The 70,532-nt window shown below is 45.0% G+C and overlaps 3 protein-coding genes and 1 long non-coding RNA gene across 7 annotated transcripts; 2 read left to right on the forward strand and 2 right to left on the reverse strand.

Annotated features, from left to right (window-relative positions):
* The first annotated feature begins 1,311 nt into the window (after positions 1-1,311).
* LOC135320090 (uncharacterized) lies at positions 1,312-8,736 on the forward strand. The gene is made up of 3 exons (XR_010379266.1): positions 1,312-1,332; positions 2,689-2,775; positions 7,425-8,736. It is a non-coding gene; the product is annotated as an uncharacterized LOC135320090 (long non-coding RNA).
* A 1,115-nt stretch (positions 8,737-9,851) lies between these two features.
* On the reverse strand, positions 9,852-22,121 carry MORF4L2 (mortality factor 4 like 2). Of its 4 annotated transcripts, none has more exons than XM_010996817.3 (4): positions 22,019-22,121; positions 19,193-19,282; positions 12,778-12,882; positions 9,852-11,400 (listed from the first exon to the last, which is right to left on the reverse strand). In XM_010996817.3, the coding sequence occupies exon 4, from the start codon at positions 11,374-11,376 to the stop codon at positions 10,510-10,512; it is 867 nt and encodes a 288-aa protein (XP_010995119.1). In that variant the 5' UTR covers positions 11,377-11,400; positions 12,778-12,882; positions 19,193-19,282; positions 22,019-22,121; the 3' UTR covers positions 9,852-10,509. The 4 variants fall into 4 exon arrangements, with proteins under 4 accessions (XP_010995119.1, XP_010995121.1, XP_031301296.1 ...); XM_010996819.3 differs by lacking the exon at positions 22,019-22,121 and adding an exon at positions 20,682-20,809; XM_031445436.2 differs by lacking the exon at positions 22,019-22,121 and adding an exon at positions 20,682-20,809 and having other exon boundaries at positions 12,778-12,921.
* Positions 21,042-44,965, forward strand: TMEM31 (transmembrane protein 31). The gene is made up of 5 exons (XM_064482835.1): positions 21,042-21,314; positions 40,203-40,333; positions 42,465-42,519; positions 43,840-43,964; positions 44,538-44,965. Exons 2-5 carry the CDS (start codon positions 40,244-40,246, stop codon positions 44,946-44,948), a joined length of 681 nt encoding a protein of 226 aa, XP_064338905.1. The 5' UTR covers positions 21,042-21,314; positions 40,203-40,243; the 3' UTR covers positions 44,949-44,965.
* Positions 44,966-48,449: 3,484 nt separating this feature from the next.
* GLRA4 (glycine receptor subunit alpha-4) lies at positions 48,450-59,722 on the reverse strand. The gene is made up of 7 exons (XM_031445437.2): positions 59,296-59,722; positions 55,537-55,667; positions 55,177-55,244; positions 54,324-54,547; positions 54,103-54,185; positions 52,446-52,586; positions 48,450-49,453 (listed from the first exon to the last, which is right to left on the reverse strand). The coding sequence occupies exons 1-7, from the start codon at positions 59,364-59,366 to the stop codon at positions 49,146-49,148; spliced, it is 1,026 nt and encodes a 341-aa protein (XP_031301297.1). The 5' UTR covers positions 59,367-59,722; the 3' UTR covers positions 48,450-49,145.
* Between the last annotated feature and the right edge of the window lie 10,810 nt (positions 59,723-70,532).

The raw sequence follows: 70,532 nt of genomic DNA on the forward strand, positions 1-70,532 counted from the left end.
AGTAGTACAAAATTTGTTTGCAATTGGAAAGGGTTAATAGGGATGTGGATGTGGTAGAAAACTGGGAAACAGCAATTGTGGAGGTTGAATCAATAATCTTGAAGACCAGAACATGTGACCGTCAGCTTTTAAAATCTGAAATTCCAAGATGTTCTGGTATTTTGAGATTATGTGACCTCAGAGGATGACTTCATAGACCACCCCCAACACACACAGATGGGCCGCTCCAGCTGCTCTGTACATTTCAAACTTCCAAAAACGTGGCTGCCTGAAAGATCTATTTTTGTATTATCACTGCTCAAGGAAAACAGGTGGCTGGGTTGTTTGCTTATTCCCCCCTCCCCCACACACGTGAATCTATCTCCTGCTTCCCAAATGACAATAGATAGCTCTTTTTTATTTTCTAATGGCAAACAGGAAGTAAGCTGACAGTAATAACAGGAATGATAGTAACAATAATATCCATAAGGAACAGAACTGACATATATTAAAAAGGAGACATAGTTGCACTAAGGGGCTGATCTCTGATAATCTGAGAAAGACACATTAAAAACGCCAAGGAGATGATACACTTTTCATGTTTCTGGCATGTTTTTTTAAAGACTGAGTGTCAAGTTGGGGCGAGAAGGAGGGACAACCCGGCTTCTGCTGCAGTGCTGTTGCGAGGGTTAATTGGGGACCTGAACTCACTGTTAAAGCGGCCTCGCTGGACAAAGCGCTGACGTGAACTTTAGTCACTGTGTGGTCTGAGTCCTCTTTCGCACCTGAGCACCATCTCCCTCTTACTTTGGAAGCAGGCGGGGGCGCTTCTGGACACTAGACCAGAGGAGGAGAATACCACCTGCCAGGGATCTGAGCAGGTCTGAAAGAGCAGAGGATATCCGAAGGCGAGGGCGAACACCAATGCGGGATCTTTCCTGACCCGGCTCTGGTCCACTTTGGGGCAAAAAAAATGGTGGGCTTGGGGGAGGGGTCTGGGGAGGGGGCAGCGGTCGAGTTTGGGTGCGAGCTTCCCACTGCATTGAAATCAGGCTGGCTTCCGGCCCGGGAAAAGAGGAGGAGGAGGAGGAAAACGCCCGGGTCCCCTGCGAGGGGGTATGCAGGTGGGAGCCACCTGCAACCCACTGCAGAGGAAAAGGGGTGAGGGAAAGCGGACCCCTGAGCAAGCCCCGTAGTGCAGTTTTCACCCTACAGCCACGCCTTCTATCCATTTTGATTCAGAAAATGGTGGGCGAGGGGGAATGCTGGGGAGGTGGGCGGGACCCGTGCGCGGGTGCCAGCTTCCCATTGCGGAGGATGAGGGCGTGTCTAGGGAAAGATGGAGAAAGACAGGTAAGCACCCCGGATCCCTGCAGATGGGTGCGAGAGTGGCTGGTGCCAGCAGCCCCCAGGGTGGGGGCGGGCAGACATGGACGCGAATCCAGGACTGGATTCCCACTCTGGCCATCCTGTGTGTGTGTGTGTATGTGTGTGCGTCTTGTGTGTGTCTGTCTGTCTTGTGTGTGTGTGTCTTTGTTTAGGGGAGTTGACGGAGCTCTCCGAAAGAAGTACTATGGATTCTTTTTTGTCTTTTTTCAGAAGAAAATTCCTGTGTGGCAGAGTTCTGGATTTTAAATTTTTCCTTTTTGTTTGTATCCTCTGTTTTTCCAAGTAGACTATCACCTGGGTAACAAATACTATTAATCAGACTAAAAACATTAAAAAGTATAAAATTCAAAAGGATTTGTTAAATCAGCTGAGGAGAAAATTGAGTAGTTCTCTCCTATCATCACTAATCCATAAGTCTGTTCCCCAGTATATTTTTGTCACACAATATGTATTTTAACATTTCACGGGTGACTCTTGCATGCTAGACTTTGAGAGTCATCACTGTGTTTGTCAGGTTAGGCTAAGCTTATCCTGAGGTAGCAACCCCCAAACTTCAGTGGCTTAACATAATAAAGATCTATCATACAATAAATGCCCAACATGTGTTGGTGAAGATCCGATAGTCTGTCCGGGACCCCCCTGACAGAGGCGCCACAACCTGGTACATGGCTGGTCACTCTGGCAAGGGGAGAGTGTTGTGGAGCTCTCTCACACTCACTCTTCTAAAGTAATTAGTCAAGAAGTAACATAAGTCACGGCTGTGCACAGCTGGTTGGCCAAAACTAGTCACCTAGTAGCCTAGTTACACTAGTTGCACTAGTAGCCTCACCTAATGGCCAGGGGCTGAGGGTGCTGTGAGACTGGATGGTATAGTTTTCTGTGTGCCCAGAGGCAGTACAAAGTATAAAGTGAGAAAAACTAAAAGAAAATATTCACAAGAATTCAAGGGGAGTGCCTTTCTAAAGCACTATAACGAAAAATTAAAAATTGTGAAGAAAAAGTGACAAGTATAAGATAATTAAATTTTTATGGAGCAAAGGAAGAATGAATGTGCCCTTGACTTTTTGTTTTCTCTGTGGTGTTATTTTGGGGGACTCTCCAGACCATTCTTGAAGGTTATGGCAGCCTGATGGATGCTGGTAAGGCTGGATTCTGGCTGGAGTGAGATGAAGGTCCAGGTTCTCCCTGTGCCAGTTTTATGGGACAGGATGCATCCAGCCACCTGGCGCTCTGAGGGGTGGCGCTGGGGCAGGACACGGAAGGGCTCCTCCCAGCCACACCTCTCTCCAGGGTGGTCTGACTTTGGTTTCTCTGCTCCAGCCTGCAGCAGACACCAGACTCTTCTCGGCTGATGGCCGGGCTGTCCTGGACATACATACCTGGAGGGCGACGACTGTCCTATTGCAGGTCAGAGCACTCTGCCTCTCTTTCCTTTTCCCTTTCTCTTTTGGACAACCTTTTGTAGGGGAGGAGATAAGGCCCCAAGGATTCCCAACTGGAAACACTGGTTGGGACAGTCTTTGAGCCAGATGTCTGACCTGGGCCTGACCAGGGAACTTGGGGCTGAAGCAGAAGGGGCTGGCCTTCTGTCAGAGTCCAGAGAAGGAGCCCCCCACCAAATTGGGGTTAGACCTCAGACAAGCCCTCATCCATCCCTCTCCCACTCACCTTGCTCAGATTCCCAGAAGGGCCTCGGACATGTCCCGGCCTGTTTGGATGGTTCTGTGGTGACTTGATCTCTGTGTGTGCCTGGGGCAGCACTTGTAATGTCTGCGTCAGCCCAGGCCCAGGGGCACAGGGGACCTCGAGTAAAGGGAGCTTCAAAGGCACATGGTCTTACAGCTCGGGAGAAAAGGGGTGTCACCTCCTGTGTGAACACCCCATGCACTGCAGGCCTAGCCCACGACTTGCGGGTCAGGGCCTTCAGGCTGTGGGTTGGTGTGAAGATGCTTTTGGAGGCATTGATGGTGGGGGGTCACCAGCAACCAGAACCTAGGTCTCTTGGCCCCTCACCGCTTCCTTGCCACACAGAAGGCTGGTATCCCCGTTACGTGTCTAAGAAGCTATTTGCCTGGTCAACTCCAGAGCAGAAAGCACTGAGGGTCTAGGACCCTGGCGAGAGCCGTGTGCTAAGCAGGATGCACAGGCTCTTAGGAGACAGTGCATGGGAGTGGGAGCCCCCCCTGGTGAGGGAGTGCGTAGAGGGATCAGGTTCAGGGTTCTTGCAAAACACTCAGGCCCCAGTCAGTAGAAGGTATGTGGATGACTGCCAGGAAAAAGTCACCAGGTCTGTGGTGGCCATGGAGTCACATAGCCGAGATATTTCCTCAAAAGAATCTTTGGATCTCTCCTGTTATTTATGCTAAAGCCACACTTTCCCCAGACTGCTCCCACACCCTAACTAAGCACAGTTGGGGAGCCAGAGCCAGGCCATTTCTGCTCGTTGGAGGACTCCCTTAATCTTTGCTCGCACTCCTCCCTGGCCTGGTGCAGACTTTATTATCGCACTCCCGTCTGAGGCTCTTCGTGCCTAATCCGCCTTCCTTTTCTCTCTTCGGTTCACAGGTGTGAGATGTGCATCACAGTCTGAAGGCTCTCCCTGTGTCTTCCTGCTCCTTTTATCTTCATAGGTGTTTCCCTAATCTCTAATCTTGTCTAATCCTATTTTGGCATTTGCTTCTAGGAGGGCCTGAACTGATACACAGGGTCAGGATTCTTTCACAGATGAGAGCTCAAGTTTCACATTTCTCAATAGCTGTACTGTTTTTCAGAGAGGCAGGATAATATAATAGTTAAGAGCTTGGCTATCTGGGTTCAAGTCCCAGGTCTATCACTTTTAGCTGTGTGTCCTTGGCCTCTGTACCCCTTTTCTAAAATGAGGATAATTAGGGGGAAGGTATAGTTCAGTGGCAGAGCACATGCTTAGCATGCGTGAGGTCCTGGATTCAATCCCCATTATCTCCACTTAAAAATATATATAAATAAATAATCCGAATTACCTCCCCACCAAAAAAAAAAAACCCACAAAAAACCAAACCAAACAAACAAAAACAAAAAAATAGGGGATAATCACATTACTTCCTCTTAAGGTTTTGTGAGGTTTATATGAATGATTTTTATACAGACCACTTAAGTGTCTCACGTATTAAATAATATCAGCTGTTTTACCATCTTTGGTAGATGGAAGGGTCTCACCAGATCCTGTAGCTGTTGATGAGTTTGGCTCTGGAAATTTCAATATTAACTTCTAGAGTTCTAAGTACATATGCTTTATTGATTTTTAAACTAGAAGCTAAAATTAAGGTTCAGGAAAACATATGAACCAGTTAAATAGAATGATGATTGTGTCCCCCACTTTCAAGTCCATTGGGTGGGCAACTCCCAAAATGAGAATGGTATGATCATACTGTCCCTTTTCCTATATTGTATCCATTAGACAACTTATTCTGCAATACAGAAATGGCCCTGAGGACCATACTGCAATTCTCCTTCTTGTTACATTTACCATGCTCTTTGTGGTAGAGTGTCTCAAAGGCATGTTTTTCAAAGAAGGGAAGAGGCAGGGAGGGAAGGGAACAAACATTTTCATGAGTGCCCACTAAGGACCAGATGCAGTGTTTGGTGTTTTGGGTTAATTCTCTCTTTAATCCCCTTAACAATCCTGTGAGGTAGGTAGCAGTATTTCCCTTACATGAAGAAGAAACAACTCGGAGAGGTTAAGTGTATTTTCCAAAGCCCTTAATCTAGTAAATTACAGAGTTTATATTTCTAACCTAGGTTTGTCATACTCCAAAGCCCATAATCTACCTTTTAAATTTTGGTGACCTTCCAGGACTAGGGGATTGGTTGGTTTAAATTTGCATGACAGGATGTTAAATTGGAGTTTTCTCTTAAGCACCAAGATATAATAGATATGAACTTCTGAAGACAAGTTTTCAAAGGAAATAGCCAAACAGCTGTAAAGCCTCAAAGGATTTAAAGGGTCCAGAGAGAAGAGATATGAAGAAATTTTTGTGAGGATTTCTTTGGAGTCGGCTTCCGAGGGGGGAGAGTTCCTGTGCTTTGCTCTTCACACCAAGACTTTCACTGGACCCTTTGAATCTTGATACGTAGCTCCTGGAGTTTGTAGGCATAGCGAAATGGGATCTGACTCCAGCATGAGAAATGTTAAATGCTGGAGAATAGGAAGTATAAGGAAAGAGGAGAAACCCAGTACATCCCTTTCCCCCGAAGTGGGAGGTCCACCTGAAGTCGGTGCTAGCTGAGGGAGGAGAGATTTAACTTTAAATCAAGTTCAGAAGGTCCTTTATTATTTGGGACTAGGGGTTCTAATCACTGAAAGGAGGCTCAATTTGCGATTTAAAGTGACTGTAGGGCTCTTTGGAGTGAGTAGCAAAGCCATGGCTCCTGGGAAAAACTTAATTTTAAAGGTATTGTATTAGACAAAAGTAAAGTTGCATTTTGATTATATCTTACCAGTAGTTCTTGTCCAGTTTAGTGACTGTATCTGTGTGGTATGATGTTGGTGATGGGCCACGCTCCTATGGGGGAGTACTACTAATATTTTTGCCTTAATTTTGCTACATCGGCTTTCTTTTGACTAGTATTTGCCTGGTATATATTTTTCCATCCTTTTATTTTGAATTTTTGTGGATAATTTTAAGAGTACCTCTGAGAAAAGTATGAAACCAGATTCTGTGCCTTGAAAAAAATCCAATCTGAGGTTTTATTCCTGTTGAGTTTAATCCATGTACATTTATTATAATTATTGGCATATGTAGATATATTTCTACCTTCCTATTTTGTGTTTTCTATTATGTTTTTTCTTTGCATCCTTCCTCTTCTCTCCTTTCCTGCCTTCTGTTGGACCAATGGAGTTTTCTTTGGAATTCTGGAATTTACACATTCTATTTTTAATCCTTTAGTGCTTATCCTAAGAGTTTTCTAAATTGATTATCTAACTTTGTGTTTTTAAACAAAATCTAAAGTATCTCTAACTTCTATCCTCTTTATTATAAGACTTTGACATTTTGAAATGCTTTTAAAAATATATATATATACACAACTTCTGATAATTGGCATTTCTTTAAGCAAGCAAACTATTAACCATTCTTGTTAGTATAGTTCACAGTTTATGATGTATTTTTTAATGTATTATCTCATCTGATTCTAGATAAAGCTCAGATAAGTGTTACTTCATAATGACTTAGTGAATTAGGGGGCAAAATAAGAAGAGGACAGACCAGAAGAGAACAGAACAGAAAAGAGTTCTTCAATTCTTAATGGTACCTTCAAAAACCCTTAAGAGTCTGGGGACCTCAGGTTGAGAACTACAGATCTTAGAAATATATCCTTCACCTTTTTCTTTTGAGAAGGGAAAGAGGAAAGAGAATGACCATTTTTGAACATTTATTCTGTACCAGAAACTTTTCTTAGGCAAGACAAGCCTTATATTTAATGGCGACCTTCTTTACTTTCTAGATGTTCAAGGATGTTATGAGCGTTATTTCACAACATGCTTCCTTACCAATCCACGTACATTCTCCTGAATGGAAAATGAACTTACTTTTGTTGTTGTTAATGATATTGATGAAAATAATAACTAACAATTATAATAGTATTTCTTACAGAAACCACCATGTTAACTAGGTGCTGAATCTGATGGGGTAAATATATTCTCAAAACCACCATTCAGTTTTAGAAGGGAAGCCACTTAGTCATCTAGATGACTAGATAAAACTACATCCTGTGTAGTTTAAGAGTAGAGAAACTTGCTAAGTCAACAAAGATTTGGATAATAATTTGGTTATACTTATTATAACTGCCTTTTTTTTTTTTAACCAATAGGATGGCCCGGTTTAGATCCTAATAAAGTACTTTAGGCCTCTCCTGAGTATTCCTAAGGTTTTTTTTTTTTCAAATGAAACAAGAAGAAATCAGCTAAAATGAAAAGAAACCACCTATGATTTTAACTGGAGAATACTGAATTATTAGTCATTGGGATATTAACCTGTGTATTGTGTTCTGTTATTTTTCTTTCCTCCCATTTCCTGCAGGGAACCGGGAGAGAGAGGTTTGTGGTGGAGCTGGAAGTAGAAGCTGCTTAAAGCCAGTGACTTTTACATTTTGAAAAGGATTATGTCCCTTGATGAAATCAAGCCAAATGTCCCTCAGATGGGAATGGAGGGCATTTGAAGGCAGCAAGAGAAGTCAGGGTTTGTGGGTCCTTCCCGTAGCAGATACATGAGTTTCTCCATTATCAGAACCCAAGGAAGATTCTGTGGTGGGCTCAGGGAAGTTGGGCACCTAGTCTTACCAAAGATCTCCCTACCCAGAGGGTGGATGGAAGCAGTGGGGACAAGGGATATGAAGATACCATGCCAATTCAGTAAAGGAGAACCTCATCCCTAACCAGGGTAGACAGACATATGTCAGTGGGGCTCTCCTCAGGCTTTGGTGCCAGATAAGACCATAGGATGTTCGTTCAACTAGCAGAAATGGGGAATCACCGATAATAACTGAAGAGAAGATCCCAACAACATGTTACAGTCAGGATATCAGATTCCTATTTATGTTCATTTAGAGGCAATGTGGTATTTTAAAATGTGTTTTAAATAAATGTGACATTTCTAACATGTTTAAGCCAAGATCCATTTGTTTACTAGGCCTTGTATTCAATGGATAAGTCCTTGTTAAGAACTCCTCTAGGGCTCACACAGGCACCTTTCATCTGTGGGGCCCGCTGTTGTCTATGGCAGCGTACCCCTAATAAACTCCCTTTTATTCCCACTAAAAGAAAAAAAAGTCCTTTAGTTGGCGAAGGCCCTAGGTCCCAAAGAGGACATGACAATTCTAAGAATATATGGCAAAGTATGAACGATGGTTATTTCAGGTATGTGTATGCTAGTAATCTCATTTGCCCCTCCCCCTATCCATTTCCCCCCTCTGCTGTGTCCCCCAAGGTTACCAGTATTGCTGTATCAAAGGCCTTCTTTGCCCTTTGGCTTCTAGTATGGCCAAAGGGAAATACCCAACAGGAGACAAAAAGGAGGGACGAGTGAGGTCAGGTATTCCACCCCTAGCCTGCTTCCTGGAGTCTGTCTTCTTTGAGGTTTCTGTGAGCTGACTGCATTCTCAAGATTCCAGCTGCCGTCAGGTGGCCCTTTCCACACAGCTGTCTACCATTCCAGTAACTCCCCACTCCCACTTTCTCCCCTCACCCCATTCCTTCCTCTCACCACCCCCACTCGTCCCCAGCTCCTACTCCACTGTCCCCCACACTCCCTCCTCCAGCTCCCTTCCCCACCCCATCCTCTCCTTCTCTACTCTTGTCTATAGGCAGTCACACCATGTCACACGCTGAACTGTCACCTCCAAATTCATGTCAAAGTCCTAACCCCCACCCAACTACCTCCGAATGTGACTGTATTTGGAGATAGTTTTTATAGATGTAAGTTAAAATGAGGTCATTGTGGTGGGCCCTAATCCAGTATGACTGGCTTCCTTCTAAGAAGAGATTAGGAGGACATAGGCAGGTACTGAGGAAAAGACCACGTGAAATCACAGGGAGAAAGCAGCCATCTACAAGTTGAGGAGACAGGCCTCAGAAGAAACCAGCCCTGCGAACACCTTGATCTTAAGACCTCTGGCCTCCAGAACTATGATAAAATAAATTTCTGTTGTTGAAGTCAGTCTGTGGGTGACTCCTCTGCTGACAACTTGGGAAAAAATTCTCTATTAAACTCAAATCATCCATTTTGAGTCCCTTTTATTTCCTGCTGGGACCCTGACTGATCAGTGGTAGGATTATATATGATTCTTACTCTCATTCATTCTTAATGTATTTTCCAAAATTCCTGAAACCATGGAATTTTTTTTTTCAATGAAGACGTAAAAAACACTGTCATGAAGCAAAACTTGGCTTGACTAGGAAATTTTTATATAAAATGGATTTATAATCACAGGCATCCAACACCACTCCACTTCTCCAGAAACCCCCTGCTCTAGGATCCCCAATGCTTTGTCCAGGGGATTATAAAAACAGAGGGTACATGGCATCAATGCTGGAGCTGGGAAAGTTGCCATCGTTGGCCCCAAATCTGCAAATATTTCTGATAGAATACTGAAGGTGGCTGCCCAGGCTGCCTCTGGAGGGAAAGAGCACAGGTCTGTCCGAGTGTAAGGGACTGTTAGAGTACCCACTACATACCCTATTTTACCAGCCCAACTCATGGAGGCGAGGAGCATCAGGAACAGAAATGGCTCTCAGAAGCAGCATTAGAAAGCAACCCCACCCTGAGAGGCCACACACAAGGGAGAGGAGGGGAACTGGCCTGACAGGGCATACTTCTGGCTGCCACACCCAATGATAAAAGGAATTCCTTCACTAGGAGTCAAAACTCTCTCCTTTAATACCGCCTAGATCTTTCCTGAGCCTGCTGACTTCTCAGCCTCAGTAACATTAAAGGCACACTGCAAATTACTTGCTTTGAAATTTAGAAACAAATTTTATTTAAGATCTGAAATACAATTCCTAAAATATCGACTTCTCCAGAAAACCGTGGCTACACAATAATGCATTGCCTCTATCATGTTAGAACGTGCATTAGACTCAAATACAAAAACCATGAAACAAACCACCATCCTTCAACAATTTGAGCAAAGATAGAATGCCTAAGGAACAACATAGATGGACTTGCAGAGGATGGGCTGTTTTACTTCAAGCACCATAAAAAAAAAGAGCACAAATGCATGGGTTTTCAGGTATATACATGAAGTTGAACCTTTGGCACTAGGAATCAGGGCATTTTCACATAGCATTAACACATATTAGAAAATTGTGTAGTGTCAAAGGGATAGAACCACCAGCATTCAAGCAATGTTGTCAACTAGGCAATAAAATGTTCTACTGAATGTTTCTTCTTTGTCTAATTACTGCATACACTGGTAGCAACTTTGAAATGAGAAAAAGGAGCTTGTACTCCTTTTATTTTCTGTTTAGAACAAAACAGAAAACAAACTGAAACATAAGCCCTGTTATACATTAACAATTTTAAAGAACATCAATTATACAAGAAAAAGACTAAGAACAAAAAGAGTGTTTACAGATACCAGACAGAACAGTGAGTGGTCAGTAGACCCTCACAGGGCTTTGCGGTGGTACTCAGCAGAAGCCACTTTATAATCACTGGCAGTAAACAGAGACGCAGCATTCTTTGCCAGGTATTTTAGGAAATCATGCAAATAGCCCAACAATAATGCAAGGCTCTTCTCATCAAGGGGCGTATACGCCAACATTGCTCCGATTCTCACAAATAATCTCAGTAGGTGTGGTGCCCCATAAACCTGGGACATTGGCGCATCAGGGTGAGCCAAGAGGATTTCGGCATACTGGGGCCTCTCAAATTTGTAGAGCAGCTGAGTGCCCAACATCACATTGAAATACTCTTTTATTCCTGCCACAACTTCATTAACTGCATACTCCTTATTATCAACATTTCCCTGCGATTTCTTGCAATTTGCATATTCTTCCAGGATAGCATCTACATTTTTCTTAGCAGGGAGCTGAAACAGCTGCTTCTGCCTGGTAACTAAGTCCCAGTCCTCAACAAGCCATGGTTTTAATTCTTCAGGAATCTTCACTTTAACTTCCATCCTATTCTTAAATGCCTCCTCACTCTCAACAGTGGGGTCTGCCCGGGCCCTTTTCTTCCGAGGTGGCTGAGGTGCTTCGCTGGTACTGCCACCATCTCCATTTCCAGGGGTCTTCTGTTTATTCTTTCTTGTCTTCCTCACAGATCCCGAAGGGGGGTTCTCTGCAGAGCGACCCCCCCATCTGCCTGGGAGTGCTGCTTCCAGATTCTTCTGCTGTGGACCAGCTGCCTTCTTTCCCGAGGAGGCCCCTCTCATCTTACTTCTCTGCATATTGCTTCTAGTTGGTTTTTTGAAGTTGTCTTCTTCTGCAGATTGTTGTCCACGAGTTTGAGAACCCTGCTTTCTGGAACTCATTCAACCCTGTTTTTATTCCAACCACTGTAATATACAAAGTATTTCACTTGGTTGTTTTCTATGGCGACCTTTAACAGAATGTGCTTCGTAAAGGCCCATCAAAGCACAGCACACGCTACTCTCTTGGAATTTGGATTTGGATTTCAAATAAATCCTATTTCAGGACCAATTAATTTTGACTTACTAACTCCTCCCTCTCTCTTTGATCCTTGCTACCACCCACCCACTGTTCTCAGCCCACCCAATCACTCATCAGACCTGCCCATAAACTAGCTTTTTGATGCCACTCAAAAGACAGGAAGATAATCTTAGAGAAAGAATGAATTAAATGGAAAAGAAACTACAAAAGGCAGTGGAGTTGAAACTCAAGACTTCTGAACAGGAAAAATGACAAGATGAAAGAAAGAAAGATTAATTTAGGTGGCTGGAGGCAAAATAAATAATAGCAAAGATTTTGGTCTAAGTCCAGGTAGGCCTGAACTAGGCTGATGACAGACTCAAGAGAAACTGAATGCAGAACTTGGTAAATGAAGAAGAGGGAGGAGTCAAAGGTGACTCTGCAATTTTAAGCCTGGGTAATTAATGAATTACTAAAAGCACTAATTTTTAATGGTTAGTTTGGAATTGGTAATAAAATAATAAGTAACAGGTAATTTATCCATTCAGTTAGTCATCATACATTACTGCTTATCTGCTTCGGGACAAGTACTAGGCACTAGGGATTCAAATATCTGAAGTGACGATTATAAAACAACAAGGTTAGTACAGTGATAGTTACAGGCACAGAATATTTTGGGAGCAAACATATCACCACTTTTAGCAATAGCTTGTTGGAGGAGGTGATAAACTACTGAGGGATAAAGTCAGTGATGACTGCCAGGGTTTTGAGAATGGGTGATTTGGTTACATTGCTATCACCAAATGAGACTGCTTCTAGAGGAGGAGGAAAGGGATTAGAAAGAAGTTCAGAACTAGATCTAGTAAGTGTGAGTACGCAGTTAAACGTATGGCTTTTAACTTTAGGTGAGAGGTCAGAACCAGAAATGGAGATCTGAGAGCAATCATCATATAACTGGTAGCAGAAACTATAAGAGCCAATGAAATCTTTCATGGAGAATAGAGGAAGAAAAACTGGACCAAGGATAGCATTCTGGAAACAACCTAAGAAAGAATGATATTTATGGGGTGAGTAGAGAGAGGCCACAAATAAAACAAAAATGGTCAGAGCAGCCAGAATAGGAGAATGTTACACTGGAAGCCAAGAAGTTGAAAGTTTCAAGAGGGAAAAGGGATGATCTACACTTTAAAAAGCAGCAGAGAGGGCTAGTAAGAGAAAAGATGAAAAAAATAGTGTTCTGTGATTCTTATGGTGTGACAGATTAAACAATTCCTTTGACTTACATAATCCTCTTCCTTCCTTCCCTTCCAAGAACTCCTAGTGTTTTCCCAGATGGAATCCTATAGATCTTCTGGGATGGTCTGGAAAGATGAGGTGGGAGACACAATCTACAAAGGAAAGCAGGCATTGGCAATGAAGATAAACTTCTGTGAAATACAGGAAAAAGAAAAGATAATCTAATTTAAAAACATGTGGTTTACAATTGTGATATCAGAGAAAATACATGAGCTCTGCTGTTAGACATACTTCAATTTGGCTCTGGCATTTATGGATTATGAGGATTTGGGCAAGATATGTAAGCTCTCTTAGCCTTTTATCTTTATCAATGGAATGTGGCAAATTACCCCTAGCCTTCACAGGTTCTTATTAAGAATTTCATAAATACAATGTGGCTGAACAGCTAGCACTGTACCTTGCAGGAATACCTGCACATGTGAACACAGATACAAAGATGTTCACTGTAGTGGTGTTTGTAATACTGAAAAACTGGAAATACCTAAATTATTCTTCAATAGCAAAATGGTAATGTAAATTGTTATCTATGCAGACTATGAAAGAACATTCAAATGAATTAAGCAGAGATCCATGTACTGATGTGAAAAGAGGTTCAATTATATACTATTAGGTAAACAGGCAAGTTGCATGGTAATGCGTACAACAGGATCCCAGAGAGAGCACAGGTGGAGGGACAAGCATTAGTCTTAGACAGTTCTTACGAAGTGAGATATGATTTCTGTTTTAAACTGATGTGTTTAAAAATACATAGGATAAACACCAGACCGTTAAAATCAGGGTAACCTCTGAGATATGACGGTGGACCAGCATTAAACCAGGTTTCTCTGGTAAACTACAACTTTAACTCACAGAAAAAGCCCTTTCACCAATCGCTAGCCCTTAAGATCACGTGAGCAGGTGTCACGGAATCCCTGAAGGGGAAATAAGAGGTAAGAAATGTTAGAACACTAGCGCCCTGAATCAGGGAAGCCAGTTGTTGGGAAGAGAGGCCTGGGTGCTTCCCTTAAGCAAATGCTATCTAACTGACAGAACGCAAAGCTTTCATCAGAAATCAGAGCAAAGGTGCTGCCCGGAGAGCATCAAAATCTGTGAATACACACACTGACCCTGTGGGAATCAGAAACCTTCTGGCTGAGATTGCTGTATAGACACATCCTGTGAAGGATCAGAGTGGCCAGTGTCATGGCACTATAAGCTATCAGGCTTACAAAATAATTTCTAAAAAAAATTGTTTCTGGGACAGAGTGGGCACGGTATCTGAGACTATAGTTAAACAATATAGGTGAAATCCAGAAAACCCACCTCGGGGCTAATAATGGGCAGAGCTTCCACAAAACAAGGGGACAGTTAAAATATCAACCAAAAAAAGCAAGTCGACCCAGTGCCAAGCAGACTGTAAAACACGCAGAAGTAGAGCCAGGCGGCATAGGAAGTATTCTGGAAGTTGCACTGGTCATCAGCAATTCCTCAGTGAGGAATCTGAGAATGATAGCTGAACCTATTGTATACCCTTGGCATCGACTACATATATTTATGCATAAGAAAACTACAAAAAGAAATTCTAATTGGTTCTCATTAAGTGGGTTTCATTATTCTCTACAAATTCTATTATTCATATAAAGTTCCAAGTTAAATGAAACATCTGACACTGTACCTAAAAATACCTGCACTATGAGTAAGATCTGTGCCCAGACTAAAGCCAGGGAAGCAGCCTTTCTGTCTCAGTACCTTAATTTTCATCTGAGTTCCTTACCAATACAGCAACTATTACTGCCTGGAGTCAGAAGCCAGACATCAAAAGGAGGGGAAGACCCATCCTTTTGATGTCTGGCTCCTACTTGTAATATGAATTTATGGGTAGCTTTACTAGGGTCACGGGACTTTGTACCTCCCTTCCTGGCTCCATGGCTCCGTGACAGATGTGCTGTGCACATTCATTTGAAACGTTAGCACTATATATTGCTTCCAGCGGTTTTAAACTTCGAATCTGCCAGTTTCTGACTTTATTAACATCGTTTACTGGCTTGGTATACCTACTCTACTCTAGCACACTTCCTCCCTTTGTCTCCCTCATCTAAATACCACGTCCCACTTCCTCTTCAAATTTCCTAACTACTCTAGCCTGTTTCTTTCCCATCTCCAATACCACATGAAGCCGACCTTAGTACTCTAGGGCTTAGTATTTATTATTTAAATGTTTCATGTGTTACTTTCGCTTATGGAACTACATTAATCTCCACTTGCCATAGGTCTTGTGTAATATACCTCTTGCACTTTCTGCAACAGCACTTTGGTCCTGGTGGGTATACACTAGTGGATCAGTGAGGTGATTTTAACACATGGGAAAATGGAGAAACAAATTAGGGACAAACGTCATCAAATATTTCCCACTTGTTCCCTACAGGTCAGCTCTAGGGTAGGCCATATACTGAGAAAACACATTTATATATTAACCTTAATTTTCTATCTTCAATGTCTGTGTAAATATTCAATTCAAAGAGGTAACTTCATCCTGGTAGCAAATCTTAGATCCTCACTTAAAAAAAAAGTTGCTGTTCTCATTTCCTCATGTTAGTGAAGTTATAACATGCACGTATCTTGAGAGCTGTAGGATATTCCACCAAATGGGCATACTTTAACCACCCTCTCTGGACAGTGACCGCCCCCGTTCAATTTATCCTGTAATATTAAAATATTTGTAGCCTTCATTTCATATTATCCCTTTGAGTCCCAGACACAGATTTAGTAGGCTAAGAGGCAATTTTACATTGCCAAGTTACTTCCCCTAAAGTTGCACAACCTCACAGCTCTGGTCAGAACTGGCTATTAAGAAAATTTGTAAATTTGCTAAGGAAAATTGGTTTATCTATTCAGCTTGTACTTTTTATTAGTGGTTCTGACATTTTAAGAGTGTTTACTGGTCAGTTATAGTTTACCTCTTGTCCTTTGCGCTTTAATTTGAAGTTGGTTCTTAATGAATTTTTTATGAGTTGTTTATCAGTTGTCATACCTGAGTAAATATATTCCCTAGTTTGTTTATAGTGGCTTGTAAGACTTTAAGTTTTACATGATAAAACATGTAGTTTTTCCTTCCACTAAGCTTAAAAAAAATTAAGATGACATTTAAATGGATTTGCTTATATTTTAATTCCAATTCACCCAGAAATTATTTAAGTCATGAACTAAAAATCTATTATTTCCCCAAGTAATTAATTTTGTGGTATCATTAATACTCCCTTTACATACTTATAAATACCAAGTTCTCCCCTCCCCACCTCAACCCAAGTGTATATGCTTTCAAATCTTTTCATGTACACATTCACACAAAAACCCACCTTTAAAACTAAACGTGTATATTATATACATATGTGAATATGTATCATTTATTTACATGTCTTGACAAAGGTGAGATACGTATTGCTCCCCTTTTCTCACTTTAACAGTGGGCATCTATGTCCACACATACCTAGCTCATTCCTATTAATACCCACATCATTCTATAATCTGCATGTAACATAATTTAACCAGTCTCATATTAATGAACATTTAGGTTCATTATTACAGAAATGCTGTAACAGACATCAGTGTGCAAATATATTAGCACATTAGGTAAGTATCTCAGGACATATTCTCAGCAGTGGAACTGCTCAGAGGATTTGCTTATTTACAGCTTTGATGACACAGAGGCAAATTTAATTTTTAAAAATGTAAACGTTCATTCACCCACACCTTCAGTAACACTGGATAAACATCTTTTTGAAAAAAAAAAACTGGGGGAGGGGATCTAAAATGTAGCAAGTTATTTTTATTTGAATTTGTGTGATACTGAGCATATTTTCAGACATCTGTATGTATCTTTTTCTTATGTAAATACCTTTGTTCCCATGTCTACTAGGGTGATTTGCTTCTTTTAGACTTCTAATAATTAAATAGTAAGTTTTTTCCCTTTGTTAGAAATATTTTTCCTAAATGGTCATTTTTCTAATTGGGCCTGTGTGTGTGCATAAAAACCACAAATGTGTCAACCTTTTCCTCCGTGAACTTTGACATGTCATGCCTAGAGAAATGCTCTCAATTCAATATTCTAAAAATTTCCTGTATTATTTCTCGGTATTTTTTTAGTTTCTTTCAAATATATAACTATTTTTTCCAAATAATTAGTCCCTTTCCCCACTGATTTGAATTGCTATTTTATAACATTCTAAATTCCTAGGTATATAAGTTTTTTAAGATACTCTTTTCCCCATGATTTTTGATTATTCAATTTTTAAAGATATCACTGATTCTAAGTCACCTGTTCTGTCACAGCAAGGTCTGTTCTCACACCAGTATCACACTGGTTTAATTATCATAGTTTAAATAAAATATTGCCCTGGAATAACACTTGTAAATGGGTTCCAAGGATGTTTGATACAGTATTATTTGAAACAGTAAAACACTGGAGTTAATGTAGAGGACTACCAATAGTGATTTGGCAAAAATAAAACATGGTTTATCCATTATGTGGAATATGCCAGTTAAAGGAATGCCACTGGGAATGGAATCAAATAGAACTCTATGAATGGACATGAAGACATCCAAGACAATTTGTTGAATAAAAACAGCAAGCTGCAAAACAATACCTATAGTGTGACACCACATTTATGTGAAAGAAAACACAAAACAGTATTTTATATACATATCCATATACATTTTTTGAACAGGTACATCATTTAGAGATTTAGAAGGAAATAGAACTAATAGTGGTTAACTCTGGGGAGAGTAAGAGAATTGGGGGTGGTGAAAAAAGGTAATTCAAGCCTAATCCGTATTATTTTAGCTTTTCACATTACAAGGAGACTGTATTCACATATCATTATAACTAAATACTTATATTAAAATACACGTATTTAAAATTCATGATTTTCAAATCTATTCTTATCCATGGTTCTCACACACAGCTGGACTTTTCAGTTAATTTTCACTGTGTAACATATACTTTGTAGGCATTAACATGTGAACTGGTTTCTTTCCCCACTTCTAGGTTCTGCCCACTTCAGAGGCCCAGGTCAAGGTCCTTTCCCTCCTTGAGGCTTTTTCCATTTCAGGCTACTTTGGCCTTTGCCTTCTCTGAGCTCCTATTGGCCTAACAGTCCACCTCCCCCACCTTTTGCCTTTAATCATTCTCCAAATGGCCTCCCGTAAAGGAGTTCTATGCCTAACCATTTACTGCATCTTTTCCACCAGGGCAGTAGTACCCTCCTCTGCAATCTAGCTTTCAGAAGGAAAAAAAAAAAGGAAAATATAGTGACTCCATGGGAAAATAAAGCTGCCAAGAGACTGGAAAACCTTCCTTCATCTCCTCATGCAACTGATGGGTCATTCAGGAATGCAGACTCCAAATGCTACCATTTTTGTGTATGGGTCTATCACAAATGAGTGGGAACATCTCCTACAGTTTGCTGGAATAACCTTTAAATGCATATACATCATGTCAGTTACATTTATACCAATTCTGGATCTTGGAACACTTCCTTTATGTTTAACAGGTATTTTATGAGTCTGAGACAAAGGAGGAATGATATAAAAACTGTTAGCAGACTGAATATGGTTATGATTTGCTAGTTAAAATTGTAGTTCCTGGAAATTCCCTTTTAAATAAATATGATCAACATACTCAATATCTTCCTAGATTGTTAGGATAAGCCAGAAGTTATAATCTCAGAATTCAGTTCTAGTGGTAACTGCTGCTTCTGGAAAATCAGGAGAGAAACCAACAGTATTAATATTATTATTATTAATAACTCCAAAAAGAGGTATCCTGCTTTTATTAGTGTAAGAGTGTGCATGTGCACACATGTGTGTGTGTGTGTAACACAAGATGTACCAGAAGGACTAATAGAGCCATAATAATTATTAAAGCAAACACTTATACGTGCCAAGCAATGTCTTGGTACTTTACATGTGATCCTGTCAATGATCCTACAAAATAGGAACTATTATTATCTTTATTTTACAGATGAGGAAATTTAGAGACAAAGTGAGTAAGTACCTTGGCCAGGATCACACAGTAAGTGGCAGAGCCAGGATTTAAGTTCAGGATGTCAGTATTTGCTCTTAACCACTAAATTATGCTGCATACGGGATGCCACAAAGAAAACAAAATAGGGATGTATGGAGCTAACTATAGGGAGTCAATTATAGTATCTTTTATCAAGGAATGTAAGATGACATAGCCCTCTTGTTTAGGCACTTTTTATACTGGAAGCACAAATGGACTTAGCTCCATCTTTCCTTTCTTAGACTGTAGAGTGCTTTCCTAGATAGGTGCTTATTAATCCTCAAAATATTCCTGGACAGTTAGGACAGTTATGTGGAATTATCTTGTCTGAGAACGGAGGCCAGGAGAAGGGAGGCACTTACCCAAGATTCCGTAATCAGGGATGGTTCTGCAATCAGGACCAGACCTTCTGATCCTTACTACACAGCTAACTCAGCTTTTCTGATGGTAGCCTAGAAGGTCAAACAAGGGGACAGAAAAGGACATAAAATAAAAAGATATAAGATAACGGTTTTCTTCTCCATCAATGTATTTTATCACCCACAAAGGACACCAAAGCTGATAAATAATGTACAAGTGTTTTTTTTTTCTTTCTTGTGGTTATACTTTCTAATTTACCTTGTTGTATATTCACCCTGATTTTTGATAAGGTAATGTTTTCTTGACTTTTTATTAACGATAATTTCAAATGGATAAAAATGTGGAGGGAATAATATAAACCTGTGCGAATCTATCACCCAGCTTTAACAATTACCAACTGAAGGCCATCTTGTTTTATCTGTAACCCCACCCACTGCTCCCCCCACCTCCGTTTTTTTTAAGCTCATTTTCTGTATTTTATTACGGAAAACTTCAAACATATACCAAGGAAGGCAGAATAATAGAAAGGAATCCCCTATGCCCATCACTCAGCTAAAACGATTAACTTAGGGCCAATTTTGTTTCATCTATACCCCTCCCCACTTCCCCCTACCGCTGAGATTATTTTGAAGCAAATTTTAGACATCAACGTATTTGGAAGCCAATCTCAGAAATCTTATTATTTAATCTGTAAGTGTTTTCGTATATATCTCTACAAGCTAAAGACAATTTGAAAACATAACCACAATACCACTATAACGTCTAAAAAAATCGACATCAATTCCTGAAAAACAACAAAAATCGAATCCGTCTTCAAAATTTCCCGATGCATTTTAAACAGCTTTTAAAATAGTTGATGTATCCGAATCAGGACCCAAACAAGGCCTACTCATCGCATGTGGTTCATCTCCAGCTCGCTCATTCTCCATCTCTCCCCACCCCCCACCGCTTTTTTTTTTTAACTTTTCAATATGGAAAATTCCAATCTCCGCTATTTTGAGCTAATTCCCAAATAAATTATTTCATCGGTAAAGACTGATACGTCTCTCTTATATCTCGAATTCCTTCTAGGGAAGGAGGTGATGGATAGGAAAAGCACTGTAACGAACGACTTTACATAATTTGTTTCTTCTCATTCTATTACGCGGGTTTTTCTCTCCACAATAATGGCTAATATCATCCGGAGCCAGGCTTCATATTAAGTTATTATACGTATTACATTATATTACTTCGCATTAGTACATTATACGCATTAATTTACAGCACACGCCTCTGAGGCACACGTCTCTGAGGTAGATACTATTATTATCACCATTTTACAAACATGGAAACCGAGACACAGAAAGAACAGGAGCCAGCCCAAGCTGGGCGTTGGCGACTAGGAATTTGAATCTAGCTCTGCCCGATTGTGAAGCCACTAGTTAATCTTGTCTACATACGCGACGATAAGAGGAAATCGTCAACCCTTTCTCCCCACCCCCACCCCGAAACCTGAAACGAGAATCCAGTTCTTTCCAGCAGCCGACGTGTGATCACTGCCGACCCTCCAACCGCCATAGTAAAGACAGGTTTCTCTGGCAACTGATATCCATAGGCAGACACGTCACCCTGGAGGCGGGCTTATGCCCTTCAGCCAATCACAATCGTCTTCTCCAAGTTTTAGAATGTTCCATAACCAAATGATTGGACGAAGCGCACCACGTCAGCAATGACACTCCGCCGCAGTAAAGGCGGGTGCTAGCAACCTGCTTCTTCACCGTTAAGGCTTGAAGCAAACCAATCACCTTCCTCCTTTAGTGCGGGCTCTGGCCAATGAAGTTCGCCCTCTTAGGTTCTTAGCCCGCCCTAAAAAAGCGCGACAGCCGTTGGGTCATAAGTCTATAGGGCAGGGTGTTCACGTGGCCAACTTTCACGACCCAGAGTTCCCCTGACCAGAGGTTTTTTTTTTTCCTTTTTTTTTCCTGCAGGGAGGCATTATGGGTTTTTTTTTTCCACTGGGAAAGGAAGTGTCTACGTGGCCTGCGGAAACAGGATGGGCGGAAATGAGCTAAGGTTCCCGCGAGTGGGGAAGCGCGAGGTCAAATCTGGGGCCACGCCCCCAAGCCTCTTGCGCAACTATCGGAGGTAAAAAAAAAAAAAAAAGGCAGAACAAGGGGTTTTGATGTGTGTGCTAGCGGGGGTGGGCGGGAGTACTGCGGGCGCGCTGTGTCAGGGCGAGTGCGTCTGTGCGCAGGCGAGCCCGCGAGGCCTTGGCGTTGGCGTGTGCGCGAACGCCAGGCATCGTGGCGCTGGAGGTGGCGGGTGTTCGCAGGCGTGCGCCCCTAGCGTTGGGGCCGGTGTGTGTCCCGGAGCGGGTGCGTGCGCGAGTGCGCGCGCACGCTCTATACCGATCGTTTTCTACTTTTGTATATGTTTGAAAATTGTTGAAATGAAAAGGAAAATAATTAAATAAGTAAGGCAAGGCGACCATAACTGAGATTAAGAGTCTTTGCGAGAAATATTTCGGTCTCCTTTATCGATTTAATTTTAGACCCGAAAAATACACTTTGTCTTCCCACGTTTTTCTCAGTGACGAAATCCTGTTCTAAACCCTGGCCCTCCGGTAATTAAGAGTCAAAACCCTTCCATTCCCGTATTAGCAATTCCAAGAAACAGCTTCTTTCCTGTTCCCTATTAGCCTTTCCCCCTTCCTCGCTCCCTCCCCCTACCCCAAGTTGCTTTCAGTTCCCCTGGCACAAGCAGAATGTTCTGCTGAGAATATCTATATAACCACAGACTTCCCCTTAACTAAGGACTCCAAATTTCTTTGGGGGCTTAGGCTCTCTTACCTTTTGGTCCAGATCTCCAGCAGAATGCTCTTCAGGCAAGTACGCACTCAGTTAATTTTCCAGAAAGTTCGCTGGGTGAGGTTTATACCTTTTGAGACTGCCACTAGATGCCGCCAAATTCCAGCAAAGGATTGGCTGTTTGGTCCCTGGAATTATGGGATTCACCCCCCCACCCCCTTTTCCTGATTTGCTGAACTGTCCAATTTATAGAGATCATATATATCTTTCATTGCTGGGGGATAATCAAATTAACTTCTGTTCATAGCCCTACCAAGCAGGGGACTGTGTCCCTAGATTCAAATGTTTTGCCATGTTTCTTTCCTTCTTAAAAAAAAAAATCTCCCCTCCCCATCCCTCTCTTCTTTCTTCCTTGCCTTTTGAGGGTGGGGGTCAGAATTGCTGAATGACCCCAAGCACTGATCTTGATGAAGATCCTAACCCTTTCTGTGGGATCTTCTCTTCAAATGCTTCCACTCCCCCTCCTCACCCCCCAAAGGGAAAATAGAGGTGGGTCTATAGTCAGTAAAGACATTTGTCTTTACTGGACTTGGACCCTGGTATTAAAAACTGATCTTCCTTTCCTCTTGAAATTATGATTAGATATGGGTGTTTCCACCATGTTTTCTGTGCTAGTACTATTAAGCTTTATTATGTTTTTCTAGTCAGAGGCCTAACTTTAAACCCCATTCCATCACTTGCTAGTTCTGAGACCTTGGGATTTATGTTCTGTGATCCTCAGTTTTTGTGCATGCTTGCTATATTTTAGATGCTGTGTCATATCCTTCACATGGATGTTCTTTTATTCTTCACAAAATCTATATTAGGTGGATACTGATAAATAAGTATCAAACAACAAAAGTTATCTCTCTTTCAGTTATCGATCTTATACATGTGTGCATGCAGGCACCTGTGTGCTCAGGAAACACACACACACACACACACACACAGTAGGGCGGGATTTAGAGCAGTGGTTCTCAAAGTATGTTTCCCAGGCACACCAATAGCATCATTATCACTTTTTGGGAAGTTGTCAGAAATTTAGATTCTCAGGCCTTACCTCCAAGCTAATTAATCAGAAAGTCTAGGAGTAGGGTTTGGCTATCTGTGTTATAACAAACTGTTCTGGTAATTTTAATGTACACTGAAGTTAAAAGCACTGCTTTGGAAGGCAGAAATACAATGCTTATTTTTGCACCCTCCACTAGAGGGTGCTACAGAATGTAAAGCAAAATAAAAGGTTTTGTTGTGACACCCTGCTTGATATCAGTACCTTTTCAGAGGTTAAAAACTGTTGTGTGGAGGTGTCAATTATTGTCTCAGTGCATATAAAAGTACGAGAACCGGAACTGAGCTTTACCTGTCCCTCGAACCCAAGCCCTTGACAGTACTCTGTTGTTCAGCTGCAGTAGCTTGTATTTCTGGGCCTCAAAATACATTACAGATACTTTGTTCCTTGCCTTGGCTAATGTTGACTAGAGCATTAAGAAGAAGACAGGGAAGCAAAGCAAATAAATGGAAATATTTTGATGACTTCATACCTTCCTTCATCTCCATTCTATAATAAGATATCACATAAAAGCCCATAAGTGTTTCCTTTTCTGCTTTTATATTTCCCAGATGCCTCCTCTATCCTGCAGTTATCTTTTTAAGTTTATGTCTAAACCTCTTCTATGTTTGGGGAAGAAAAAGGGGGGTGAGGAAGCACAGTTGTCAAAAGCCACACTCTCTGTATAGCTCTAATCCATTAATCCCAACAATAAGCCGATAAATTAGGTGATAATATCCTCATTTTATAGGTGAGAAAAAAAGTGAGTTTTAGAGACTGTAATTATTTCTCTTAGTTATATAATTTGTAAGAAGTGGAGCCCAGGTAATTCCTGGTGTATCTGACAGCATATCCCTGCTAAACTTTCTACAGCTTGGTTTTGACTCTGGTCTAGTTATTTACTATTTATGTGACTTTCAGCAAGTTCTTTAATTTTTCTGAGCCTCAGTTTCACCATATATTAAATGAGAACAAATATTCCTGCTTCATAATCTTAGAGCTGCAGTATCCAATACAGTAGCCACTAGATATGTGGGTATTTAAATTTGAATTAGTTAAATATAAGTAAAATTAAGAATTTAGTTTTTCAGTCAAACTAATCACATTTCAAGGGCTCAGTAGCTACTCATGGCTAGTGTTAGTACCAAATTAGATAACAACAGATACAGAACATTTCCATCACCATAGAGCGTTCTACGGGGCAGTGCTAATTTAGCATAGGTAGGGGATGTAGAAGGGCCTAGTATGGTAGGTATTTCATGGCAGGTGCCCAGAAGTGATTTCCTCTGCTCTTTCAGCATCAGAGCTTGTCATGTTCTGTTTATTGATGGGGTCTGGAGAGAGGAGTCACTTACCCAGTGTACTATGTAACAGGGGATGTGTCTGGCATTGGGCCCCACATCTCCTGACCCTTGCTCCAATATTCTGTCTGCTAGACCCGTCCTTATGCTCTGCTGAGTGAGGTCCTAAGGCCAAGGGTGTGAATAATGTGACTTAACTTTGGAGTCAGGGTAGTAGCAGAAAAAACCTTAGGAGTTGAATGCCTGCTATGTGCCAGGCAGCCGTGTGCTCAGCTTTTTACTGTGATTATCTTAGTGACTCCTCACTGAAGCCCAGAGAAGTTAAATATTAACTCTGGGTTGCCAACTAGTAAAGAGCAAAGATTCAGACTTCTTTCTGACTCCAAAGCACATGTTTTTTCCCATTCTACCATGGTACCCTCTCAAATATGAGTAATTGTCTCCTTCCACGTATTAGTGGGATAAAGCTTGAGCAGATTCCTGACTCTTACTGGGCCCTCAGAAAATGTTAGTTACTCTCTTCCTGTTGATTTTACAGCAGAATCACTGTCTTTACCGTCTGCGACAACTGGAAGGGAAAGATCGCTTTGGTCAATGTTTGGCTTCAAGGCCCAAGGCCAGACAGAGACTATTTATGATCCCAGCCTTCAGGGAACAAAGAATGGCTCTGAGAACTCTGTGTTAATTTTTAAGGCTACCATTTGCTATTTATATGATGCCTTTGTGCTCACTAGAAACATGTGCCACCTGGGGGCAGACAAATTGCAGAGAAGTGTCCACTCTAGTGGACCCATGAGAAAAATTTTTTTCTTTCTCATGGATGTTGGAGTTCCACCAGGGCCATTGAGGAATGAATTTCAGCCTCCAATTGTTCCCTCTCAGTGGGGCACCCTTGTGCAGGGTGCAACCTGTCCTGTCCAACAGTATCTGCTGGCCTTGCTTGTCTCACTTCATGGCTAAGATAGCCTCCTTAGGTCTGGAAGGTAGTGGTCAGTCTGTTCTTGAGGTTGGAGAGGGACACTGGTGTCTTCCCCCAGTGTCTGGATAGTAGGTGAAATTGCTTCATTCTAAGGTTAATTTGATATTTTTATTTGGTTCTGACTAGCTTATTAGATGACTTTTAAAAGAGTGCTTGGTTAATTTAAAAGTTTAAAAAAAACCCTAGTATTTCAAGGCTAAGTAAAATGGTATTTCTTTAATAGCAATGTTTTTTTCTGTCTGTGTATTTATACCTGCCTCATTCCAGTCTGGAGCAGTCAAGTTTGCTACGACAGACAGAGCCAATAATGGAAATAATCATGGGAAAATTTTATCCTTTTAGGGGTATCTGTTCTATTCTGGCTTCTCTCCTTTCCTGTCATCAGCCCCCGCCCCTGCTCCAACTGACCCATCCATATGGCAGAAAGAGGTTACTTCAAATGACTGAGAACCAGAATTTAATCAGTGTAGTCCTTGAGTGACCTTGGGATGCTGGACTTGCACATAATCCCTTGGTTTCCCCTTCCTGAATCACTAGCTTAGTGTGCGATTCACCGAAATGTGTGGTTTTGTGAACCACAGACTTTACTTGGAATGATCATGTCAAGTCATCTGTGGTACATATCACCCAACAGAGATGAGGACTGATTCCCACTAGTGTACACTGACTCCTACCATCCGAGCAGTGCCTCGAGAGGATGCCTTGAGCCCATTTTCAGAGGTAACTATGTTCATGCTTATAACGTGCACCCACAGCCCCCATTTGACTGGAAATGATAAAGGGTGTGTCCTTTTTTTTTAATTGAAGTATAATTGATTTACAACATTGTGTTAGTTTCTGGTGTAAAGCCACATCTTTTGAAAATTTCAGCTGCTATATTAAAGAGGACAAACCCATAGCACTTAAAGTGCTGTATCTTTAAATTGTTGAAGCTTAATGATGGGCACATGGGGGTTCATTATACTATGCTTCCTACTCTTGTGTGTTTTTTTGAAGGTTTCTCTAATAAAACAGTGTAAAAAGACCAAAAAATAAAAATAAAAAGTGCTTCATCAGTCCTGAGAAGGGGAGCAGACATGGGTTTCTCTTCAGAAGAATACTTATTAACCAAGGGGTTGGGTGGTAACTTTTAGTAGGGAGGTACCATGTAAAAATCTGGGGAGGGGGTATTTTAGATTGAAAAAGCCGCTGTGCTGGCAATTCTGAGAAGGTCTCCTAGAAGGGGAGTCTCCTGGCCTGCCATCCCTCTCCACCAGACCCCTGAAGAAGCACTGGTAAGCGAATCATCTCCCTCAGGTGTTTGGGAGTGGGGAGAGGTTGGAAATCAGGAAACGGGTCTCAGCTGATTGCTGAAAACTGTTAGTCAGAAGGCAGAGAAACACAGGCAAAGAGAAACTGGGGCAAGAGACAGGACTTCATTCTCACCCCAGTTGAGTGCTGGAGCGGGCAATCTGCTAAGGAAAGAGGAGAGCAGGGAACAGAATATGTGGCAAAGAGGCCCTCACTTGGATCTCAAAGGATATTCTTTGAAGGTTCCTGGCCCCGTCTGATTTGCAGGTTTTAAAACAAGCGGAAAAGCCATCTGAAGGCCAAGATCACACAAGCACGCCCGCGAGCATCCTTGGTCGTTTGGAAAGGCAACCTCCATAAAGTATGCGTTGAAAACTGGGCGGTTGGGTTCTTCCTTGGTGTTTTCACTTCGACCCAGCAAACAACGGTGCTGGTACACTGCTGGGAGTAAGAAGATACGATTGGAGAGGGGGGGCATTGTTGGGAGTGTGGGGACCCCGGAGGACATGTTCTTTCAAGGCCCTGAGTTGAGGTGACATATTAGAGACCAGGGCCAGAAAAGAGACCAAGGGCAGTACCTAAAAGGTACAAAGCCGAGATTCACCCAGCTGCTCCCAGGCCAGAGTTGTGGGTGGGATGTCAGTGAGACCCAGGCGGGTGTGGCCAGTTTTCAATAGAGCTGGTCTGTGAAACTTGGCTGAGAGCACAGAGGAAGATTGATGTTTGCTCCAGAGTGGGGCTGTCAGCTGTGCTCACCGCCTCACCATGGTCCCAGCTGTAAACAAAAGTCCTGGCCCTTCATGGCACTGCAGAGCAGTCCAGGCTGGCGTAAGTCTCCGAGGACAGCTAGACCATTTTCTCATCCTGGCTGACAACCAGAAGACAGAAGAAACAATAGAAGGTGGTGGTGGTGGTGGTGGGAGAGGGGACAGGATTGGAAGGGGGTGAGAAGCCGTGACTAGTGGGAAGGAGCTGTCCATTTCAAATCTTAGGTCTTTGGATGTAGGTAGCAGAAATCTTGTAGGGAAAGCAGACCTTTTCCTCGTCAGCTTCACAGATAATAGTGAATCACTAAAGGAGTCCTGCAAGGATTCTAGTGCCTCATTCATTCATTCATTCATTCAGTGAGCACATTCATCACTGTGCTAGGTACCCTGGGTGTGGCGAAGTTGTGGAAGGCAGTTCATAAGTTTAAGCACCTTACAAGGAGTTTTGTGTGTAAAGTTAAGTAACAGTACTAGTGTATCTTTAAATGCCACGTGACAAACATGGAATAGGAGTTTAGAAGCAAGAGAAGCCATATCTGGGTGTGATCGGAGAAGGTGGGATTTGAGAGGGCCTTAGAAAGATAGACACGGTTTGATTAGAAGGAAAAGGCACCCGGCATTCCAGGTTGAGCCGCAAGTGTTAGTGAGAACAAGGACTGCTTTGGCTAAAGCAGCAGGTTACTGTGCCGGAGACTTGTCAAATCCTCACCCCCTCCAGCTCCTGACCACAGCCAACCCCGTCTTCAAGTCTCACTTGAAATGTCCCTTCCTCAGGGAGGGCTTCCTTGACCTCCAGGACCAGGGTAAGCACTCTTACTTTGTGTTCCCCTGGCACCCACTGCTTTCCCCTTTTTAAGATGCCGCCATCTTCACCTGACATCCTACTCTTGTCTCCCTACCATCTGTTCCCCACACTGGGACTCAGAACGTTCTTTGCCAGATGCAAATCTGTTACACTGCTTCCCTTTTTAAAACTCCCTTTGTTCTCTTGTGCCTCCCTTTTTGTCCTTTCTGCTTGCCTCCCTCTGACTTTTCCTCATATCTTGAACAGCTCTGTCTCTGGGAAGCCTTCCATGATGTCCCTTCCTCCAACTTCTACCATAACCCAGTCAAGTCCTCTTCTTACATATTGCCATAATACTTCTACATTTTCTCCATTTCACTCTTCTCCAATAACTTAGTCCAAGTTTGTCTCCCTCATCAGAATATGAGCTTTCCGAGGGCAGGGGCTGTGTTTCTTCTTCGCTGTGTTGCCTTTGTATTTATTACAGTGCCTGGCATATTGTGGTAGGTGCTCCACAAAAATTTATGAATGAATCCAAGGGGGATGAGGCAATATTAGTAGCTGAAAGCCAGCTGAAGAGATTGTTCTCACATCTGTAGGCAAATGGAAACCTTTAAAGGTTTTAATTATAGGATAAAGAAATCACTGGACAGCACAGACCTTTTTAGGGGAGGAGGTAATTAGGTTTATTTGTTTGTTTTTATTTAGTGGAGGTATAGGGAATCAAACCCATGACCTCATGCATGCTAAGCACGCACTCTACCACTGAGCTAGACCCTCCCCCCAGCACTGACTTTTGAAAACAAACAGAACAAACAAAAGGTAATTCAAACAAACAATACCCAGAGAATTCCAGCCTCAGCTTACCATGAACCCCAGCCTCCCAATTATCTTGTGGACTCATGTTCCCTTTTTACATGCTCACCCCAGCACTCCCTTCTCCCTAAACAAGAAAACCTGCTCTTTGGTTCTTTAACCAGAGAGATTTGGCAGTAGAGTCAAATGCACTTACTTCCACACGTGCAGTTGTTCACTGGGCTGCCATTTATCGCCCATCTCCATTGTTTCCAACAGTGTGTTCTTAGTCACAGATGAAGAAGACCTGATTCCTGTGTTAAATGGGGCTCACAGTTGAGTGAACCCCTCATGTGGATCACTCAGTTGATAGCTTCAGATTTCTGGTGAAGAGCTTTGCCTTACCTAGGCTCAATTTGGGAGATTGTTCAGGGCACTAAGCCTGCAGAGGACCTGAATCTCAGGGGTTGGTCCTCTATTAAGCTGGGGACTCAGTGAGACTCAAAGAATGGATGCTTATGCCAATCCACACCAGATTTTCACCCTTCCATAAGGAGGCTAAATAGGGTGAAGAATGTCTGGAAGGGCATTCAGGCAGTAGCCATTTCTTAACCTTATGAGGCTGGACTTATAAGGCCAGTAGACCTCCAAGGTACACCCCTTGAGTGAGCAGAGTGGAGGAACTGCAGGAATCACAAAAAAAGCAATTAGATTTCCCAGTAAAATTTAAGGAGCTGTCCTGCTCCCTGAAGGGGGCTGAAACAAAAATGTGGCTCCAAGAAACCTTCCAAGGACAATCAGAAAGCACCCACTCTCACCTGGGGTAGACATTAATGCCAGGGGATGGTGTCTTTCATCTTAGATTTGGTTCCCAGGTGGTTAGGAAGATAGCGAATGGGGATGTCAGAGAGGCAGTGCACCCCTGCCCCTGGCCCCACCCTAAGGGAGAGTTAAAGGAAGCAGTGGATAGTCTTTTGTAGCTATAGTCCTAAGTGGTTATCTCTTGGTTGAGGGATAACATCAAACATGGTATTAGTGAAGCTTTGAAGATATAGTCATTAGTTTTTACCCTCTCTCTCCCCCTTGAATCATTTCCCCTGAATATGAATCCACCACCAGAATATCAGGGAGATGATACCTAAGTAGCAGATAGACATGAGTGAGATTACTTTCCATGACTCATTGCTCTACTCTGTTAGGTGGCCTTGTGTGAAGAACATTCAGGCACCTGGGATTTGAAATTCCAAGAGATGGGACAGGAAAGGTTAACTCCAAAATCAGTGAAGGATATTTCAAATAAGGATAATGATGTGTTAGTGAGAAATCACATTATATCCTTCCTTAAAGGATCAAACTGAAGCTTAGGCTAATCAAATGGGTGGTAATAGGTTATGTTTCTATTAGGGAAAGGGTAAAAGGGTATAAAACTAGAATTCACAAATAAATTTACAAAGGAACCCTGGAGAACTGAACATCCTGAGTTTGTAGAATTTGGAGCTTGGCATGACCACTTTATACCTATACTATCATATCTGTTGCCAAGATTTATTTGTGGTAGCCTCTTTCAATGGGGACTTTGGACATTGAATTTGGATATCAGCCAACAGATTGGCATGCCAGAGGTTGGGGACTGAATGGTATCACAGGGACAGTTTCCTCAGCTACAGATTACGTCTAGGTCTTGAATCTGCTGCAGTTTACGTGTCAGAGTAGTCTCAGAAGTGAGCCTCTGGAGCTAATAAATTATGACACACTTTGATCCCTCACTTTCTATTCCATTCTTTCCCTTAACAGCTTCAGCTAAGTTGAAAAAAAGAGTGGAAGTAGTTACACTTAGGGCTTGGGATTTGCTCAATCAGGCGCTCGGTGTCCCCATGTTATCTGATGAGCAGACAAGACAAAATGACCTGGGAGGGCCCTTCTAGCTCTGTTGTGCCAGGATCTAGAATTCTAAGACATTGTGCTCCATTGACCCAGTTGCCTTATGGGAAATCCCATGAGAGATTAGTTTTCTAAAAGAGCCAATTGTTTGTTTCTCTGTGTGGGAATAGTGGTAAATGCAGTCAAGATAGCAAATGTGCTGCTGAGACCAAAGGTCCCAAGCATTCTTGCCCTTCTGATAGTCAGGGCTGTCTTTATAACAAAGATTCTCACTCCCTGAAGTAGTTAAGTTTTAGTGTTAAATTGAGGAGTGATAAGACACATTAGTCAACAAGGCATTGTTAGTAAGTATAAGGGGAGGGAGGCTGATAAGAATTCAGGATGCTGTAGTTTGATAATTTGAAGAGGAGCTTAGAGTCAGAAAGATGCCCAATTGTTAGATTCCTTTGTCATGACTGCCCTTCTTTTTGACTTAGTCTCAAAACACAAAGTCTTTTTATACTATTATTCAAATAATACAGTTGTAACACCCATTGACCTGTTAAATGGATTACCTCTGCAGTTTTGTTTTTCAAAAATTTAAAAGCAGTAGTAAACTCTGTCCTCCCTGCCCCTGCCCCCTCCCACGTGAAATATTATTATGCTGGAGTAAATGCATCAGCTGCAAGTATCGTTGCTCTGACTGAACTATGCATGTAGTGTGGGGAGAAGGAGAGAGGGAGGTGGCTGCCTGGTCTAGGGTGCCTTAAAGCTGACTTTAAAAATTCTTTGCCCATGTGATCTACAAAGTAGAAGAAAAATATCTCCCAAGCAAGGGCACAACAGAATGGAGGTGCTGGGGTTTGAACCCATGACCTCATGTGTGCTAAGCATGCGCTCTGCCACTGAGCTACATCCCCACCTCATGCACCTGTCTTTTTTAAAGTAACCTTTATGAAATAAAACAAATTTATTCCCTTAAAAAGACTAGTTATAGTGGTAACCAGTTGGGTTTTTTGGTGGGGGAGAGGGGGTGCAGAGGAGCAGGTTCTGGGAGTTAGGAGTGAAAGGAAATTTACTTTTTTCCTATGCTTTTGTACTATTTTTCTCTTTTACCAGGCAAGCATGGCCTACTTAAAACAAATAAAGGTGTAAAACAAAATAAAAGAGAAAATTAAATGTTGAAAAATTCCTTGCCCAGTAAGTAAGACTTTGGACTAAGAAATAAGAAAACTGATAAATAGGGTTTTGGTTTTGCCCCTGTCACTTACTCTCTGTGAGACTTGGATAAGTCAGTTGGCCTCTCTGAGCCTCATTTCCACATCTGCATGAATACATGGTTATTTGCTTTGAGGATGATGTGCCACTTAAATGCTTTGAAAAGGAAGATTACAAGGATGCTTTTTACCTTGATAGCATAGTCCCTCGTGACACAACCCTTGCAAAGTCAGTACAGTTGGTGAGAACTGATGCTTCATTTGGGGGGTGGGGTTAAAAAAACATCTTTTTTAAAGAACTACAGTTGCTCACTACTTAAAAAGTTATCTAGCAAAAACTCATTCATTTCATGCTATGAACTTGGTATGGGGAATTCAAAGATAAGTACATTATAATCCTTGACTTCAAACTCATATTTATGTATGAGAGAAACAAACAAAACACTGTATTATCTTACAAGCAGAAACATAGAGTTATGTACAGGGCATTACTGGAGAACCCAAATGTGGATGTTGGGGTGACGGGTTTGAGAAGGCTTCACAAAAAATGTGATATCTGGTTAGAGTCTTGACAGATGAGTAGGGTTACTTCAGGTGGGAGAGGTCAGAGGAGGGCATTTAAAGGCTAGGGAGCAGCATGTGCAAAGGCACGGAGCTTTAGACAGGATGAGTTATTGGGTTCAGGGATCTGTGGTGGATCAGACTGGTCAAATGCAGGGTGCATTTAGGGGAGTCGGGGGAGTGATGAGAGAAGAGGCTGGAGGCACTGGCAGGGGCCAGAGCAGAAAATCTCTTGGAGGTCAATTTAAAGAATTTGGACTTTTTCTGAAGACAATAGGGAACTATTGAAGGATTAAAAGCAAGGAAGAGTCCCCCAGAGATTTCTGTTTTAGAAAGGTCAATCTGTCGATAATGTGGAGAATAGGAAATGATGCTGGAATCAAAAGCTGAACCAAGATGGGTCAGGGAGGAGACAGAAGGAGGGACAGATTTCAGAAGTATTTGGGAGGCAGACTCAACAGGACTTGGTGATTGATTTGATCTGAGGGTTGTGGAAGAAGGGATTGTCAAGGCTGACTCCTGGGTTTTTGGCTTAGGTGACTGGGTAGGTGGAAGTGCCACTCATGAAAACTGGGGAGAATGGAGGAGGAAGTCTGAAGGAAGTTGTGAGTTGCTTGGCTCCAGACATGTTGAGTTGGAGGTCCTTGTGGACATCCAGGTTGAAATGTTCAACAGAGAATTGGAAAATAAGACTAGAGCTGTGGAGAGTTTGAACTGAAGGTAGAAATTTGAGAATCATCCGCATACAGGTTATCACAGCCACGGAAACAGCTGAGAACAGCCAAGCAGTAGGCAGGCAACGAGGAGAGGTGAAAGCCAAAGGTGAAATCCTGGAGAATGAGAACACCAAGATGCTATGGCCAGAGGGGCGAGAGAAGAAACAAGAATGGGAATAAAAGTCAAGGGAGAAGACAATTTCAAAGAAAGTGTGACAGCTGTGACAAATGTTGCAGGAGGTAATGTAAGATTAGGACAGGATTAGGACAGGAAAGTGTTGACTTGATATGGCGATGAAGAAGGCACTGTGAGGAACATGGGAAAAGCATTTTTGGGATGGAGTTAGGGAGAAGGCAGAGGATAGATTGCAGTCTGTCAAGGAGTAAATGGTAGTTATGAGGTGTGCAAACATCTGATAATGACATCCCTTTTAAGAAACTTGATGGTGAATGGAAGGAGGGCAGTAAATCAATAGCTAGAGAGAACTTAAGGCTCAAATGGAGGGTGTGTTTTATTTTTAATTTTCATTTTGAATGGGAGAGACTTTTCCTCTTTGCTCTCCTCTCGTTTTTACCTCTCCCCCTCCTCTTCCTCCCCCTCTTCTTCTTTCTCTCTCTCACTCTCCCCACCCTCGCTCAATGAAAAAGCTATGGTTCTAAGAGATTCAGCTATTTGCCATGGTTACATAGTTTATAAGCATGTTGTATGCCAGCAAAAGAACCCAGTGACAATGGAGAGACTGAAAAATATATAAGGTGATTTTCACTTGACCCTTTTTGTGAGTGTGGACCCTGCAAAATGAGACACACAAAATGGAAACCTGAAGTTCCAACCAGGCCCATGTGCTGAAAGTTTGACAGGTGTAGAAGAGACTACGATATTGTGGTCTGGTCATATAATAGCTAATCTTCATTGAGCAGTTACTATGGGCCAAGCACTCAGTTAAGCACTTTACCTACATTAACTCATTTAAGTCCCACAACAACCCTATGAGGTAGGTACTGTTATCACCTTCATTTAACAGACGTGAAATTTGAATCACAGAAAGATTCAATGATTTGCTCAAGGCCACATAGTTATTGTGTGCTGGATCTTCCAGAGCCTTCAAGGGACCCTTTAGAGGAGGAAACTGACGCTAAGGGAGGTGGAGTCATTTGTCCAAGAACCCATATCTGGTGAGTGTTGGACTTGTAATACAAACCCAGGCTCTGTCTGGTACCAAAGCCACACTCTTAATCACTACATTGTCATAAATGGCAGCTATTAAAATAGAGAATTTGCTAGATCCAGCTTGGTAAGGCAAAACATTCCCTGAACTTAAGTAATGGTACAAATTGCCCTTATTCCAGGGAGCTGATAGTGAGGGCATGTGCTTGCCTTGGAAATGCACCACATGGTATGATGCAGCCAGGGAATTTGTAGAAAGCCTCCTGGTGAAAGGAGAGACTGCGAAAAACAGAGCTACTCAAGTAGGGTGGCAATAGCTGAGTTCTCACGTGAATTCTTCAGGTGGCTTTATGACAGCAGCCATGCTCTGTGAGCAAGAAAGCCCTTGGCTCAGATGTCCTTCCTCCTTCTGGCCTGAGATTTGATAACAAGCTGTTCTGATGCCACTAATCCAAGCTTGTAGACTCTAAATGTTACCCTAGATGTGAAGTATAATGAAGCAAGGAGTGTGAGGCTGGGAAGAGTGTGTGGAACAGGGAAAGGCAGATGGTTGTACTGCCAAAATCCCTGACACAGTACTCACTGGTCGCTGCCAGAGTTTTCATTTGGTGATTGGTTTTTGAAATATAGCTCGATACTAGTCTTTGTATTTGGAATATTATTAATGTTTAATCAGATTGGTATCATTTTTTATTCAACAATGCAACTTACCAGGCTTTGATGTCTTTGTAACTTTGGTTCTCTTATACCCAAGGACCAGCTTGGGTATGTGTTTGCATGCAGACTTTATCTGATTTTATAATTTGCCTTCCACATCTGTTTGTCTATGATCAATAGGTTAATGGAAAGCAAACGAATAGAAATGTGGTGTATAATAAACCATAGAAGTCAGGCTTTCATTCCACATATACATACCGAGCATTGCTATGTACCAGGATCTGTGTGGGTTAAAAAAATTGTATAAGATGCAGTCCCTGCCCTCAAAGAGATTATTCTACAGTTCTTCCATTGAGCAGGTGATACTACTACCTGGTTTCCTAATCCCTTGGTGGTTCCCGTGTTTGGCTGATTTGTTTTTCATCAGCCAAGCAGCCTGGGAAAATCTTTAATCCTAACATAGTGAGTTTGAACTTAAGATTTTGACAGCCAGGAATGACAAGATGATGATGATGATGATAACATTGATAATAGTAAATGGAGAATGGAGAGAGGGAAGTGGGGGCACATAGAAAGATTCATGGGAGGTGATACATTCTAGACAAAGTTGAGATATTTGCATGGCTCAGTGAAAAGGAAAAATAACTTTGAGAGGCAACTTAACATTTCAGCAAGAAGGGTTTCCATTCTTTGGTGATAGGTGGGGGAAAAGGCTTATGGGAGAAAGTGAAAAAAATAAATTTTATTTACTGTCTTTCTTTCACATAGAACTTTTTTTTTTTTTAATTTTAAATGTGTTGGTGAAATTTGGGAGAGCAGGAGGCCCTGCTAGTGGACTGAGGGGAAAGATGAAGACAGACCACCAGTTTTCCAAAGAGCAGAGCAAACTGAAGGAAAGATGGAGGCACTGATAGCCTCAGCAACAACTGAATAAATATAGCCCTTTCTCTGGAAAAATATATGTATAAAATATTTAACAGACATTAAATGCTAACAATGAATTAATGAAAACACCCGAAACATTTTATTTATGTAGCAAGTTTTTTCCCGTTTAGAAAATGTGCTGTTTTAAAATTTAACATCATTTCATATGTGATTCAGGCAGAAAGTAGTGTGGGTCTCTAGAGCAACGAGTACTATAAGAATGAGGGTAGATGAAAGAAATCTGACAACTCACTGTAAGAAGGGTCCAAGTTCAAGAATACTGTGATCGAATGGATTGTTGGGTGTCAGACGCTTCCAGTGAGACCCAGCATGCCCCCTACCCCCATACATGTGCGGGAAGGGTGAGGAAAATAAAAGCTGTTTGCACCTGATCTGACACCATGTGTCTCCCTGCTCTACTCGGGGGCTCTGATAGGGAGGGACAGTACCTTCCACCTGGCATGGCCTCTGAGTAGCTTTGTGAACTCCTTTGGGCTATTATGTTGGTTGGTACTTTGGCTTCTTTGGCTCCCAGCACCAGCTGATGCCCTGCGCTGAGTCCCAGTTGGGCAGGCTGTATTGCTCAGTGCTGTAGCTGTCTCCAGGGCATTGTTCTTGAGACTTCCAACAGGGCAGATTTGTGCAGTTGGCCCATCTGGACAAGATCTATAACAAGTAGAGCTCTGTGCAATAAGCTCATCTCCATAGTCCACCCCCCACCACTCCCGCCTTCGGGCTGCAGCAGCCTGACACCCCAGCCCCGCCATAGAGAGTATCAAAGAGATACTCTCTGCTCCTTTCAAAGGGGTATTGCTTGGGGCTTCTCATTGATTGGCACTACCTGGGCAGAAATGGGAAAACAGGGACTCTCTGCCCTCTCAATTCAATCTCCTCTCTTAAGCCAGTCCTTTAGTTTTCAATCTCCTCGGCCACCAGAGTCATAATTAAAACAGTCAATAAGATTAATTTCTGGTCCAGCTTATCCTGGTCAGCCCTGGATGCTCTCCCCAAAGCCAAGAGACAGACGAGAGAAGTATCTCAGTGAACAGGAAAAGAGCAAACGAGCTCAATAGGAAAAAGGGGGAAAGAAAGCTGAGTTCTTGCTCTGACTATAGGATTTGCTTTGGTCATTGGACTTACTGACTTTCAATTTTGACCACTATTTTGAGGAAGGGAGGGAGGGACAGGGTGGGAGGAAGATATGAGAGAGGGAGAGAAAGAGAGAGAGAGAGATTGGACTCACATAGTTAATTATTCTAGGTCCAGAGAAATGGACAAGATGTTTAAGAGATCATTTGATCACCTGTCTTCCAGCTGTTTAGCCCCACCCTTTAATCTTTCCTTTTTCAGTTCCTCACAATTGGGTCATTTCAAAGGACTTGGAGTACCAGGCCCAGACTTCCCCACCTCCCAGTGGATGTCAGGCCTGAAATGGGCTCTCCCACACTCTCTCTATTCTGACATTCCTGGTTGCTTCAACTGAATGCTGCCCCTCCTCACTGTGGAAGGAGAAGGGAAGCAAGAGAAGGATTAAGAAATAGCTCCAACTTACGGTTTTCTAACTTCTACAACACCATCCTGAGATTGACCAAGTCAATGTTTGTCCAGGAAGGGGTCCTCTATATACCTAGTTCCCTCCCAGGAACCTCAAAGATCACTTTATCTAGGATGAGGCTGCACGGCACCATTATTTGCTCACTAAAAGGAAGTGAAGGAACAAGTGGAAAATGAGGGGTCCTGTGAAATAAAGAGACTGTGGAGAAAAAGAAGAAAAAATGAACGCCCAGCCAACAGAAGACTTTCTGAGCATAGTTTCTGTATTCTACTCCTCCTAGATCCCACTGCCTTGGATCTGACTTTTCTTGAAAGTTTTCTAGCATCACCAAGTAACTTTCTTAAAGACTAAGCATTTTTATCTTTTTATACTCCACAGCAGTCAAACACCTGCCGCCATGCTAGTTAGGGAATAAAACAAGTATTTCTGAGAGCTGAAAGGGTGGTCTTTCTGAGAGCCAAAGATTGCTGACTCCATTCTGACAGTGTTGCACTTCCAAGGAAACTTGAAGACCTCTCTGTTGGGTCATATAGCGATGCCCTCCTCTGGTATAGCTGATGACTGCTAAGAGGTGGGGAATCTATCCCCTTGCCTTCCTCCTATAGTCAGGGAAACCTGACTGGGTCAACACAGGGAAGCACTTGTGGATGGACAGGACTCCCTATTTGAGCCTGTGGTAGGAGGGACAGAGGGCACAGTCCAGGCCAGGCTCTGGTTGGAGGTGGCAGGACACAGACTGGTGCAGATTAAGATGACCAATGGCAGAATCTAGTAGCAGTGTTCTGAATATTCTGCACTGGAGAACAGAAAAACAGAGATGACTTAGCCATGGAAGACGATCATCCTGGCCCCAGGAGTATGGCCAAATCTTATTCTCATGAGAAATGGGAGAGCATGGAGGAGATCTAGATTTGGGCAGATAAGCCATCTTTCTAAGTACAGCCACCATCGGCACCATCCATTGTAGACCCACATAGCTCTGAGGTTGGCTGTTGAAGTTCTGAGTGGGAGATCGGGAAGGAATTGTCCAAGCCCTTGACAGAATCTAATGGAGGGGGAATGCCCACCCAGGAGGAAGCAGGAAGCCAACAGCCGGACTCTTTAGCTCTGATTCACAGCGCCTGGTGGATATCTTCTGACCGTAGCACTTTATAGACAACCCAGTAGAAGATGTTGAAGATGAGGAAAGTGAAAGGGAAGACAGCTCGGGAGATGGTGTCAATCCTCTTGGCCTGGTCCACGTAGAGTTTTCGCATGGTTTCTCCTTCCCTTAGAAGAGGGGCTGGAGGTTGGGGGCTATAAATGCCAGAACCTTCCATTGGACCTCCATCCCTTGCCTGCAGGCAGTGGCCCAGGCCATAGCCACGGAAATAAAAGCGACTTTCTCGGATGATATCTTCCTCCTGGAATTACATGGAAGAAAAAGCAGAATTTGAGGTCACAGCTCTAAGGCAGAGGACTAGAGACCAGGCCCCACATAGAGATCTCAGGTGATGCTATGCAGACGGGGTGGCTGGGTATACAGGCCCATTGCATGCTTTTTAATGGCCACAAAACTACTTATGAGATAGATGTATGCTAAGCAGCTCTACAAAGTACATATAGTAAGTGTTTAGATTCCATTTGCAGATAAGCCCTGAGCTGCCTTTTTAAAATGCATAACATCATTTAGAGCCCTCTAAAACCCAGTGAAGTGCCAACTCACTGTGAGAGGGACATCTCAATGTCAAGTTATCTCTGACTGGTAATAAACAGAATAAACAGAACAATGAAACCTTTAGAAAGCACAGCTGAGATATTGAGACTTGGGAACTTGACTTTAATGACTTTCCCAAGCTGCAGAAATAATTCTCCTTGTACACAGTATCTTTTAAAAAATGTTTATCTCGACTCAAAGCTGAAAATTCCCAAAGTTTTAAATAACCTAGTTGGTATCCAAATTAGGGTAAAACTGATTACGCTATTGCAGATACGTGTGCTTCTCTGCACATCAGCAGGTTTTGACATAGGGGTTGGTACACCTTGGGGGACATTACCCAATGCACATTACATTTGTGTACAATACATGCATTCTGATGAACGCATTAACACTGCAGAGGTAAATTTTATAAAAACATTAAGCAATGTAGCAGATGACACGAAGTTCATTTGTCTAGTAAGTGATAGCTGACAATCTTAAGTAGCTATAACACAGCTGAGAGCTAAGAGTTAAGGCCAGAGAAAGAGAGAGGGAGGGAGGGAGGGAGAGAGAGAGAGAAAGAGAAAGAGAAAGAGAAAGAGAAAGAGAAAGAGAAAGAGAAAGAGAAAGAGAAAGAACCAAAGCCCCTGAATGATCAGTAGATCTTACTCATATAAGAGCCTTTCAGGGCCCCACTCAGAGCCTATTTACTCTTAGTTTCTATCCAACCCAAACCTGCCTAATCTTGTCTACTTCTAAAGGACACACTGCCATCAGAAGTGGTGGTGGTTCACAGCCTGGAAATTAGAGAGAGGACAGGTATACCAGAACCTAGAAATACTTCATTCAAAGATGGTTATGACTTTTTAAAGTATTGATGTTTACAGGAGTGAAATCTTCGGCTCTCCGAGAAATAACCTGAAGTGAAATGCCCCCTTGTGGGATGATGCCAACTATCTCCTCAGTTTGCCCAGGACTGAGGGCTTCCGGAGACACTGGACTTTCAGTAAAAAATAGAGTAAGTACCTGTATATTTAATGGATGTGACAGATAGACATACAATGTGGATAAAAGTAGGTTTTACACCTACTATGCAGTTAGAAGAACATCATAGGGTCTTTATAATGGGACCTCTGTCACTGTAGTAACCGGCTGCAAAGTGGCTTCATGGATGAGATGTCAATGTGGTGGGTCCCAGTAACTCTGGGTTATTGCAGCACTGGAAGGCCCAGCCGGGCCCTAGGCAGCAGGGCAGACAAGCTCAGGTCAGAGATTTACCAACAGATCCCACCTCTTTCTCTGCTCCCTGTGGGCTCCTAGTACAGACTTGAGAAAGGGCATTGGACTTGCTCACTGCTGTGTCCCAGTGCCTAGCACGGTGCCAGCATCCAGTAAACACCCAGTAGATATCAGTTAAAAGAATGAATGGACTGGGAGCCACATGCTTCAGAATATGGGACAGGGAATGGCTTTGTTCTCATGAAGCCAGCATCCTCGCAGGATCTCCAACTGAAGAGTCTACTCAGAAAAGAATCTTAGTGACAAAGTGCTTGGCAGGAAAAAACCATCACTCCCTGCCCCACCCCCGCACAATGGCCTGATGCCCTTCAGCCTTCAGAAAGAGTGGCACCTCTGGTCTAGGAAAGAATGTCCTTAGGTCTGCCCACTGGAGAGCTGAGCTACCCACTCCTTCATTGTGCTAGTCTCTGTGGAGAGAGTTGTACACGTGTAGGTCAGAGGCAATTCGCTCTTGTGTTTGTGCTTCGACGTTGAGTCTGTGTAGTGGGGTGGCCTCAGCTCTCTCATCAAGGTTATTTACATAACATGGGTCACCGCAGGCCTTGGCTCACCTCCCTATATCCTGTCAATTATTTTCACACTGTTCCTACCTGAGAGGTTGTGCTGGACCCATTTTAGAGATGAAGAATCAGAGGCCAAGAAAACATCTCCCAAGTAAGTGAAAAGGGCGGGGGTAAAGAAAATGATTTTCTCTTTTGCTTTCTAGTTCAGGGTTCCCCAGACCTCGTGTTCCCTGCGGCTCATCCTCATCCCCTCAGCTCTCCAGCGAGAGGATACAAGCATGGAATGTATTTGTTTGCAAAAAGCCTTGAAAGAGAAAATTGACTCCAATTGCTGTTTCTGTGTCGGCAGATCTCATTATTTCCCCTTTTCTCCAATCATAGTAAATCTAAAGGGAATTATTTGGAAATATTTCTCAGGCAAAAGCTATTTCACATGGGAGAGAAAATATGGCAGAGAGAGTAAGCCACCCTTGGCTCTTTTTGATTTTGACGTACTGTACCCCATTGTAGTTGAAGGAGCAAAGATGAATGACCTAAAATCCAAGGACGGGAGTCCTGGATTTGGGTATTACCTATTTAGACCAAATTCTGAGGGTGTGTGTGTGTGTGTGTTTTGGAGGGGAGGGACAATGGAGACAAACATCACTTTGTGGCTTCCACGACTGTTGAAATAGAATGTTTTTTATGGCAGCTATCTATAGGGGAGGAGGGCTGGGGCACTAGAGAGGGAAGATATTCCCAAACTAAGCTGAGAAGGGAAGGCAGAGTGTGGGAGAGGGGGTGTGGAGACAGGACAAAGGGATAGATATTGAGTGATATATATTGAAGTGAAGAGAGGAGACTGGAAACCAGGGAAGGGTCTTGGGGGATGGAAAGAGGCAAGGCGGGTTCTGGAACCAAGCCCCTGAGTGCTCTTGGCAGTATTTTGAAATTTCTTCCTTTTCTCAAGTTATTCCATCGATAATGGAAAGGCTTTTTCTCTGTCCGGCTGGCAAGAGAGCCCTCGCCAATCAATCTGCCGAGGTTGGTGAGCTGCGCTCCACGGCCACTGTGTCCAGACCCTGGTGCGAGGGCCTGCTGAGGTTGAAAAAAGGAGAAACAGACCCTTCCCTGTGAAGCCGATAGACTAGCTAGGAAGACAAAGCAGAAATGTCTGGAAAAAGATTAAACTATTTTAGACCGTGACATGGAAGGAGACCACCATGCAGTGGAGATGGATGGTTGAAGAGAGATTAAAGGAAAACAAGATGGAAGTCTGGAGCTGGGCGAACAGCCCCTAGCATGCTCCTAAATTGCTCTTGTCTAAGGAATCCCTGAAAATCATATGGATTCTCTCTCTCCCCGAAGAGGGCTCTTCTCAGACTGAAAACTGACTTCTCTAACTGGAACAGCAGGGCCCAGGGTAAGTTTCTAGAAATGGATTAACCCTGCATCAACTTTTTCAGCCTGCTCGGTGACCTCCAGGATTCTGCTACATTTCTTCCCGGATAGCAAGGGGTTTAGGAAACCCGAAAAGGGACAGGACTAATGGCCTAGGTTTTGGTTTTCAGGTTTTATTTACATTTCTAATAAGCCATGCACACATTTAGGTAGGATCCAGGTGCCTAAGCAGAGCCCAGGCTGCTGTTATAACTTTGCAGTGATTGAGCACTGGTTATGACAGACTTCATTATGAGATCAGGATCAAGCTATACATGCCCAGGAGGGGATAGGCTGTGGGCAGTTGGGGGTTGGAGAGGTGAGGGCAAGGGGGTGGGACAAGTGTCAACCTGGAGTAGCTCTACAGTAACTGCAGCAGTCTTCTGTTGCTGGGACACTCACTCAGGCAATTTAGCTGGCAAAAGGACTCTGGAACTGGTTGGCAGCCTGCTCTTCTTTTTTGAGGTGGGTATTAAGAAGGCATCAAGACCAAAACCCCTATGAAGATGATTTTGATATCTGCAGGCAGGTTTGATACAGCTAAAGAGCGAGTGGGGGACCGTTAGTTTAGAAAAGAGTGCTTCTGCTTTTCTTGCCCTTCTGCCAAGACCATCTATTTTTTTTTTTTTCTAACCCTCAGCATCGAATGGGAAAGGCTTTTAGGTCCCTTGAAGAATCAATTACTCCTACTCAAGGAGATGCAGTTGTGGATAGATCCACTAGAGGGCGAGTTTCCCAAGCCCTAACTCAAGGACTGAAGCTGGGCGATGATAAATTCTGACAAACCACTAGAGACAGGAGCCCTGCCCCTCAGCAGAAAGGGACTTTAGCAAGGGATGTGAAATCCCAGCGGTAACTTGAGAGGTATTTTTAGTGTGATATGTGGTAGGGGTACCGCAGGAGCAGCTGAAGTGGGAGGTTGGGGTGTTAGGAAGGGCAAAGAGCCTTAGGGCTAGAGTGGCCCCGACAGGCTAGAACCAGTGGGCTCAGATAGATCTTAGTTTCTTCTTCCTCCAGATGTCATACGTACTTGCCCCTTGGCTTTAGAGCCTCTAGATTAGGCAGAAAACAAGGAACTGGAGCTCAAGTCCAACCAGAACTCTGTCTGTTGATTAAGCGACCAGTATGTAGCTCAGCAAAAGGTTTTAGCTTTGCTCATAATTGGGCCCTTGCTTCTGTGAGAGTGGCCCAGGCACCTCTGTTGTCATGACAACGTACCTAGCACCTAGTGTCTGGGCAGTAGGGGAAGGGGAGGAACTGCCTCTGTTGTCATGACGACAAGATCCCTAATCTATTTCCCCAGGTGATCACTTTACTGTAGGAGAAATGGGGTTAGCAGACAAGAGTGAGGGAGAAGAACAGCTCATGCCCAACAACTCTGATGAACCCAATGAAGATCAAGGCGAAGAAATCCAACAGCCAGAAGAGGCAAGTGATGGTTTTTCAATTCCAGCTTCGTTATGGGGACCCTTTTAGAATGCTCCCCTAGAAAGGCACCAATGCCTGACTCTTGAATTCTTAACTACCAATCAGTTTATGACAACTTGGGGTACCTTCTTCCTGGCTGGGAGGAGAGCCAGGAGCAACCACTACTAATTCTCAAAGCAATCTCATGTTAACTGGCTTGATGAGGTTCTAATAATGGCTAATATTTTTCAGTGCTTACTATGTGCTGGGCACTGCCCATGCTCTTAATCACTCTCCTAGACTTCCCTACAGAAATAATGTCCCATTAGACAGATAAAGAACTGGAATCAGAAGTTAAAATACTTAGCTTCTTCGGGACCAGCCTGGGACTAGAACCCAGGGTTCCTGATTGCCTGTCTAGTCTTTGCAGTCCAGGTCAAGTCTTGGTTTGTGGGAGGAGGAGGAGGGAGGAAGGAACCCAAAGGAGGGAGGAAGTGGGCCCCGCCCTAGTTATACTCACCATACGTTGGCGCCTCTGCCTTCTTCGAAGTCGCATGAATTCCTTATGCTGACGGGAGACAAAATTGACAGCAGCGTATTCCAGCAGGGCAGCGAACACAAAGAGCAGGCACACGGCCATCCAGATGTCGATTGCCTTCACGTAGGACACCTGCAACATCCGCCAATGGAGCAGTCAGCCGCCTTGGAGTCCTCCCATGGCCCATCCAGTGGGTTGCCAGCCCATATCAACTGCCTGCTGTTCTTCAGTTTTATCCTGAATTTCTTCTGGTTTTTAAAGAAGCTTTTCATGATATGTCCCATTGTCTGAGGGCCTATGCCAAAGAGATCGGGCTACCCACCATCCTTCTCTCTGCACTCTCCACCCTCCACTTCTATCTGCCTTTCCTCCCTCCACTTCTTTTCCTTTCTTTCTTCCTTCCTTCAGGACTTCTGCTTCTGCTTATTATTCTTTTCATTCTTCTTCTGATTCTTTTCTTTCAGTAAACAGCAATGAACATGAAGCCTGCATTTGTTTGCTCTCTGTTACCTCCTAGGGTCATCACAGCTACGGTGGTAACTGGGCAGGGTTCATGGTTCTCCAGTGAGACACAGGAGGACCTTGAGGCCTGGAGGGGAGAAGTCTTAGTCTGACCCAGTGAGAAGATGGCACTAGGGGGAGATCCTGGGCTTTCAGTTCAGTGGTGCTGCCATCTACCTAGGTTGCAGTCTCAGTATCAGACCAGGAGTCCATTCCTTTCTCTCCTCCACCCCTATTCTTCCTTTGACCCTGTGACTCTTTGTAAGAGGCCCTGGTGAAGATCTGAGCTCAGTGGTGAGTGGGGGCCTCATCTCTCACAATGAAGAGCAAAACAGGGCAGGGATCCCAGTGGAGAGCCATCCTCCCCCTGCTCCGGATGCTTCTCTAACTTCAAAGCACTGTTGGCTTCTGCCTATCTGGTCCCTAGTGCTCTCCTTTACTACCTGCCTTGGTAGCCTGTAAGTACAGTCAGCCTTCCGTAGCCGTGGGTTCTGCCTCGAGGATACAGAGGGCCAAATGTAAGGGACTCGAGCATCTGCTGACTTCGGTATCTGCAGGGGGTCCTGGAACCAATCCCCTGTGGGTATAAGGGACAACTGTACTTTTCTCTCCCATCTCCCTTGTGAGGATTGAACGCTCACCTCTCCTGAAACAGGGTCGTGGCTGGGTGGGACCAGAAGAGTGGCCAGAACTCAGGTTTTTGATGGCCTTTCACTTCCTCAATCACATCGACTCCCTACATAGTTTTGCACAGCTGAGCTCACCCTGGGGGGCTCCCCAGCAGGAGTAGGATTCATGACAGGCAACCTCTTTCACCAGCCTCTGCTATGTTGGACAGCAAGGGTGTTGCAGACTCTAGGTAAGGAGCAGGTCTCACTAGAGAAATCTTCCACCTCAGTGGTTCTTAGCCAGGGATGACTTTCCCCGCCCCCAAACACCAGGGGCATTTCACAATGTTTGGAGACATTTTTGGTCACACAATTTTGGGGTGGTGCTGGCAACTGGTATCTAGTGAGTAGAGGCCAGGGACGCTGCTAAACATCTTACAATGCACAGGATCCCCTCCATACTTGCACAAAAAGAAAAATTATCTCACCCAAAATGACAATACTGCTACGATTGAGAAACCCTGCCCTATTTCTTTTAAGGCAACTCCACTGAGATGGTAGTGGTGGGTTGCTAGGCAACCCTGATTGAGCATCCTTTGGTGTTTCCAGTTTGCCACCTACTAAGAGGGCATCCTATTTCATTCACCATCTCCCAGTCCCACTGTGCCCCCAGGGATGTTGAGTAAGTGCTATGAAAATCCATAATGAGATAATGACAAGGGACGTCCATGAAGGGCTTTGGACCATCAAAAGAAAAGAACACCTTAAGCAGCAGGAAGAAAGTCTTGTTAACAATAAATGTGTCAATAATGCACCTTAAATATCTCTAGAATCCATCCACTCACTATCCTCGCTCATCTGAAGAACTGTTACCGTTTCCTAAACGATCTCCCTGCATCTATGCTTGCCACCTCCAATCTGTTCTCCAAACAGTAGCCAGAGTTTTGTTTCCAAACTGTAAGTATGATCATATCGCTTCTCTGCTTACAACCCTTCAGTAGCTCTCCATTACCTTACGATACAGTCAGTGCTTCCCTTGGCATGACACCTAGTCCCTGTCAACTTCTTCAGCCTCATCCCACCCCTTGCAATCCATGACCGTGCTGTGCTGAACAATTTCAATAGTCTCCCAAAGAAGTAATCTTGCTCTCTGTATCTCTCCTTTACCTTGATAACTTTTACTGAAACATTCACTATACCGTGTCCTCTGAGACGTCTTCCCTAATCATCCCAGTATGGGTTGGTTGCCCCTCCTGTATGTGCTCTGGTTACCTACACCTTCTTAGCATCCATCAAAGAGACCTGGCCGATTCCTTCACTAGACTGTGAGCTCTTCAATGGCAGGGACTTCTGTTGTGTTCACTGTTCTATCCCCCGTGCCTAGCTGAGTGCCTGGCACACAGTAACTATCTTTCGAATCAATGAATAGATGGATGATTTAGCAATGTATTTGTCTCTGCTGACTTCTGTTTGCTCTCTTGGCTCTCCTTCTTACTACCTGCCCCAAGAGCTGTGAGCCATTTAGATGACAGATTTGGAAAGAATTGGGTCCCTCCTCTCTGCTGCAACTTTAGGTCTCATCCGTCAGTCTCTGGTAGAAAATTCAGTTTACCCTTCCATTATTCACTAAGCCACCTGCAGTTTGTGTAGATCAAGAGCCTGGCAGAGAGACAGCGATAGGTGCCTTCAGAAGCCTTCATAAAGGCAAAGAAGGAGTGGCTTCCGGGAGTGTGGGGAATGGCCATCCCAGCTGAGTTCCCTTACAAAGTGAGTCTCTGCTTCTCTCATCCTGGACACTACGGTTGTATTGGGGGTGGGGTTGCTGTGGCTTTCAGAAGCCCCTGACCTGGCCCCACCTCTTTCCTTGGGGCGCCCATAAAATCTAATGTTGCACAAACTCGGGAATGAGCAGAAGCCTCCTGACTTAGTCCCTGGCTCCGTGGGGCTGGCCAACGAAGCTATTTAATTCGGAATGCATGCCTACATATTTTGCCACTGGCCAATGAGGCTAAGAGAAGGTCATCAAAATTTGATGAGAAGGAACCAAATGCTGCAACACCACACCCCCACCAAACCAGAAAACAAAACAACCCTCCAACAAAGTCCATTTTTTCCATATAAGGAAACGAAGTGATTCCTGGGAGCAGATGGACCGTTCTTGCTAACAAGGGGGGACTGGAGGAAGACGTTTCACTGGCAGGAATAAGGCATAAATTGCAGCACCTTCCTGATCTAGAAAAGAATTTTCCTTCTTGTGTGGCAGTGGCACTAAACAACTTCACCTGCAACACTTGATCTTAATCTGAGTTTTGTCACTGTTTATCCATAGAGGGCTTTAGACTACCTCAAAGGTTTCCTGGTGTCTCAAAAATAATTGGGGACACCACCATCTGCTTTAGGCCTAGGTCCACCACCCCGTTCTTTCCAACTAAACACCTAATAATTATAACAATAGCTAACATTTTTTGAGCGATTCTTATGTGTCAAACACTGTTCTCTGTATGAATACATTATCTGATTTATTTCTTGCAATAACCCTATGGAAGAGGTAATATTTTTATTCCCATGTTACAGGCGAGGAGATTTGAGAGGTTAAGGAATTTACCTAAGATCACCATCAGTAAAGGATGAGGCTGGGGCTCAAATACAAATCTGACTAATCCCCTACTCTTAACCACTACCCCCTCCACCATAAAGTAAATTTGTAAATTCACCGTGGATGTCCAGATTACCCCCTGTTGCAGTCCCTGGTAAAAGTCTTCTTAGGAATAAACACTGGGAGATGAGAGATCACAGAGCCTGGTTTCAACATCAAAACAGAGCAAGAGAGAATGTGTTCACGATAAGATCCACAAAACCTGTGTTGTTTTTGTTCCCTGTTATTTCTCCATGGCTTAGTACAGTTCCTGGTATATAGTACTTGCTCAATAAATCTTTATTGAATGAATGAATGAGCTTGCTCCCTGATTTTCTCAGAGTCTTGCTGACTGTAAGGACACTGAGGTGATGATCTCTAACTTCTGTAATATGAAGACACGAGGCAGGGAGAACCTGGGCCCAGTCCCATCAGCACAATATCTGCATCATCAAAATATTGCCAGGCCCCAGACAATCAGAGCCCACTGACTTTAATTGCTATTTGCTACCTCAAGGTTTTGTCTCCCCCAAAAGAGTGGACACTGTCCCTAGAGCTCTGTGAAACAGTATCCAATTTCTGACATAGCAAGAAAAGGATGTCGGTTTAAAATCCTTGTATTTCTTTGATTGTTTCTTATAAGGCATGATCTTGAGAAGGTCGTTCTACCTCTCTAGGCTGCATTGCTATCATCTGTAACATGAGTGAGTGGGACTTCCTACTTGCTAAGGGTCTTTTGATTTTGGACACGCTAGAATTTCCTGCTGAAAGTCAAAGTAAGTCAGGCACTGTCTCTACTCGTTCCCTAGCCAGACAGCAGCTGCAGCCCTGGCTTCCACACAGTTAGCAATATTATTAGCAGTATGTTCTGTGGGAAGAGAATGCAGCCACCTGCTCTGGCACAATGGCTCTTCTCTACCTTAAATCCAAGGAGAATAGGGAGCAGGAGGGAACGGGATGAATGGGAAATGGGGAGCTCTACAGAAAGCAAGTTCCCTTGCATGTCTCTTCACCTTAGGCAAAGAGGCCCGGGAGCCAGAGCTCTGAGTTGTCATGGTGAGCACGGTGGTGATGCCTAGGCCCACCCGGGCAGGGGCCGCATCCATGTTGATCCAGAAGGAGACCCAGGACAGGATGACGATGAGTAGGCTGGGGATATACATCTGAATCAGATAGTAGCCCATCTGTCGTTCCAGGTGAAACTTTACCTCGATGCAGGTGAATTTCCCTGCAAGGAAAGAGGTCAGGGATCAGGCCCCAGGTCCCCAGCCTGCCGCGGAGCCTGAGAGGCAGGACTAGGGCAGCCCTATCTCTGTGGGCCAGCCTCTGGGCATCTAAGCTGGGCCAATAAATGAGCCTTTCAAAATGGCCCCAGGGAGCGCCGTATGTCTCAAGGAAGCTCTCAGAGCTGCCATCAAGGACTTGACCTCTTGCTCCCAGCACTCTTAGTTTGCACCAGAAGGCCTTCCCCTTGACAACTTTGCAAGAGGATTAAGAGTGGGAGGGCTCCAGAGCCAGACTGTATGGCTTTGAATCCTGAACTTTCCACTTACTAGCTGTGTGACCTCAGGTGAAACACCTAAGCTTTTAAAGCTTCAGTTTCCTTGCCTGTAAAATAGAGTAATAACAATAGCATCTCCCTCGCTGGGCAATGGTAGGAATTAAATGAGATAATGCATTAGAGGTGTTGAGCACATAGGTAGCTGGTACTATCATCACTGTTACCAAAGTGATGAGCTTAGATGCCACTCAAATCTCAGCCTGGCTTGAGCATGCTGGTACCCCCTGAAACTCGGGCAATGACTCACTGAAATGAACACTGCCTGTGTCTTAAGCAAGTAAGAAGAGCCGGACAGCAAACATCTTGAAACAATGTCTAACAGAGACCAGCTCTGGACTGCGTGCAGCGGGTTCCCAGAGAGCATCTGGCAGCAGCACTCTCTGCCACCAACAAAAAGTGCATTGGCCCCGGGCACATGGACCGATGCTCGCCTCCTCTGCCAACTGTCTTCACTTTACCCTGCTTTCCGTGCCCCAAGGCTAAGAAAACACTAGCTCAGAGCTTCTCCCAGCAGCAGAGGCTTAGGATAACCAAAGCAAAAGGCAGAGGCTATAGATATTATTATTTTATTCTGGCCTAGGCTTGCTCTTAGCAGGACTGTCTGAATCCAGAAGGCTAGTGATTTCATCAATGACTGATTATGGCTTTGACGTGCTGTTCAATGCTGTGATCTCCTACTCTTTCCCGAGCCTACCCCACCTCACCCCACCTCACCCCACCCTGGGTTTCTTGCCGTGACATGTTTTTGCTCGGTTTCCGTATTTTCTTTCCTTCTTTCCTTTTTTTTTTTTCTCTTGTAATAGCCATTCTGCTTTCAATAACAAAATGAACACTTGTTTAAGTAGAAAAAAAGTGAGAAGTAGAAAAGGAAGAATAATATTCATAAACTAATGTTTATTAAGCCCCGACTAAGTGCCCTGACTTTATATAGTTTATCTCATTTAAATCCCATAGCAACACTTTGGGGTGGGTAAAATTATTATTTCCCATTTTACAGGTAGGGATACTGAGGCTCAAAGGGATTCAGTTAGGTTTCTCATGGACAGCCAACCAGAATTCAAACTCAGCTCTATCTGACTCCAAATTTCTTGCTCTCATCCCTTACATCACACTGCTTTAGAAACACTGTGCTATCTCCTTCCAGGATTTTTAAACACATGCTTTTGTACCATAATAGAATCATTCTGTGTATACAACTTCAAATCTTAGCCTTTTCCACCTGTACTTTCCCATGTTGTTATAAGCACCTTGCAAGCATCCTCTTGAATGTCTGGATAATATTCCACCAAGTAGATGCGCTATGTAATTTGCTTAACTTCTCCCCTTATTGGTGGATATTTAGAACAGTTCCAAGTTTTTGCTAGTATAAAAGTCTAAAGTCAATATGATAGTTTGGGCTATATCCTTATAATAAATTCCAAGGAGTAGAATTCCCAGATCAATAGGTAAGGAAAAAAAATTAGCTTCTAGACTAAAATTTCTTATTGTGCCCCTGGACCACCTGCATCAGAATCTTCAGGAAGCTTATTCAAACACACATTTCTGGACCTCACTCCAAGTGCGTGTAATCAGAATCTCTGAGAGGTAGAACCCAGGAATCAATAGTCTAACAGCTCTCCAGGGAAATACGCACATCAAAGTTTGAGAACCACTGATCTATATACAAATTGCCAGGTTTTTTTTTCCTAAAAGAGTTTATACCAATTTACACTCCCCCCAGCATTTTCTAAGTTCAATGGCTCATTCCTCTCCCCATTCCCTGCACCCCCATGTACACGAACACATATATTTATAGGTTGCACCCAGAGCACATCAGCACATAGTAGGAGGAACCCAGGAGCTCCCCTCATCAGCTTGTAGCCTCTATCTCAGGGTCATAGCTCTTCACAGCCAAATTGCCAGGGCAAATGAGAAACCAGCAGTGATCAGGGAAGCTGCAGGGAGCAGATGCTCAGGCTGGAAAAGTAGCTCCTCTCCATTTCCTGGCTCCACTTTCCTTCCCTTTCCTTTTTATATTTATTTATATTTATTTGTTTATGTATTTAATGGAGGTATTGGGGATTGACCCCAGAACCTCGTGCATGCTAAGCACGTTTTCTACCACTGAGCTATAAACACCCACCCTCCCTCTTGGCCCACTTTTCATGCCTGGGAAACCAAGCCCATTCGTGAGAGTTGGGCAGTGGGGGCAGTGGTAGGATGTGTGGATGGGAAGCCCACTGGTGCCCTGAATTCTATTCTCTCCTGGTTCAGTGCAACCACGGACCACTGCCAGATATTGATTCTCCACCTTCGATACAAAGTTGGTCCCCGGACAGATGGAACACTCCTGCCACTCACAGGCGCAGGCCCATTTGTTCTGCAGCGTGTGACAGGGACAGGACCATGGGCGTTAGACAGATCTGGATTCAAATTCTAAATCAGCCATTTACCAACTGTGTGACTTGGGCTATTGGTTTAACTTCTTAGAGCCTCAGTCTTCCCTTTCTGAAAAATGGGGCTGATCATCCCTACCATGATGCGATAAGACACACGAAGTTACTTAGCACCACATCTGGCATGGACTGGACCTTAGGTAGAAGCTGGCTGCCTGGCCCTTTTCCCTCCCATCTAGAGGCCCTTGTGTGACCCACAGCCGGTAATAACTTTGGGTTTTTACCTGTGTTGTAGTGCTTGGTACAATAGCCTAGATCCTTCTCATCCCGTAGGATAAACTGGGGCAGCGTCAGCCCTTCAGCCACTTGGACAGCAGGAGCATCTTCCAGCCATTCAAACACGAGGTCATTCATGGTGTAGCCAACTGAAAGTGACAAAGATGGCAGAGAGCTGCAGACTGTGGGTGTCGGGTGGGGGTAGAGAGGGTTAGAACTGGCAAAAAAAGAACATATGAGGGATAAAGCCTGGGTTTTTGGCGCTTCATGCTCATCTTCAAGAGGAAACCCTTTTTTGAAGAGGGTGCTTGGTCAGTCATCTCATGGACCCAGCCTAAGTGGGTAAATCAGAAAGATTCCAGACTCCTCTCCTACCTAGTTCTCAAGCTTTAGCAATGCGCCAGGAGAAATGATCCTGGCAGACCTAGAAAGCACGTCAAAAGGGTTGGAAAAATGTTAAGGAACCCAGCTGGGAACCTCCTGCCCCATCTCAAACCCAGGGGAGGAAGCATGTGTACCGACCACATGTCTTGAGCTGAGCCAGCCTCTGAGCTGGGGCTTTTGCCATCGCACTCTGGGGAGGAAAGAGCTATTTATACCCTGCCGGTCGTGCATGGGACAATGTGCATACCACAGACTCCTGGCCAGGGCCCTGAACTGGGGCGAATTGAGAGTTAACATCCAAAAATGCCAAGTTGCTTGCAGATAGCTAGCAGTTTGTGAAGGCTCTTGCCACAGAGATGACTATATTCACACAGGTCAGGTAGAAATGGGAGCAGGGACACCAAGGCTCACAGATGTCCAGTGTAGGGCCTCTGCCCTGAGGAGCTTTGTGACTTTGAGTAAGTCACTTCCCCTTCTGTAAGATGCCCCACCTACTTTTCAGAGTCGTTATGACGAGGTGATGAGCACCTGGATGTGAACGTGGTTTATGAACTCTACAAAGCTGACCACATGGGACACATCCTACCCACCGCTGTTCTATGCTGGAAAAAAGCCTGATAAGCCGTCTTCTCTGAGGAGCTAATGGATGACTCCTGAGCTCACAGTCTCACTTGCCCAGGAGATGGCAAAGGAGAGGACATAGGTCCAGCCTTGTCATCCTTTAGCTTCTCTGCACTTGGGGCACCCCCTGCAGACTGACATCCCCTGTCCTTGATAGCCCTCAGCTGACCTCGTTCCCCTGGGCACTGCCCTACGCGCAGGACTGTCCTCTCCCACCTCTCTACAAAGGTTATCTGCATTCGTGAGGAATCAGTTTTCAGAGACTTCCCCTGCCCTGCCAACTCTGGATTTTTATAGGCATCTTGAGTGCCTTAACTCAGGGGAAGTAAAGGTAGAGGCATCTCTTTGGGCAGAGGAAGTACCCCTCAAATAGCCCCCCACAACCAGCACAAGCACATTTGTATGTAAGGCTGGCACCTTCCCACTCCCCGGCCCCATGGGGCAGCCAGACCAGCCAACAGTGTGGGGATGGAAAGCCACGCTGGGCTGGGTGTTGGCGAGCCTTGGCTTCTAGTCTCACCTGTGCCAAGAACCGACTGTGAGTGCTTGGGGAAGTCCGTCCCCACTCTGGGCTCCCCTTTGCCTGTCTGGAATATCATGGGATGGGGTTAACTATCTGGCATCTCAGGCCTCATTCTGTGGCTCTCTAGGGACACTTACAGCTCTCCAGCTGCATTGTGCAGGTCTGGATGTCCATAGGGAAGTTCTTGAGGTCCATCGGGCAGGACAAAATGAGGGTCAGCCTGGCAGGGACGGTAAAAAAGAAGTGACATCGGCTTACTGGGGCTCAGCACAGCCCAGGGGACCCTTCTCCCACCCCTCAGCCTCTATCCGGCTTCTTCCCCTTGATCTGAACTCTCTTGGCCGCCCACCAGTGGCACCTGATACTGTAGAGCACGTTCCCATTCTTGAAGATGCGCAGTAACTTGTTGTCCGTGGTCACCTCGTGGAAATTGGCCCCTTTCTCGTTGGCAAAGAACAGGTCTGGCTTCCAAATCGAGTCCAGCATGGAGGGATCGAGGTCTAGTGAGTCATCAGGATATTCTCGGTAGGCCAGGCGGGGGTCATTCCACTGCTGTCGCAGGAAGACGTTCACCCGGTAGTCCTGGGAGGGGGGAGAGGTGGGCCCATCATAGGCAGTGCTATTCCGGGGGCCTAGCAAGCCTACCTGGGCAGGAGGGCCACGAGGTGGAAATGCTGGGACCACATCTCAGGGGCAGTGGGCATTTTCCACTGGAGATGGAGCCTGCCTTGGGCTGATACGGCAAAGGTGGGGAGGGAAAAGACACTTATGAAGCACTTACTATGTGCCAGGCCCTCTGCTAAGTGCTTTCTTTATGTTCATTACCTCACTGAAATCTCACGCCAACCTGAGAGGAAGGTGCTGTTATGATCCCCATTTTACAGATGAGGAAACTGAGACAAAGAGATTTAAGTAACACATAGCTATTAGACGGTAGAGTCAGGGTTTGAATGCAGGTTTGTCTGATTTCAAAGCCTGTGCTCTGCACCAAGCTACCTCCCAAATTTGAACATCTACTGCTTAGGCTAGACTGCCTTGAGCCACTAAAACCTGGGGCTGGGGAAAGATCCTCCCAGTGACCAACTTCAGACATCCCATGGCTTTAGCCATGACCAGGAAACAGAGGACAGCAGAGGGAGGAAAGGCTTGCTATTTGGTGAGTTTCTCCCACTCCCACTAGAATGGAAGAGGGGAACAGGGAGATGCTTTACCATGGTCGTCTCGGTGACGGAGCCAAAACTGTTGATGAAGATGTTGCAGGTCACATTCACAGGTGGGCCTAAGGGTAGCAAAGCACAGCCATATTGGCAGGGCATTCCAGGAGTCTGGGAGAAGTTTCCAAGACTCTCTCCCTGGGTTTGAGGCCAGGGCACTGCTGGGAGAAGGCAGTGCCCAACACACAGGACCATCCATGGGCAAGGGGGAGGGGACGCTCCTTCTGAGCTATGACAGCCAGCCCTGGACCTCCAGCCTACTGTCCCTGAGGCAGGCAGGCAATAGGGGCCGGCTTAGTAGTGTGTCCCCAAAAGGAGTGGGGAGGGAGGGGTTTTGGTAGGATGAATGCTTCTTACCTTTAAAATTGGGCCGAATCCGGGCATCATATCCAGATGTCCGCCCCATAAGCTTGTCCAGAAAATCCGAGGGGGACATGGGCTGGGACCCCTTGGTTCCAGATTTGACTTCCTCTTTTGCCAAAGCCACCCTGGACAGGAGAGATAAAGAATTAATAACTGAGATCAGTTGTATCCTGCCTTTATCGCAGATCCTCTCCTTCCCTGATCCCACCCACCTCCGGCTGGTCTCTCCATCAGGCAGGAAGATAGGAGATGGGTTTCTGGGTGCCCATTTGCAAAATGAGAAGACCAGAACAGAAGCCAACATACTCACTAGTTAGTCCTAGAAAACTGCTTTCACATATATTAGATCTTTTTGCCCTCCTAATTCTCAGTGTGATGGGGGCGAGAACTGTTATTTCCATTTTACAGGTGAGAAAATGGAGGCTTCCAAAGGAGGAGTAATCTGTGGGACTGTAAGCTGTTGTAACCACTGTGGAAAACAGTATGGAATTTCCTCAAAATATTAAAAGTAGAATTACCGTATAATTCAGCAATTCTACTTCTGGATATTTATCCAAATGAAATGAGATGCCAGTGTTCAAGAGCAATCTATACCCTCATGTTCATAACGGTATCATTTGCAATAGCTAAGACATGGAAACCACCCAAAAGTTCCCCAACAGATGAATGGATAAAGGAAACACATACATACATACATACATACACACAATGGAATGTCATTTAGCCATAAAAAAGAATGAAAATTTGCCATTTGCAGCAACATGGGTGGACTTGGAGGGCATTATGCTAACTGAAATAAGTCAAAGACAAATACCATATGATCTCATTTATATGTGGAATCTATTAAATAAATAAATAAATAGTTGGATGGATAGATAGATAGATCAACCAACCAATCAACCAGAAGAGGAGTGACTTGCCTGAAGTCTCACAGCTGTCACAGGTGAGTGACACATGTCCCAGGATCAGGACTCAAACCCAAGGCTGAGGCCTCATCCAGGATTCTTTCTGAAGTTGCTTTGAACACACTCAAAGAAGAGTGACAGAAATAATGTGGTTGTGGCAATATTTTGCACACATGGCTTAGTCAAGGACAATCTCCATCCCTGAGAGTTGGTTTCAGTTGCTTGGCCTTTGTGCTGACCCCTCAAGAGGCTAGGACCCAGATTCTGGAGAGGGCGGCTTGGCTTCTGGTGTTTGCTCCAGCAGGAAGCTATGTCCTGAGCTGGACCTCAGTTCAAGGTTGTGGCAGCTGCGGGCAGGTAAATTTGCTTTGGCAATACAATAGGCCGTGGAAAGCAGGGCTCTGGGAGCCCAGGCGAGCATCCCAGTAGGGTGGCCATGCTATACAGGTCAACTCCCATTTTTCTCCCTAACAGCTTGATTTTGAGGAAGGGGCCAGAGGGCTTTGGCCTGGCCTCAAGGCCTACCCCCTTGTCCCCTGCCAAGTTTCCCTTTAAGAACAGCCAAGGTCCTTTCACATGTCTGCTTGTCTGCTTACCAGTCAATAGCTAGAGACCAAGAGCTCAGCAAGGGCTTGAAGGCAGGGGTGAGGATCAGGGCGTTGTGCAGGCTGGCCTCCTGGCTGGGCCCTGTGCCTTCTGCTCCGTCCTGCCATCGTCACTGTGTCAGGCACCAGGCCTAGCTCCCATGCTGCCACCAAGGCTGCTTCAGTGTTAGGGCTGGGAGGCTGGGGTGACCACTGGCCTTCTAGGTCTAAGTCTCCTTTGGGCCAGCGGGCTCCTTTTTCCCAGTAAATCTGTGTGCCTACCGGTAACTGATAGAATAATAAAAATCGCTGAGGCACCATGCTAAACCTAACTGCTTGATCTAGTAGAGGTCTCACATCAACCCTCTCAATAAGTACTATTATTATCCTTATTATACAAATGAGGAGACTGAGGCTCTGCAGGGTGAACCGACTTGTTCACTATCATGGTAAAGTCGAGATTCCAACCCAGAGCTGTTGACTTCAAAACTAAGTCCATTTACTGCAATATCATGATGCGAGCAGCCCAGGGTGGGTTGCCAAGGAGCCAGATTGGGGGAAGGTCAGTGGCAGCTGCACCCTGACCCCTAGAGGCCTGCTTCCTTGAATCCCCTGAGCAGGAGGGAGCTCTTACCCTGGGGACAGAGGCCACCTTGGCCCTGAGCTAAGGCTGCCAGAACAGGCGGCCTAAGCAGGCTCTGAACATCCAAGGAGGCGGGTGGTGGAGCTGGAACAGGCAGAAGCCCGTGGCTTCACCATGGGGTGTCCACACTGCCAGGTGCTGCTGCTGGGCATTTGCCACCCGTCTGCTGGGAGGCCATGTGGTCCTGCACATTGAGAAACCAGACCCTTGCCACCATCCTCAGCACTCCCTCTCTGGTCACCTCTCCAGGGAGCCCCAGCCCTAGGACCCTGGGACGGGCAGTGGGTTCAGCCTCCTTGGGCCCCCGCCCCTGTCGCAGCCCCTCTCTTCCGGGGCTACCTCGTCTACGGACCTGAGAGCAGAGTCACTGTGTGTGCGGCCTCTCCTTCCTCCCTTTCATTCCTGGAAAGTTCCAAACACTGGCAGGACTCAGGAGGTTCCAGAGCTGACAGTCTTTCTCACAGAAGGTCCTGGGGTGGGGGAGGGGGAGAACTCTGATTCTGTTCCTGGTCCCTGGGTGACCTTGGCCAGGTCACCCCCCACCTTCTCTAGTCCTCAGTTTCCTGATGTACAAGAAAAGACTTGGATTCAAGACTTCCTAAGGCCCGCCTGGCTCTAACCACCCAAGTGGGAAGGCTGCCACCGAAGCCTGGGCCTTGAGGCAGCCTCCCCTCCAGCAGGGCCAGCAAGCACCAGCTGGGTGCCCCCTTCTGCATTCCCCTCTCAACTCCGGCTGAGCTGCTATTCCACTTTGGGCTGCTTTTCACTCTTAAGAAGTTTATCCTCTCCCCACCCCCCACTTCATCCCTGCCAGCTTGCCCTGTAACGTGTCTGCCAGCAGTGAGGCAGGAGGGCCCTCAGAGGCAAACAGTCCTGGTGTGCTCTTTGGAACAAAGAGGAGGAGGAGGACAATACTGCAGTGGCACTCACCCCCTCCACCTTGGGAGCCACTCTTATGACTGGTTCAGCCCAAGCCACAGCCATCTTTCCTCCTCGGCTCACCCTGTCTACCTAGATTGGCTCCTGGTCTAATGAGGAAGTGAGGATGGGTCGGGAGGGCCGTTTACAGGCAGCCCAAAGCATGACTTGCCCCCCAGCCTAGGAAATGACAGCCACTTAGTACCCCTTCGGGGATAGTGAGGAGCCAGGCGCACCGGGGCAGGGCAGGGTAACTGCAGAGGGCCAAGGTTTGATTAACCCAGCTTCATTCTGATGAGGTTTTGGGCAAATCTCTGCTCCTTGAAGCCTCTTGCATGGGCAGCTGGCCAATGTTGGTGTCATTTTTAAGGATTTGAGGAGTGTGTGGCCAAGCTGGTAGGGAGATTGGGTTGGATGGCAGGACAGATGGCTTCCGTTCCGTTCTGTTCTGTTCCGGGGCTCGCTGCCTAGCCCCTACCCTGACCCAGGAAGCTCTCACCCATGCAGAAGCCTTCTGGCTGGCTCTGGGGCCGTGGCATCCCGCATGAAAATCTCCTGGTCCTGGCTGGGGGAGGCCACGTCCTCCCCTGGAGCCTTCCAGACTGTGGGCTTTTCGCAAACTTTGAGGAAACTGTGCCAGAGGCCCCTGCTGCCCACCGGCCAGCGATTGCATGCACCTCCTCCTCATCCCCACTCAGCTCACCTGAGGAGGACCTGCCCCGGCAGAGTCCAGAGGAGAAGGAAGGAGAGGGTGGCTGGAACGAGAGTGGTCATTCCGCGGGGACCCGGAGTCCTTCTCAGCAGGGCTGCCAAGGTGAGAGGGGATATCCTGGTGGCGGGAAAGCCCAAAGTACAAAGCCTTCCTCCTACTTGGGAGCCTTGCAAGGAACTGGAGTGGGGGGCCCGGAGCGAGGAGTTGCGCTCTCTCTCCTCTTCTGCTCTCTTCTCCTCTGCCCTGTCGTTACCAGTCAGGGGCTAGAACTATTCCCCTGGAAGTGATCTGGACACAGAGAACCCTACCGGCTCGCCCGGGGGCTCCGGAGGGCCTCAGCCAGCCTGCCCTGCCCGGGAGCTGAAGGAGATTCTCTCTGGGCAGCAATCATTCTCCAAACCCTGGAGAGTCTTGGAGGGGAGGGAGGAGGGAGACTGTAGGAAGATGTTTCTCTCCCTCCCGCTTCCCCCCCAGATGCACCCTCCGAAAGCAGCAATTTAAAGGCACAGTCGCCAGCAGCTGGAGTGGGGTTTGGAGCATCCGTGTGTACTGGGGAGGAGCTTGGGCTGCTGCTGCCGCCTGGAGAGGGCCGGAGGTGTTCTGTCCAGCTTCTAACTCTCCAGCTGGAGGAGTGCACGCAGACTGCCCTGCTTCCACCTTCTCCTCAGCCGTTTCCCTTTTAGCCTGGAGCCAAGCTGGGGCCGAACTGTAAAGTCCTAATGGTTTGTATAAGGGGTAAAAAAGACCTGAGAGGGTTTAGGCGGAGCCACTGGGTATTCTCCAGCTGACAGCTTCGGGGCTGGGAGGAGGCGAGGAGGAGGCTGAGGGCAGGGGCGGCTTTTCCTCCACCCTCTGGATTGATATGAGGGGGCTGGATGACGCAGAGGAACTTTGGAGTCCTTCTTATATGTGGTCTGCCTGCCTGTCAGTCTGTCCGTGTCCGTCTGTCTGTCTGCCTGCCGCAGCTCCTTGTAGATGCGCATCCTCTTTCCTGTCTGCTTCCCTCCCTCAGGTCATCTCGGTGGGCTTGGTTGGCCCTCCATAGCTCTCCAAACACCCTTTCCCCAGCCCAGCTAGGCTGTGAGGAGGAATAAGTGTCCCCGGCAGGGGAAGGGCAGGCCTGGCACACAGCAGGCTTTGCAAGCTTCAGAGGAGTCAAGGGGGCCAAGAGTAATGACCTAGCAGCCTGCAGCCCTGGATGGAGGAGAGGCAGAGAAATTGGGCCTGTCCTCTCTCTTGCTTCTGCCTATTTGGCTTACAGCATCCAGGTGCCTGAGCAACTCTCTTCCCCTGTCGGACCCTTCTCCGCACTTGCCCAAGCACCACCTGAACTGTTCTGGGACTTCCCGGAGGGCATCACCCCCCTCCCTCCCTCCCTCTCTTTCTATGTTCTCTCCCTCTCTCCCTGAAGCTTTCTTCAGTCTATCTTCCCTCCATCTCCCTCTCCCTGCCTGTTCCTTTTCTGTCTCACCTTCTGTCTGTACCCTCCCCCTTCTTTCGCCCTCACTTTCTCTCCATCCCTCTTTTCTCTCTCGACCTCCCCTTTATCTCCATTTTCTCACTCTCTCCTCTGAAATTATGACAGGGAGAAGCCCAAGGCTTTTATTTCTTTTTCAGTGGAAACTTTCACAACAGCTTTTCTGAGTTCCTGTGTGCATCAGTGAGGAGGGGTCAGTGCCACTTTATAGGGGCCAAGCCCAGAGCTGACTGCGGCCCCTCAGTCTCACCAGAGAGGGGTTTGTGAGGACCGCAGTTCTTCTGTGGCACCCATGTGCTACTCAGAGGGATTAACGACAAAGGCAAGGATGGGTGGAACTTGGGCTGCATCTCCCTTGTGGCTGTGTTCCTATTAAAGAAGAGGAATTTTTAAAGCACAGAGGAAAAGGAAAGAAGATTCTTTTAAAAATTACACACTGAAATGTTGAGGGGGGAGCTGGGATTTTGGAATTGGGATGGGAAACATTATAAGCCTCAAATCACGCTTCTCTGGCCAGTAAGCACAAAACACAAAATATTTTCCTTAAAACATCTATAGCACTTGTTTGCCCTCCCTGCTTATTTTCCATAAGCATCAGGAACGGCAAGGAACCAAGCCTGATGGCATCTCTCAGGGCAGAGCTCCAGGCTTGTGAGCTCAGGGGCAGGGGACGGGCAGCTGAAGCACTCGATCCTGTTTGACTCACTGTCTCCGACAAGCCTGATCATGTCCCTTCCTCTGCCTCGACTGTTTCCCATTGCTCTCCAGCTGAAGTTCAAGGAACTGTGTGACTTGGTCACTCTGCTCCTCCGCAGACACATCTAGAATCCCCTGTGTCCAGCTTCCACATTGTTTCACATACTGTTCCCTCTGCCGGAGCAACTCCTTCCTCCACTCTTACCGTTCTAGGCTAAGTTTTGTTGTCATCTTCTCAAGGAAGACTTCTTGAACTGCCTCCGCCCCCGCCTCTCAGGTCTGGGTTAGGAGACCGTCCAATGTGTTCCCACAGGACCCTGGCCTTCCCCTTCACAGTGCCCACCACACTCCGTTACAGTTGCTCTCTGACTTGACTCTCTCCCCACTCCATATACATGGTGAGCTCCCTGAGGGCAGAGACACGAGATCCACCCAATCCCCTGGGGCCCAGTGCAGAGCCCGGCACATTCTAGGCAACTAGTGAACGTTTGTTAAAAGATGCACCCTGGACACCCCGAGATACTTTCCCAAGCCCAGGGCCTCTGCACCTTTCTCTGTCAAAGAAGAATGGTAAGTTACACACACACACACACACACACACACACAGACACACACACACACACACACACACAGGGCCAGCAGGAGGTAATGGTAATAAGGAGAAATAAGAAAGTGGTTTTCAGTCCTTTGCCCTTTAGTCCTAAGGCCTCACACTCAAGTCATCCGAGATTCTTGGCTAATGGAAGGCACAGGCCCTTTCGGACTGGTCCGCTGTTTCAGGTCTCACCCTCTGTGTGTCCTGTGGGATCCCTGAGTGCTGAGAGCACAGTGGGGTCAGCTTCCTGGGAGGAGAGATGCCTTCTAAGGAGAGGCTGCAAGGGTCGGGCTGGCAGGTAGAAGGGATATGACTTTCCTCGGGTGAGGGAAGCCGACTCTTTGGGAGAAGAAGAGAGACCAGAGAGGCAAAGTACTGAATAAGCTGCTCCTAGGAGGTGGCAAGAAGCAGGGGAGTTGCCCATTCAAGAGTTCCCTTTACTAACAGGAAGTCACACTTTCTGAAGATGACCTCGGCATCTTCTGGTCTGGGGAGGGGGAGTGACAGTAAGCAAAGTGTTTCTCAGGATGAAAGATATTATTTCATCATGAAAAAACGACTGAGATGCTAAAAATGGATGAAGCACATTTTCATAAATGTTTCATTCCAGGAAAGAGTCTGTCACATTTCAGCCCTATGCAAGGAAAATTACAATTGTGCCCTCCTTACAAGCAGACTTCCTGAAACCTGTCTGAGGAGCAGCCTGTCTATGTTGGGATGGGTATTACTGGGTGAATTCAGTGACTTCTAGGGCTGAATTCTGGGGGCAAAGTTGGAGAGTCATTCGGCATTCCTTCCTGGACCTAACTCCCCCATATTGCCTACCCACTTACAGAAGTAGAAAGTGGTCTGAGGGTTACCTCCAAAAGTCAGGCAGTGTCCCCAGTCTGAGAAAACTCTCAAAGCATTAGCTACTTTTCAGAAGCATTGGGGTAAGGAGTTGGGGGCATTTGTGAAATAAAAGACAGACGTCTTTTTAAAAAATCTGCTGACAAGGACCGGGGCATTTCAGTAGGATCTCCAAGGAGCAAGTCTGTGTCTTTTTGCTGTCTGTGAATTTTTCTTTTCAGGGTCATTTTCAACCTCCAAGGATGTGACAGTTTACTGGAAAGTGGGGGCTCAGCTTTTGGTGCTGAGGGAGCACTGCCAGCAGAGGAAGGAAGCCCCTGTGCTCTTCAGACGCAGGGAGATAAGTGCCATGTGTGTGTGTGTGGTGGGGGGGGCATGAAATTTTCACCATGGTAGTCATGGTGGGAGTCTCATGGCCCTCGACTCAGCTGGAGGAAGGAAGAAGAACAAAATGACAGATATGTTAGACATGTTCGGTGCTCTCCTAAGACTTGGAGAGTGATTGGTTTAAGCCCAATGTTTCCAAGATCAGCCTTTCTTCTTTTATGGACTATTTCAGGCATGGCTTTATGCAGCCAAAGCCTGAGGTATCTGAACTTGGGGGAGCCCCTGGAGAGGTTTACCAAGCTTCTCTCAGTCTTCAAGGACAAACCTGTTGTCAACCACCAGGATAGCACCAGTGAGCAATGGTCCTGCCCCTGTTGCTGGCTCTCTGTTCAGTGCCTGGGGGACAACAGAGAAGTGGGGCTCTATGCAGGGACAGTGTGTTGACTAGCACCAGATATGCACCATTTCTCCTCTGCTAGACCTTCAGAATCATTACGCATCCCATCAGCTACTTGAGAGCAATTCACTAGCTGTGCAGGAGTGTGTCATTAAGGTTTCCACTGAGTTTGCATTGACTCTCCCTGTCTCTTGGCTCTCATAACTCTGAAACATTCTTTTCTGGGGCTGATAGGACCATGTCACGCCTGTCCTCAAAAGTAAATTGGTTTTTGCTGGTGATCATGCTTGTGAATATCTTATTTCACTCATTTGGCGAATGTGATATCCATGATGTGTAAGGTGTGAAATCCTGACATGACATAAGTTTGGAAATATCAATAAATGTTTCCTGCGTGGATGTATCGCATTCCCACTAATTCATGAATGCCCTTATTTATTGAGTGGAAATCATATGCCAGACGTTCTAGGTGCTGTAGCTACAACAGTGAACAAAGCAGATGAAGTCCACGCCCTCACGTAGCTTACATTCTAGTGGGGTAATGATGTGATTCCCTCCCAGAGAAGGTTCTGCCAGGCTCATCAGCAGTGCCCCAGGGCCTGAGTACCTCTTAAAGCATTTGAGCTGGGCATTTATTACATGGCCTAGAAAAAAGAGAGATGACTTTTCAGGAGACAGGAATAAGCTTCACTTCCAGCTATTCCAGAATCTGTCTGCTAGTCACATCACAACAGGTCATCCCCTGCTAGACACCCTCCCAAGAAGCTTATCCTCCAATAATCCAACCCTAAACAAAATATACATCCCTTGAGCATCTCTGGTGGTGCATACATATTTGTCTGTGACCACTCATAAGCGCCTTCCTCACTGGGAGAGTTAAGGGGGTTAACGGTACTCTTAGCACTCTTGCTGTGGTGCTTCTCTAACTGGTCTCCGATTAGTTAGGATTCTCTGTCTCTCTCTCTCTGCCTCTCTTCCTTTCTCTCTTCTGTCTTTGTCTTTTCTTTCTGTCTTTCTTTCAGTCTGTCTTTTTGTCTGTCCTCCTGTCTTCTTTTCTGTCTTCTTTTTTGATTTTCCCATGAATAAATTCAATGTCTGCTGCAATAGGATATTGGACACTGAAGTAAAGAAGAATTTAGTTGGTGACTGTACTTTGAAATATGCAGCAAGCTGAATTTGCATTACTGATGCCAACCATAGAGTTATAGTTAAATTAGCAAACCTTATACGGCAAGAACTAGAATTTAACATCAGAAAAGATGCACTGGTTTAATCTTGCACTCCTGTAGTGTTCACCATTTGAGTACACACACTTGGGTACATACAAACACATACCTTTTAAAACATTTTTATTTTTTACACAATTTTAAAGGTTACTTTCCATTTACAGTTATTACAAAATTATTGGCCATATTCCCCATGTTGTACAATACATCATTGATCCTGTCATAACCCAATAGTTTATATCTCCCACTCCTCACCCTTATTTGCCCCTCCCCCCCACTGGTAACTATTAGTTTGGTCTCTACAACTGCAGAGTACTCTTTTTTTGGGAGGGGGAAGTAATTAAGTTTAATATTTTTATTTATTTATTTATATTTTAATGGAGGTACTGGGGACTGAACCCAGGACCTTGTGCATGCTAAGCACACACTCTACCACTGAGCTATACCCTCCCCCTCCACAGAGCACTTCTTGATAGTCTGAAGATGATGCCCGTGCCACCAGCAATTATGATCCAAGAGTGCGACTGTGGGGTGTGATGAAGTTGGGGTGCGATGAGTAGTCCTTTTCTTCCTGAGTGCAGGTTGATCTTGTTCTTTGATTTGTGGCTGTGGTTTCTACGTATACCTCACTAATGAAGCCCTTTTAGCCACAGTCACTCACACAGATAAATTGGAATTCCTAGGTAAGGTGCCAAATTGAACCACTTCTCTGTGTACAAGGTGAGTTAATTCATTTTGTGACAGTTATGCAGCATATGGCCCAAAGCGACATATTCTAATCAATGACAGGCACTCCCAAAAAGTCACCCGAGCTGCTAATCAGACAACAAACCTAAGCAGGTCACATATAGCAGCTTTCGCTGCCACCCACTCCTGCATGGTCAGCAACAACATCATCCAACACTGAGAGAGCATTGCTTTGACTCTGACTTCTCTTTCCTGCCCATTGTCAGTTTCTTTCTGTAACCTTCACATTGCCTTTCTACCAGGCATTACATCCCACGTGTTCTATAATCCCCTCACTTTCCACAGCGGTATGCCCACTGCTGAGTCAAAGGCAGGTGCTGTTTCACAACTGCAAACAAACTCAGTACATTTATGGTCCAGTTTCAAGAAAGACAAATAGGATGCTGAGGTCCTGACATTTTCAAGCAAGCAGTGGCACGGAGCCAGGGAAGTCTGCTCCATTGCATTGCCCTAAGCAAGAGCATTTGGGAGACCAACTTATTTTCTAGGTACAGAACTGGGTCTATGAAATGGTAGAATGGAGGAGAAGAGGACCATTTATAAGGTTCACTGAGTAAAGATGAATATTTTCACACTTTAGAGAAGCATCTAAGAGGAAACAGGAAGCATGGCAGGGGATCTCAGCTCATGCTGAGCTACTAGAGGGAGAGAGCTTGAAGTGGCTCTTTTTTGATGGCTCAGATTCCATTCAAGATCAAGCAGCAACCAGCCACAGTCAGAAGTTTACCAGATAAAGTGAAACTAAAGAGATACTTCTCAGACCAGTGACCAAATCCTGGAGAAGCTGTTAATCAGTGACCAAATCCTGGAGAAGCTGTTAATCAGTGAGAAGAAGGACAGTGCCTGGGGAGTCTCAGCTCATGCTGACTGAATTGATTGAATCCTGGGGTAAAACTGAGTCCACTCTAGACTCTGATGACTCCAAAGGGCCCTCCTCATCCCCTTAGTCTGAGAGGATTCTCTTATCTCCGCAGAGATGGGAAAGGAGTTCTAGTTACTGTGGTAGAGAAATTTCTGGCTTTCAAGTGCTTCCAACTTGTCAGAGGTAGAGAAGATTTTTTTGTTCCAAATGGTGGAATTTATAACTATTATTAGATACATCTCAGTGTCTTTATTTTAACTCCTTGTTTCAATCTGATCTGCTATTATTGGTTCTTCCTTGATCCATGTTACAGATGGGAAAATAAAGACCCACAACACAGTTCATTCCTGTCGTCTCTGCCTCACATCTCTGTCTTCTCTGTCCCTCTACTCTCATTCCACCTCCACTTTCCCAAACATAAATATACTACGTTCACAAGTTGGTGCAACTCAAGCCAACCAACAAGATAGACTGAAGCAGAGATGACATTAGGCTTCTTTTTGTAGTCAGTGTCCAGGAAATGTTTAGGTGTTCTGTCTCATGTCCAATTCCATATTCAGACTCTGCCTCTCCACTCTGGCTCTGCACCTACTCAGACCTCGCCTCACCTGCAAGTTCAGAGTGTCATCTTCCAGAGATAAACTGAAGTCTACTGACGCCCAGTGAGGACCAGGGTAGGCCTCTTCATTTGAAGATGGGGTAATAAGAAGTAAGGAATAATTGACTCCTCATGGGTCTTGAATCTGCCATCCAGATCCCCCTGGTCTCAGGATGTGAGTGTAGAGTGTGGAGAAAGGACAACATCCTGCTTTCCTGCCAATCAACGGCCACTCTTTAGGCTTCTGGAGGAAGAAATTGCACTTCCTCCAGCCTGCATTCCACAGAGCTTGGCTGCAGAACAGGCCTGTTTTTCCCCAAAAGTCAAACAAGTTGGCCAGGAAGCCAGGAGTCAAAGCCAGGCAGGTTTATTCCCCAACTGGCTGCTCTAGTCAAGTGGGAACAGACTAGATCCTTAGAACATTAAGGGACAGTGGATAGTCAGTCTACAATCAATACTTTCTTCCAAATCAAACTTTGCTCTCGTTAGTGGTGAGGTTGTCTCCACGTTAGTAAGGGGATCTTTTCAGCCACTAGATGAATCATGGCTGAAATTAATGCAGTAGATAGATAGATAGATAGATAGATAGATAGATAGATAGATAGACAGATAGATAGATAGATATAATATTTTTTCCCCCTAAAGGGCTTGATTTTTTTCTGCTCTGCTCCACCACCTCCTGCCCACTGTGATCAATCCTCTTCAACCCTGCTCTGTGCTTGGGCAGCAAGAAGAAGGACAATGCAGTTGGCTCTCAAGTTCTCTCTGATGTCTTCTTGCGGAAGCTTGACCCAGCCTGCCATGAACAGAAAGGGTGGTGGCCTTGACTTGCACACAGAGGTGGTTTAGAAGTGGCTTGGGGCTTCCATTTGGTGCCTGAAACATATTATTTGGTGAGGAATGAGGGCAAAGACTAAAATTCGATGGCAGATACGTGCATGGGGTGAATGACAAAGCTCTAGAATTCCCCTCAAAATCTCCTGCAAGAACACTCAGTCGCAGAATGTTAGAAATAGCTAGGATATTACAGATCAAATCCAATCTCCTCTTTTGAAGGCAAAAGAAGGAACCGAAAGGGTGAAAAATGACAGACTGAAGGGGACCCAGCTATTTAGTACGGGGCTTAGAGTAAAACTCAGAAACTTTGGCTCCCAAGCCAGCTGCTCCCCATCACATCACTGCCTCCCACCAGAAGCCCCAAGCAGTCCTCTGCTGTGTGCTCTGTGCCGTTTGCCGCGCGCCCCTCACGGCAGGCACACGCATGCGCACCTGCCCTCCGCACTGCACCTGGTAGTCAGGAGCACCTCCCTGCCAACCACCGGCCCAGGTGATCTGATCTTCCTGAGTCTTTTGGCAGTAAAGGTTCAGCAGTAGGGCCAAGTGAGTCCCTTTATATTAAGCCACAAGTCAGCTGAATTATGCACACACAAGCTGCTTCCTCCGCTGTTTACTCAGGAAATCATTCTCCTCCTCAAACCAAGCAAAACAAAACAAAAAACCCAGAACAGAGCTGAGGAGAAGAATGAGAGAAAAGAGAGGCGAGAGCAAGAGAGAGCAACGAAATGAGTGGATTTTCTTAGCATTTTGGGGCATTCCTCTCCCCGCCTTACCCAAACCATTTCTTTAATCCTTGTTCTACAGGGCCAACCTCCCTGGGAACCCTGGGCCCATGATGTCCAACTATTATAATGATAATGAGGAAAATCAGGTTGCTTCCTCAGCATCTTTATCCAGAGACTTTGTCAGCCTAGAAGATTGGTGTCAGATCCAAATGCTGTGTTCTACAGAGGGGCTGCGTCTCTTCTTCCACCACAAGAAGGAAGCGATTCGAGGCGGGAGAGAAAAGCTCAGGGGTAGAGTGCGTGCTTAGCAGGCATGAGGACCTGGGTTCCATCCCCAGTACCTCCGTTCAAATAAACAAATAAATAAAAACTCAGTTACTGCCTCCCCATAAAAAACTATTAAAAAAAAAAAGGAAGTGATCTGGAAAAAGGATACTGTGTGCTCCAAGAGGCAAGGAGGTGATGCAGTAGGCAGCCTCGGGTACCCTTGCTTTTTTTTTTTTTTTTAATTAATGGAGGTACTGTGGATTGAACCCAGGACCTTGTGCATGCTAAGCATGAGCTCTACCACTGATCTATACCCTCCCCTCTCCAGGTACCCTTGCTTTTGTGAGCAGCCACTCCCAAGAGGGGGGATCCCAGAGCCCCCAGGCCCAGCCTGTCTGTGGGAGAATTCAGCACCAACCAGCCTTTGTTTCAGTGGAACTTTCCCATGTAGAGGTGGTTCTGCCTCTCCAGAGTTGATCTTTCTCATGTCAGGCACTTCTAAAGCCACGACTTTTGTTAACTCACAAGAAGTAGTATTTCCAGAAACAGGCTCAGAGATGGCAAGTGGAGAACCAGGCCTCACAAACAGGGCTCTGAGCACCCAGCAGTCTTTCTACTGCAACACAGGTGCCTGTGGATAGGCTGAGTGAAGTGGCTCACAGGAACTATTTGCTAAACATGTTTTGGATGCATGAAAAAATAGCTCTTCAAATCCTTTGCTCTCTTTTCTGCCACACTGCTCCCTTGGACCTAAGCAGAAAGACATGTGTTATTCAGGACCTCTATATTGACCAGCCCCCTCCAAATAATGCTGATTAAAGGATATGTCTGGACCCTGCTCCCATTCAGTGAGTCAGGACAGAATCTTCCTTCCCTTTCGAAAGTAGTCATCCAAGGCGCAGGTTTCGGTGTTGGATTGCCTCAATTTAAATCCTTGCTTGACCACTTACCAGCTGTGTGACCCTCTTGACCAGCCTAAGCCTCTGTTTCCCTACCTGTAAGGTGAGATCATAAAGCAGACCTGTGCCATCAGGGTTGTCTCAAAGATTAAATGTGATAATAGACTCCACCATAGGGCCAGGCTCATCATCAGCACTCGATAAACTCTTATTATTGCCTTGGACCCTGGAGCCCTTCTTTCCCTTCATCTGCTCTGTGGGCTGAAGCGGTTTTACTACACAGCGCCCCTAGCAGGGGGAAACCAGAACAGAGGATGTGGGCTTTATGGGGAGAACCATATAGCCCTCGCCTAGTGCAAAGACCAACACTTACTAGGCTGTTAGAAGAGCAGCTGATAAAATATCTTGGATGAGGTCTTACCTGTGGGAGAAGGGATGCTTAGAAATATCCCTCGGGGGGAAGGGGGACAGGAAGTTGTGAGGACAGAGAGAATAAACAAGAGGAGATAGAAGGGAAAGGGAGGCTGGGGAGACAGGGAAAGAAAAAAGGTTGGGAGAGACAGGGAGGAGCTAGAGAGCAGAGGAGAAGCTAATGTGGCTGCTGGAACATTAAGCACAAATGAGGGGAAATAAAATTAACATCTTTATTGAAAAGAAAAACAAGGAAGTAAGAAATATTCCTGTTGGGGGAAATCTTGTGTAGAAAGGAGCAGGTGCTGGGGGCCT

The sequence above is a fragment of the Camelus dromedarius genome, chromosome X (assembly GCF_036321535.1).
Source record: "Camelus dromedarius isolate mCamDro1 chromosome X, mCamDro1.pat, whole genome shotgun sequence".
Classification (NCBI taxonomy): Eukaryota; Metazoa; Chordata; class Mammalia; order Artiodactyla; family Camelidae; genus Camelus; species Camelus dromedarius.

What these genes read in the sequence shown, in the direction of transcription:
- GLRA4 (XM_031445437.2), bottom strand. Translation starts at nt 59,366, where the DNA reads ATGACCACTCTCGTTCCAGCCACCCTCTCCTTCCTTCTCCTCTGGACT. An exon ending in GATTCGGCCCAATTTTAAAG is followed by an intron (nt 55,245 to 55,536) that starts GTAAGAAGCATT and finishes TGCTACCCTTAG; the next exon opens with GCCCACCTGTGAATGTGACC. An exon ending in CACAATGCAGCTGGAGAGCT is followed by an intron (nt 52,587 to 54,102) that starts GTAAGTGTCCCT and finishes TGTCACTTTCAG; the next exon opens with TTGGCTACACCATGAATGAC.
- TMEM31 (XM_064482835.1), top strand. Translation starts at nt 40,244, where the DNA reads ATGCCCCCTTGTGGGATGATGCCAACTATCTCCTCAGTTTGCCCAGGA. An exon ending in GACTTTCAGTAAAAAATAGA is followed by an intron (nt 40,334 to 42,464) that starts GTAAGTACCTGT and finishes CTCTCCCCGAAG; the next exon opens with AGGGCTCTTCTCAGACTGAA. An exon ending in CTGGAACAGCAGGGCCCAGG is followed by an intron (nt 42,520 to 43,839) that starts GTAAGTTTCTAG and finishes CTATTTCCCCAG; the next exon opens with GTGATCACTTTACTGTAGGA.
- MORF4L2 (XM_010996817.3), bottom strand. Translation starts at nt 11,376, where the DNA reads ATGAGTTCCAGAAAGCAGGGTTCTCAAACTCGTGGACAACAATCTGCA.